This window comes from Phlebotomus papatasi, chromosome 1 (assembly GCF_024763615.1).
Source record: "Phlebotomus papatasi isolate M1 chromosome 1, Ppap_2.1, whole genome shotgun sequence".
NCBI lineage: Eukaryota > Metazoa > Arthropoda > Insecta > Diptera > Psychodidae > Phlebotomus > Phlebotomus papatasi.
This window is the reverse complement of record NC_077222.1, coordinates 19,785,106-19,850,363: the sequence shown is the minus strand read 5'-3', so window position 1 is coordinate 19,850,363 and position 65,258 is coordinate 19,785,106. Positions and strand designations below refer to the sequence as shown.

The following is a 65,258-nucleotide window of genomic DNA, read 5'->3' as shown; positions in this document are numbered from 1 at the left end:
ATTTCAATTTCCAAAATAATCCGACACGTATCCGAGCGACAATAAAGTGTTTCAGAACTTAAAACATTGAAACATAACCTCAAAATTTGCTTTGATAAACAATTTGTGATGCGTTTGTGCAAAAAAATAGTTTTCAGAAAAGTGTTCAGCAGCAGAAGAATCCTGTTATTCAGAAGAGTGAAAACCCTCAGTGGGATGTGTCGTTCTAGCACAGTGATACAAAAACTCTGGCTTTTGAATCGCTGACAGGGATTTGCTGGCTATGCTCAGTTTCCTCGATGGAGGTACATATTGTGGTGCTGAAAACCGAATGGGGCAATTATCTGACAGCAGCAGTCGGACGGGTGGATACTGCGAGTCCAGTGTCGGCTGAGAAGTTAGCCCACATCGCCCTGATGATGAAAAAACCGCGAAGTTGTTCCCTGATAAGGCAGCTGTCGGACAGGTGGCTGCTGTGAGTCCAGCCTCGGCTGAGAAGTTAGCCTGATCGCACTGTTGATGCAAAAACTCCTAAGTTTTCCCTGATAACACTATAGAAAATGCCAGTGGGATGCAGAATCTGCTGGTGGTTTAAATACATCCGGATGGCTTTAGATCCACATCCAATAAACATTCCAAGAGCAAATGATGGAGTTCAAGAATCTGGAAATGGCAAAGGGGGCTCGTCATAAGCTAGTCCTCTACATTTAGAAGGTGAGGGACTCTCTTATCCGGCTGTTGGATTACAGATATTCACAAGCATCAGGGACTGTTCTGACTTGTAAGTGCTTCTGCTGCCCAGAGTTTCATGGATACACTCAGCAGCTCTTCCAGAGATTCACAGAAAGGAGTTGCAGACAGATTATGGATACGATTCCGCTCCTCATGTAAAGAAAAATATCAAATATAGAAACAAAAAATTAATGTATGTATAAAATTGCAAACACTTTTTTTATTTATAGCTTTTTAATTAAAAAAAATATAATCAACAAAATCTCTTTCTTTTTGCCAATATTGTGGCACTTCAACTGTGGCTCCCAGTGTCTTTGCTTGAGAAGATCTCGCGCCTTATCTATTCCTTGATATTTTATATCGAAGAGATCCACGGGTTGTGTTCCAACTAAAAAACTCACGGGATCTACTAATGCAATAGAATGTCTCACTTGCATCCCAATTCAATTCCTTAACTTGATCTGTTCTCCAGCTGGATGCTGGGATTGAGATCTGCTTTGCCTCAGAAGCCTCAATCCATGTCCAGGTGCACAATTTACTCTCAATTTACATCTGAATAAAATCTTTCACCAAAACTGGGGTGAATTCCACTAGGAAGTTACATTCCCTGAAACACACTTTTTTCTTTTTGAACTTGCACCAAAATCGACAAATAATATTTTTTGAATATTCTGCAACACAAAATATTCGAATTTGCGTGAAAACAAAAATTAATATATTGATGAAAATATCTAATGAACTTGATATCGACCATTTCTTCCATATTGCACTTCAATAATATTATGGAAGAATAATATGGATGATATTTGTCTAAATGTGTAGGGGTAAACAATATTGAAAGACAATATGGAAGAAAAGTCATCCATATTGAAACGAATATTGAAGAAATTGCCTCCACATTAGACAAATTTTCTTCAATAATCCAAATTTATGTCCATATGTTTTACTAATGTGTAGGCAATTTTCATCAATATTAAATATTGATTGCAAATATTGATGAAATTTTCTCCTAGTGTATAGACAGCTTTAGAGTAGTATCGGTAGTATGCAGTACTATATCTTCATACACACATCTAAGAATATACATGCAGTGTCAGACATAAGTTTCTTGACAAATCTATGTTCGAGAAACCATTCAGAAAGAAAAAAAACCATTTTAAATTTTTTCTTTCTTCAAATGAGTTGCTTGTAATCTATAGATGTTATAAAAATGCTTGAAAAATATAGATGTTACAAAAGTAATTTTTTTTTCAAAGTTGAGCATTTTTCATCGGCCATAAGTTTCTTGACACATTTGTAAAACCAGAAAATTAATGTATGCATAAAATTGTAAAAAAAAAAAATTATCAAGAAAATATATTTAATTTTCGACTTTGTTAATTTAGTTTTTTTTAATAATATTATCTGATTTTTTTCTCAAATGGAAAACATTTTTTAAAGTAACTTTTTTTTTACCAATATCGTGTAAGTTCAATTGTGATTCCCAGTGTCTCTGCTTCAGAAAATCTTCCTCCTTGTATATTCCCTATATTCCTTTATCTTGTCCTTGTCTGTCAGCCGATTCGGATACAAGATTAGGTTTATATTGAAGAGCTCCACAGGTTGCGTCCCAAATCCAAAGATCACAGAACTTGCTAATTCAATAGAATGTCCCATGGCCATCCCAATTCAATTCTTTACTTTGAAAATTATCGAATTTGTGTGAAAGTGAAAATGAATTTATTGAAGAAAATATCTAATGAACTTGATATTAAACATTTTCTTCAATATTTCTTCCATTTATTCCATATTCTGCTTCAATAATATTATGGAAGAGTTATATTGATGATATTTGTCTCAGTGTGTAGGGGTAAACAATATTGAAATACAATATGGAAGAAAAACCATCCATATTGAAAAGAATATTGAAAAAATTGCCTACATACTAGACAAATTTCCTCAATAATCCAGAATTATATCCATATATTTTACTAATGTGTAGGCGATTTTCATCCATATTATGGGCTCTACACACTGCTGAAATTTATGTCCATATTGAAGCAAATTCCCTATGCTTGTGTAGGAAAAACTCTTCAATATGGACATAAATTTCTGTAATGTGTAGAGGCCATTAGATATTGATTGCGAATATTGATGAAAATTTTGCTTAGTGTATAGACAGCTACTTATTCCCGATTTTACTGATAAGGGTTTTTGTTTTCTCAGATTGTGTTGCGTGTTGCGCGATGCAATTCGGTTTCTCTGGTTTCGCGAAACATATGTTTTTCGAGAAATTTACAAGGGTTTCTCATACCAACTCCTATTTTACTCAATGAGTACAAGGGGGAGATATTTCGGTGAAAATATGTACAACACTTCCAGGCACTTCCACGATTTGCACGAAGAGGCCTTCTTACTTTTAAAACTTCGCAATACTCTCGAAAATGTTGCAATACTTCCAGTACTTCCTGCACTTCATGCACTTCTCATACTTAGAAATCAGTAATTTATTTAATCTGGTGACCAATCTAATTACGAAAACTTTTAAAAAAATTCAAGAAATTAATTTTTACACATATTTTTAAAGATTTTCTTATATTTTGAATTTCTAGCGCCAGATGAAAGGGTATCAACATATTTTGAAATTTCCTAAGAGATTAGTGAAGCTACTTTTAGAAAATAGAGTCTCTAAAAAAAAAACGTAATTTCGTTTGTAATTATTAAAACTGTGCTGAAAAATCTGCAAGAGTCTAAAAGTACGAGTGCAACAACTAATTCAGCACTTCACACGTATCTTCACTTTTTATTAAGCTTGATTCTCACTCTGGGTGTCAAAATTCTTTAAAATTAAAAGTAACGGTTTTTGATGATTTTCTAATCATTTTTTGCAACAAGCTGGGCTATTTTTTTGATCTTTTTCGCTATTGTTATATAAGATCAATTTCTCATCACCTGTCAACAATCGATCCAGAAAAGGTTCTTCACCGCAACATAAGGAAACTGTACCACGGATCGGAATGTTAAGAGACATGTTCCATATTTAGCTGAAAGTATGAGCCCCAAAACACTATTTGGTAGTTTTTCATATTCCAGTTGATACATTAGTGATCCATTTAACTAGTTCTGTGTATTTACACTTTTGTTATTTACGGAAATTACTAATATATCGGTTTAAATTTAAATACAAGGATGCAGTGAGTTTCAAGGATCGGAAGGGGGAGAGCCACTGATCGACAGACGTTTTTGATGAGGTTTCTTCTTCTTTTTTGGCATCCAAATCACTCCATAAGGCTTCAATGAAGTTTTTTCGTCACCCTTTCATTATGTACTATATATTCACATGAAAAAACTTCTAAAATTGTCAATCCTAATGAAATTTTCACTGGTAAATAGTTCTTTCACAACAAAAATATCCAATAATGGCCGTTAAGATGACCTGAGAGCGCTGAGCGCAATTTTCCACGAACACAAGTGTGTCGATCCGAGGAACAAGTGAAACAGAACATTACTTCTTCCCAAAAAATAATATATTTTCCATTTTTATTGTCGACATAAATAAAAAGGTGCACTGATAGTGAAATTAGAATCACTAAGTGTTAATTTTTTAATTAACACAGTTTTTAAATTTTCAACAAACCTTTTCAGTTTGCCGCCCGAATTAAAAATCTTAATTTAAAGTAATGTAGTCTGAAAAATACGTAATTAGACAAAAAAAAACTTTATATTTGAGCACTTCCACTTTCAAAGACTTCCAAACACTTCATTTTCACCTGTACACCACTTACTACCCTAATATCTCCCCCTTGAATGAGTAGTATTTCTAAAATTTTTACTATACATGAAATTAGCAAGAATTCTTTACAAATTAAGGAACTTTAACTCTTTCCGGACCGCAGCATATGCTGCAAGCCAATTTCACAATTTTTAATCAAAAATATCTAAGCTCAAGAATGATTTGAGGTCCTACAAAAAATATCTTACATTTGGACATCCTTATAGTTTGTAATCATCCACAAGAATCGGATTTTTATCAGTTCTGAATAATTAAAAAACATTGTTTTTCATAGAAAATGCATATGCTTCTTTGGGTACTCTCGTCCCAAAAGAGACGAAAGAGAATAAATAAAATAAAAATAGTTTTTAAAAATTTCCCACTTAACGTATTTGCACATTTGAATTCTGGCGGAATCGATGAAAAATTACACCTTATCGATTTCATCGAATGGGATGTTCGAATTCGGACATATGAGGAATTTCGAAAACACGTCATCTGTCACATGCGACAGCGATATTTTTTTCCACTTTCTCATCGCGATCGCGGTCGCGGGTGAAAAACGTGAAAAATTGCAGTGAAAATAAGGTTTCAGTGGTGTATTGAGTGTTCTGTGTGGCCGTGCAGGTGAATCTGTGCAATTGACAACGATGTTCAGTTGGCTGAGGCGCGAAAAGGCCACCCAGGAGGTGGTTGACAATGTCGTGGGGGCTCTCAAGAAGATCTACAGGGGCAAACTGTTGCCCCTGGAGGAGTACTATGGCTTCCACGACTACCATTCGCCCAAGCTCGAAGATCCCGACTTCGATGCTAAACCCATGATTCTGCTGGTTGGTCAGTATTCCACGGGGAAGACCACATTTATCCGATACTTGTTGGAGAGAGATTTTCCGGGTATACGTATTGGGCCAGAGCCCACGACAGATAGATTCATTGCGGTGATGTGGGATGAGAAGGAGGGTGTTATTCCGGGAAATGCCCTTGTGGTGGATCCCAAGAAGCAATTCCGTCCACTCAGCAAGTACGGAAATGCCTTTCTCAATCGCTTCCAGTGCTCTTCACTGCCCAGTCCAGTGCTCCAGGCCATCTCTATCGTTGATACACCTGGTATCCTGTCGGGAGAGAAGCAGCGCATCGACAGGGGGTGAGTAGAAAGATCCATAAATGGGGAGATAAATGAATCGTAAAAAAAAGAGAGGTGGATTTTCTAGAGAGATTGCGATAAGCCACATCTAATTTTTTTTTACGAATTATTTCTCTCTCAGATACGATTTTACGGGAGTTCTTGAGTGGTTTGCTGAGCGTGTGGATAGGATTATTCTGTTGTTTGATGCCCACAAATTGGATATCAGTGATGAGTTCAGGAGGTCCATTGAAGCTCTCAAGGGGCACGATGACAAAATCCGCATTATTCTCAATAAAGCGGACATGGTGGACCATCAGCAATTGATGAGGGTTTATGGGGCACTCATGTGGTCCCTGGGGAAGGTACTCCAGACACCCGAAGTGGCTCGGGTGTACATTGGATCCTTCTGGGATCAACCACTTCGCTATGATATGAATCGTCGGCTATTTGAGGATGAAGAGCAGGATTTGTTCAGAGATCTTCAATCTCTGCCACGCAATGCTGCCCTGAGGAAGCTCAATGACCTGATAAAGCGTGCCCGACTGGCCAAAGTTCATGCCTACATCATAGCTGAGTTGCGCAAGGAGATGCCCACGGTGTTCGGGAAGGAGAACAAGAAGAACTCCCTGATTAAGAATCTAGGTCAGATTTATGACAAAATCCAGCGAGAGCATCAAATCTCGCCGGGTGACTTCCCAGACATCAAAAAAATGCAGGAATCCCTGCAGCATCAGGACTTCACCAAATTCCACTCCCTCAAGATGCACCTCCTGGACGTGGTGGATCAAATGCTGGCCACAGACATTGCCAAACTCATGGAGATGATTCCCCATGAAGAGAGCAACTTGGTATCCGAAACCATTGTCAAAGGTGAGTCAATTCTTATCTATTACGCAACGGAAAAAGCTCCACCCTCGAAAACCTCCGACCGTGCTCTATCAATTTGCACAAATAATCCGCGTCCCATATCACGGTCAAGCCTCATTATGCTCTCGCGCCAAATGGACTCCACTGGAAATGTATCAAAAGAGTTGACACTGAATCCAGAGCAAAAAAACTGCCCAATCCGAGAAATTCAGCCTTCTGCAGAAAAATCATATTTTTAAATTTTTTTAAGAGCAATTAACTCAAGTTTTGATAAATTAATGGATGAGATTGCTCATTGAGATTGATTAATTGCCTCTCTATTGATGCTAAGCGAAGAAAACATTTTAATTAATATTCCACAAATGAGAAAATTTGCTGAAAAGTGAAAAAGACCAGAGTCACAGATGCTAACTTCCAGCTAACAAGTCAATTTTCCCCGGAGGAAATATTTGCTGGAGCATTAGCGCTGAAGGAGCTAAATTTTCTTCTTAATTTTAGTTGATACTGTACCGATAATTAATAATGGAATTAGCAAAATTGAGATAAGGATTATTATATTAAGATTTTTAGGGCTTTATTTATTAGGTTACGCTGAATTTATTATTCGGAATATTGTTCTTTCCTTCCACTTTTCTTGGGATTTTTTTTTAGTACATGACTGTTCTAATGTGCTTCTGCATTATCAACTTTTTATTGTGTTGGTTTTTGTTACGACTATTTGGAGGATTGAGGAAAACAGTCGTGACAGACTACGAATAGTCGATAATGCAGAAGCAGTTTAGACTTTAGAACAGCTATGTACTAAAAAAAATGTTCAGCAGAAGTATTTCCGATTTTCATTGAAAGAGTGTCATTACAGTGCTCCTATGTAAAATGAAAAGGGAAATCTTTCTCCTGAACATTTTTTAGTACATTTCTGTTCTAATGTTCTTCTAATTAATCGATTTTTTATCGTGTTACTTCTTGTCACGACTATTTGGTGGTTTTAGAACACCTTGAGAAAGGTTTAATAGTCGTGACAGGAACCAACTCTACGAATAGTCGATAATGCAGAAACACTTTAGACTTTAGAACAGCTATGTACTAAAAAAAGGGAAATGAAATCCATGTTAAGGAATTTTCATTTCATTCAATTTAAAAAGTTAATCAGGAATACATTGTAAGCTAGAACTCTGTATTATGGGCGGTCGCAACTCAATGTAAAAATCGTACATATAGTCTTAAGAAAGGATCGTTGGATCCAAAAGGCAGGAAATAAACTGAAATCTAATCTAATCTAATGTAAATGTTCAGCAGAAATATTTCTGCTTTTCAGTTTTCATTGGAAGAGCATCATTACAGTGCTCCTATGTAAAATGAAAAGGGAAATTTTTATCCTGAACATTTTTTAGTACATGTCTGTTCTAATGTTCTTCTAATTAATGGACATTTCCTTGTGTTGGTTTTTGTTACGACTATTTGGTGGTTTTAGAACACGGAGAGGACTGGGAAAACAGTCACAAAGACAAGTCGATAACGCAGAAACATTTTAGGAGAATCATGTACTAAATAAATGTTTAAGAGAGATATTTCCCTTTTTGTTTTTCATTGGAATAGCACCATTATGATGCTCCAATAAAAAATGAGAAGGGAAATCTTTCTTCTGAACATTTTTAGTACATGTCGGTTCTAATGTTCTTCTAATTAATGGACATTTCCTTGTGTTGGTTTTTGTTACGACTATTTGGTGGTTTTAGAACACGGCGAGGACGGGGAAAACAGTCACAAAGACAAGTCGATAACGCAGAAACATTTTAGAAGAATCATCTTCTAAATAAATGTTTAAGAAAGATATTTCCCTTTTTGTTTTTCATTGGAACAGCACCATTATGATGATCCAATAAAAAATGAGAAGGGAAATCTTTCTTCTGAACATTTTTTAGTACATGTCTGTTCTAATGTTCTTCTAATTAATGGACATTTCCTTGTGTTGGTTTTTGTTACGACTATTTGGTGGTTTTAGAACACGGCGAGGACGGGGAAAACAGTCACAAAGACAAGTCGATAACGCAGAAACATTTTAGAAGAGTCATCTTCTAAATAAATGTTTAAGAAAGATATTTCCCTTTTTGTTTTTCATTGGAACAGCACCATTATGATGATCCAATAAAAAATGAGAAGGGAAATCTTTCTTCTGAACATTTTTTAGTACATGTCTGTTCTAATGTTCTTCTAATTAATGGACATTTCCTTGTGTTGGTTTTTGTTACGACTATTTGGTGGTTTTAGAACACGGCGAGGTCTGGAAAAACAGTCAAGACAGGTACCAACACAAAAAGAGACGATAACGCAGAAGAACTTTAGAACAATCATGTACCAAATAAAAGTTAAAGATATTTTTCTTTTTATTTTTTTATTGGAATAGCACCAATTTGACGCTCTAATAAAAATGAGGAGGGAAATCTTTATTCTGATTATTTTTTTTAGTACATGACTGTCTTGTGCTAATTAACTGAAAAGTGCTTCTAACTAATCAATTTTTTGTTGTGTTGGTTCTTGTCACGACTACTGAATGGACTTGGAATTGGAATATGACTAAAGTACTATTTGTGTGAGGACAGGAACCAACAGAAAAAGGTGGATAACGTATAAACACATGAAATTAGACATGTACTAAAAATAATGTTCAAGAGGAAGATATTCCCTTTTTCATTTTGAAATTTTTAATTTTTTTTACCAATTAAAAAAGCCTTTCTGGCAAACTTTATGTAATGGTTTTGAGAATCAGATTTTATACTATCTTAAATGGTTTTTAATTAATTTTCCAAAGAAAGAAATTGTTTTTTTTTGCATTGTGCATTCTTCTACTAGTTCACGTTCACTGTCGTAGTTTGGTTATCTATAAGTGTCTCGGCTAAAGGGTAAAAATTGCTTTCGCTCAAAGTATATTTGATGTTCGAAAATTCATACTAAAATTCGAATAATCAAAATAAATTTCGAATAAAATTTAAGGAATAGCTTTGTATTCATAGTTGAAGTTTTAAAAATTCGAAGATCGGTTTCGAAAACAAATAAAAAACTTACTTTTGTTTCGTTCACGTGGTCAATGGAGCACTAGCCGTTAGAATTTCGAAATGTCTTGAGTGTCAAAAAGTGTCTGTTTTTGCTTTGTCAAAGAAACACTGCTCATTTTATTATAATTCCTATAAGGTTCGAAGAAAATATTTAAAATACCTAGATAAAAATTTGTCAAAAAAGTTATTGAGTTTTTGAGAAAGTCGAACAAGAAGTATTTCAGCCATCACGCGGAGTACACTTAGAGTATACGTTTCTTTTCTTTGATTTTCGAAACAAATTTCGAATGGATTTTCTCTTGGATAACACCAACAGTGAATGCTCAGAATTGCTTCAATTACAGTTGGAGTTTAAAAAAATTAAAGGTCGGATTCGAAAGTTAAAGAAGACATTTTTGAGCTGCGTGATGTCGCCAAATTATTTCCTGTTCGAATTTCGAAAAATCATTGAATAACTTTTATTAAAACATTTTTTTTAGATTGGTATTCTTGGTATTTAATAAATTTTCCTAACCTTGTTCGAAAATTTTACTTGGAAATTCGAAATTGAATTTAAATTCTTCGAGGATCAACAGGATTTTGTGCAAACAGAATGCCATTTACCTTTTATCTGCAATTGGAGAATCAAACTCTTATCTGTGAATGGAAAGATTTTGTCTACTTTCCATTGGATAAATTGGTTGCTTCATGTGATTTTCTTTTTTTTTTAAGTTCGAATTTTGAAATGCAAAAATAGTGAATTTTGCTGCAAAAAGTGAATTTTATGTAGTTTTGTGGAATTTCAGGATGGCAGTCTTATGTTTTACGGCGTTTCCATAATTTATTCAAAAGAAGTCTCTGCAAAGTAGGGGAAAGTACTCTCCATTCGAACGTTCATGCCTTCGAATAACGTGAATTTCTTTTGGTTTTCGTAAGAAATTTACACTAAATTATCACGGAATTATCAACAATTAATGATAAGCCAACTAATATTTGATAAAAATGTGTAAGTCTTTTAGGAAAAATAAAAGAAAATTCACATTATTCGAAGGCATGAACGTTCGAAGGGAGAGTACTTTCCCCTATGCAATTTTTTTGTATGCATAAAGCCGTTTCGTGCGCTTTTGCTCGGTTCCGAAAATATGCATAATCCCGGGAACCCCTGTAATGCTAAATTTGTCTTTTTCATTATTCCAGTGATATATTTTATGTTACCCCAGTTTTCTTTAGCCCATTCTTAGATTTTCTTTTCTTATTAGTTTATCATCGTGCAACGAATGAAGGGAATTTTTAAAAATTGTTTTGTCCCAGGGATCAAAAACAATGTTAAAATGGAGATGGTCACTCATAAATTTACAGATTAAATAAATAAATGTTTTCTAATGTGTCTTTTTGTTCAATCATAACGAAATAGGAACAATAAAAATACACGATATTTGTATTGTTGTGATCACTATCTTTAGAACATACAAAGTTCCCAGAACAACCGCTAGAGGTGTTACAGTCATACCGAAAACGTTTAAATTTTTCGAACTAACGAACTTTCTATTCAATTTGATGTAATTTTCTTTTATTTGAAAGCTCTTTATTAAAAATTTAGGTTTCTAATTACTTTTTGGGATTTTTGAGAGTTAAAAATAAAATTTTAAAGCGCTCAAATAACATTGAGAAGGTCAGACACTAAAGATTAGAAGATGTTGGTACACTGAGAATAGAAAGAGGCTGCGATTAACTTTTTTTCGTCATAACTTTAACACTTTTTGGGTGTAAAAATATATCAACATTTTTAATGTTAATTTTACACCTTTTAAGGGTAAAATTAACATGAAAAAGGTTAACTTTAACCCCCAATACACCTAAAAAGGGTAATATTTACACCGATTTCGAATCAATACTGCAGGGTAAAATTAACATTTCCGGAATGTAATTTTAACTTTTTCGGATTTCTCTCAGTGTATATGTCAAGACTTCAAAATTGACTTTCTGGTCCATTTCCTGAACTAAAGGAACTTGTATTGAAAATGATTATTAAAAAATTATAATGCAAAAAATTCTTGAATTATTCTCTGATAAACAGTGAATTTTTATCGCTCATTCCCACGACTTTGAGCGCAAAATTTACAATTTTAAATGTCATAAAAGAAATCTTAATCATTGACGCAAATTTGCACTCTTCTCTCAAATTTTGCGATAAAAACGTCATTGTAGGAACATAATTGAAATCCACGGAAAATTTTAACGTTGTTAATTGCAAAGATCATGAGCACGTTTTATCATTCATGAAGAGAGAACCGTGAATTTCTATTAAATAACTCAAGAGTTGATTCTCTAAAAAATGCCATTTGCCAAAAAAAGAGAGTCTATTTTTCTGTTATGACTCAAATTGTATGAATAAGTTGTGATTCTTGTACAATTTTTATTGGTTATATACTTTTTGAGAAGCCACGTGAACAAAACGGGCATTCAAAACAATAAGTTGTTTGTCTGCAAGGGAATCCGGTGGTTCTGGTAATTGAAAAATATAGTGCAAGCGATAAGGTTTTGCCTTCTATATCATGCTCTTTTTCCTGTGTCTGCTGTTGGAGTTGCTCGAATTGTATACTCTATTATTTAACATTTAAAACCATGAATAGCACAAGTGGAAATGATGCATGACACATAAACAAATTGACCACTTTTTGAAATTTTTCGCATTTTTTTACATAGGAAAATATAAAACTCACAATTTCACTTGTAAATGTTTTTAATTGCATCCATTCATCAATGTTTTAATTGCAACGTGCAGCTGAGTGTTAAATTTCACACATTTTCTTCATCATCTGATCCAGAGGGGAAATTTTTGTTACTGATAGATGTTGGATGGATGGATTTTTATCACAGAGTAAAAAGAGTATTTGGCTTTTAAGTGTATGAAGTTTTTATTCTAACAATATTTTATTATATGCATTTGAAAAGCCGGAAATTTTCGTGATTCTAAGCTCGGAAAATCAAGACGTCATAGATTAGAGTCCTATTTATTGCTTTTGATCGAATTAATGTGAAAAAAAATGTATCACTTCTCGGCTAATACATTAAGTGCTTATTAAGTTATTTAATATGTTCTTGACCCAATGACTTAATTCTAAGGAGTGGTAGAATATCCAACTACTTAAAAAATTAATAAAAATAAGAAAAACTTCAGAGCTTTGTGACGAGAAGAGGAACTAACGACTGAGCCTTAACACTATAAGTACTTAATTAAGGCCTTTGTTAAAGTCCTTAATTAAGTAGTTTATATTAAGGACATGAAAAGTAATTGTTACGAATATGGATAGTTGAGCCTCTACCCGTGTAACGCTTGCACCTTTATTAGACATAAAGAACCTTTATTTCAAATAAAGCGTGGAATCGAATGAATTTCCCCGTGGAAAAATTGCTCTCAAATCTTAGTCGCAGTGACCAGGACATCGCAGTGCGAGGACCGGTTTGGGAAGCCGGCTTGTAATGACGTGTCTTGGGCGAGTGTTCTGTATTTAAAGTGAAATCTGAGTGTATCGTGCTGTTTTTTGCCTAGTTTTTAGTGCAAAAGAACTGCAGTAGATACAGTTTACACACCTGTGTTGTGGAACCTCACGGAAGTTGCTAATTTTTAGCATAAAAGAGGATTTTATCCACTGCATCTCTACGAATCCGTCAGGGGAATTGATGTGATTGCGGTATTTGTGAGACTTCTCACAATAGGACACTGCAAATCACTCAATTGCCTAATTCTTGGCGATTTGGGAATTAGTGGAAGACAAAATCTTTTCTTTCTTTGAGCTCGCGATTTATTTTAAGTGCAATCGTATGTCTTATATAACACAAAGGAGACCGACGTCGAAAGCCGAGCACTGGACTGTGAGGAAAGCATAAACACTTCATGCGGAGAAAAGGAGGTTTGGCGGTGGGACTCTTTGGTTGGCCAGGCGTAATGTCTCCAGGTAAGGGTCTATTTGTCCAATTCTCCGCACCGCTGAAGGATGCTTTCGCTCACAAGGATCCTCACCGGAGATCAGGGATATGAAGCAAATGAATTAGAAGAGTTTTAAGGAAAAGAAGTGGAAATGGTGTTATTGCTGGGAGGATTAGTTGTCAAAGGGAAAACCTTTCAACTGCATTTTTTGCCAGCTATACAGTACCATTCCACAAATCGCAGCGCACCAAAAAAGTTTTAAATTTTTCTATACGTGTTCAAATATTTTCAGTTGTTATGGAAACAAGATGTTTCTTGGCTCCTAGCTGGATATTTGAGCCATAAATAAAATCTTATAGAGATGCTTAGATTGTCATAAGTGTGGAATATCAGAGTAGATGGTGTCCTATTATTAGGCACTTATCTCCGATATACATTTTTATATCTAATGGTTTTCTTACGAATGTAAATTAAGTATGTGAAATAATACATAAACACACGCATTATGTGTGTATTAAAATATTATAAGATGAAACAAAAGAATAAAAACGGTTAAATTAAAAAAAAAAAAACTTTACTACTCTAAATTACGAATCAATAACACTGTGCAACGATGATTTTGCCCCTGGGTTCTCATGCTATTTTTTCTATTGCTAGGGTCAAATAATTTACGAAAATACTTATCATTTTGATTTCATTTGGATTTTGCGCCTGGAATCTAGGCAAAACCGTTTTTGCCGTTATTTGATACTTGGGTGCCTATATCTCCGATTCTGCTGAACCGATTTATTTCTTACTTTGGAACAATTTGTTGTCCTTTAGATGCCCGATAAATCCTCTGAACAGATGAAGTTCGTACAACTGACACCAGGGGCGCTGTAGTCTCATAAATGTCAGAAAATATGGAAAAATCGAACTTTTTAGCAACTTTGATCAAAAATATCTCGAAAACTAGGACTGTCCCTAACAATCTGTTTTGTGGGTTTGATAGAGAATTTAATCAGATACATTTTCGTCCATGTACAATTTTTCACTCAGATTATTTTTTAACCTCGATATTGAGGTTCAAACGAAAAATGAGCATTCAGCCAACTAAATAAAACCTTCACAATTTCGAGTGTTATTGTTTTTTTTCCTCGCAATTAGGCAGTACAAGCTTTTATTATATTATTTGATACTTAAATATCGATATCATGGTGATTTTTATATGATATTTTAAATTTTTAAATATTATTTTATTACTTGGAAACTTGTATAAAACTTTAACGTATGTGATATACATAAAGTAACAATTGCAAGTTCAAAAACTACTTTTAGATTTATTTCGACGAAAATCACGTAATTATGAGGTTAAAATTGTAGGATTATAGATAAATGTAGGAAAATTTTTTAAAGAATTATAAAAAGAAAAGAATTTAGAAAAAGGATTTTTTGCAAAGTTTTCCATATGTAACTGGTATGTAAAAGGTAAAATAGATACTTATTGATTCTAAAACGTAAATTTAACAAGAAATATTCTGTAAAATATTTAAAATTTTGCAATATGCAGTTAATATGCATTTTTTGTAATAGTCTTTTGAGATTGAAATAACACTGAAATCTTACTGAAGATATTGTTTGAGTTATTACCTTGTGTTATATCTAAACACATTTTATAATGCAATAAGTATTAATAAAGTCCTATAATTGTAAGAAGTAAAAATAATACTCTGGGTTATCTAAACTTAAAAAGAAAAGTCAAAATGTGCGAAATAGTTAAGTTTTTCTTTAGTTAGTTGAGTGCTCGTTTTTCGTTTGAACCCCAATATCGAGGTTAAAAAACAATCTGAGAGAAAAGTTGTACATGGACGAAAATGTAGCTAATAAAATTCTCTATTAAACCCACAACAGATTGTTAGGGACAGTCCTAGTTTTCGAGATATTTTTGATCAAAGTTGCTAAAAAGTTCGATTTTCCCATGTTTTCTGACATTTATGAGACTACAGCGCCCCTGGTGTCAGTTGTACGAACTTCATCTGTTCAGAGGATTTATCGGGCATTATTTATTTCTTACTTTGGACAACAAATTTTTCCAAAGTAAGAAATAAATCGATTCAGCAGAATCGGAGATATAGGCACCCAAGTATCAAATAACGGCAAAAACGGTTTTGCCTAGATTCCAGGCGCAAAATCCAAATGAAATCAAAATGATAAGTATTTTCGTAAATTATTTGACCCTAGCAATAGAAAAAATAGCATGAGAACCCAGGGACAAAAAAAAAGTTCAAAATTGTTGCACAGTGTAATGAATAAATATACTTCTTAACGCTTTAGCTTTATTTAATAAAAAAGAAAATAATAAAATTAATTTACTTTTACAAGAAATTGGATTGACTAGTTCTATATTTCAAGTCAGATATTTCTTGTATACAAAGGATTTATTCGGGATTTACTGGCAATGATGGAATTTGGAAACAGTTGAACACATAGTATTATAAAACTGTTTTCATTCCATGCAATTGATATTAAATTAGTAAAAATAATGTTAAAAAAGAAAAGGTTGTGTAGAGGGTGTAGAGCCTCATCGTAATGAAGACATAAGATTCTCTAAAATCTCTAAATTCTCTAAATTCTCAAATATTTATTATTAAAATATTAAATATTTCCGTTTTTAATTCCAAAATTATGGCAAAAAACAAACGAGCAGTAAAAAATTCTAAATGGGCAGTAAAATATTAAAAGTGAGCAGTAAAATATCTAATTGTGGTCAGTAAAAAACTTAAATCCTTACAAGAATTGATCTAATTTATATATTTAACATTTAAAATAGTTCCATATAGAGTAAAAAGCCCTTTATTTTCCCTTTGCCAAAATTTGGACAATAATATCACTGTTTCAATTTTTTTTATTACTGATCAATTTTAACTTTTTACTGCTCATTTATTCAATGCCCAAAATTATTGCTTCATATATTATAAGCTGAATTTAATAACATTTTAAAATAAAATATCTTTCTCTCTCAAAATGCGATTAGATTTCAAATAATAAATTTCATCTTTATGACGTCTTAAATCTCCAAGAAAATTAAATCAACTGAAATAAAGCTTCTCTTTAGCAAATCAATGGCTCTCATTGCTCTTATAAACTCTAATAGCAATTAGTTCAATTCAGTTTAAGTGCCAATGAATGGGCACTTAAAAGTAAAGCAAATTTTGAAAAATGTGCATTTTGACTTCATTAAATTTTCCTGATCCAAGAAATGTACCGGAGGCATAAGAATTATGAATATTTTATTAACATATTTACATATCTGAGTTAATTAGGTCTTCCTGTATCTTAATAAGACTTGAAAGAGTTTTTCTCACTTGCAAAAATCTTGTGGAAATTAATGTTTAGAAGTGACCTAGCGATAGCCTAGCAAACTTCATATGTTCTTTAACCTTGTAGTACCATCCTGGCTAACACAAGGTAAGCGGTTATTAACGCAATGATGTAATTAAAGGCATTGTTCATGATCTTTGTTCAAGTGCATAAAATAAGTCCTGGATAAGTATACTTATTAAGTTCTTAATTAAATTAGTTTTTTGGCAATAGTTGTGACATCTGGCAGCAAAGAGTTAAAACTGGAATTAATTGCGATGGACACATGTGGATCATAGGATAGAAAGAGATGAATCAATACGACATGTCTGAAAAACAAAACCTCCTTATGTTTCAAATGTGTGCTTTCATTAGGAAAAATTTTAGGCAAAAAACAAAGGACCAGTAAAAAATCCGTTATCGGTTGATCCGTAAGTGTATCGACATCAATCCTCATTTTTCGGGCTGATCCCTAAGCCGATCCCTGTGTCTATTTTCGGCTTTAGCCATATGGCTTAACTGCTAGAATTTCTTATCAGTCAAGTTTTCTTGGAAAAGTTTTACTTAGGATTGAATTATTAAGGGCAAATATTCTATATTAGATTCCAAGAAACCAATAAAATTGGTTGCTATATAATAAAGGATTTTGAGACCTTCGGGAACTGGGCTAAACCTCTATAGTCTGAAGACCGCTTAAGGCAGCTATTTTCTTGGAAGTTCAAGTTCTCTCTTTGAGTTTAAGCAGTAAAATCAAACTCTCAAGTAGCGCTATTAGCGGACATTGTCATATTTTTCCATTTGATATTGCTTTTTTTTATAAACAAAATTATTACACAAGCTCTAGTTCACGAATTTGGTTAATTTTTTATCATTGTTACAAAAAATCCACCAATTTTTTCATCATGCCCCTGAAAAAATTCTTTCAAATGACAAATTACATAATTCTGATTCCAACCTTCGCATAGATAAATATTTGTATTTGATTGTTGATAAAATGGTGAATAAGTTTAAAAATACACAAATTCTTATCATACAAAGTTCTCTCCGATTCCAGCCAATTTATTTAAACTTAGAGTTGAATCAACTCAATGTGTGTTAATGCACGAAGTCCATATCAAGTAGAGTGGAGAAATGATAGTGTAAGTCAATGAATTAACTTGTGAAGGCATTGTCACAATATTTCATCCAATCCGCAATTAATTGGCCTAGACATAGATTTTGAGAGAGTGAATTACTGGTGTTATATCGTCACAATCCCAATAAATTGCTTCAATTGCAATTTCATTTTGAGGCCAGAAAATTAGAGCTGAAAAGAGGCCTCAAAGTTTGGTAATTAGACACAGTGCGGGTGTTAAGACCAAAAAAAATCACAATGGTCAGACTTTTTGGTGATAATAATTTTGGGAGCGTGAAAAAAGCAGCCACAAGCACCAAACCATCTAACTTCTAATACTTATTCAACTCTCCATTGAGAGGCGTGACGCAAGAGTTACGAGGAGCAAAAAGAGCCCTTTTTCTTTATATTTTTTTTTTGCTTGTAATATTTATTAATGGAATGCTCGTCTATTTTTCCCAAATACCACCATCAAAGTCATAATTTTTCCTTGTGGGAAATACCATGGGAGTTTCTGAAGAAAGAGTATTCTCTTACCTGGTTTTTGGCCGTGAAGAAAAAAAAAGTAAAGATGAGAAACTTCTGCAAATGTCCAAAACTTTCCTCAAACATTCCACAGAGGAATTGCTTTTTTCTGCCATTTGCACCTTAAAGATTTTCTTTGAGAATAAGATAAGCTTCCATGTGACCTTTTTTTGATTAAAATTTAAATAGGAACAGCTTGATTTTAGAAAATTTAGGACAATTTAGGAAATTTGTTTTACATTAGAAGTTTCCCTTGAAGACCAAGTTCTTTCAGTGTCAAAGCTTAATGATTCTTGAGAGTCTCTTTTATAAACTAAAAGAAACTTTTCGTCTACTTAAAACTTCCCGAAATGCTGTATAACAAATGTCGCTAAAGTTTTAACAAATTTAATCCAAAATCAAGTAAATTTCACATACAATGTTTTTTATTGTTTTTAAAACATAAAATTTTTTATCATTTTATTTACTGTTTAGCGCACACTTTTAAAAATTTGCTCTTCTATCTTTTCCATCTGAATTTCATAACTTTTTAATGTTCTCTCTTCTATTTTTCTATTGTCTTTCTACTTCTGCACACTCCTTATTGTTCTTTTCTCTTACATTGTTGTTGCTTGGAATTACTTTTGTTTTAATTTGTAGTGAAAATTTGTATCAACTTCCAAATAGAATTATTAATTTTATTTTCACACAAAGGTAAATGTCTTAATTCAAAACCAGTTCCAGACGCTTTAACTTTGACAGAAGATTCAACACACTAAGTTCATATTTTTTCTGAAGAAAATTACATAAATTTTGCTCCTTGATTCTTCTAGAATGTTACTGTTTCGTGAAAATTCTTTAGGTATAATTTGAAAACTTCTTAAATACAAGAAAAATATGCGAGCGTAAAATGCTTCTATTGGAAACATATTAATCCAAATGGAGACAAGGGAAAGTTTCTAATTGGAGACAAACAGTGTAACTGAAACCGCAACGAAAGGCTCCAAAACCTTGTTGAGTTGCTCCCGAGTGCAGGATTTGTTCTTATTCCTGGTCTATTCTCCATTCCCATCTAAAAAAATAAGAAAATCTCCAAAAAAAATCATATTTCCGGGGTTTCCTATTGAAGCATTTGCAGACACTTCAGAAAACCCCTTTTTGTTCACGAAATAGGTAATTATTTCATTTGAAAACTTCACGTACCGTTAAAAATAAAGATTAACACTTCATTTAACTAAAATTAGCCAGAAATATGACATTAAATGTTAAACAAAACGAATAAACAACGCAGTCACCTAATTGTGTTTTTCATTGGAAAACAAGGTCGATCGATAAAAAAATCGATGGTGAAAAGATACATTTTAATTTTTTTGAGAAATTAACAAATTAAAATTCGTGAATATGAATGGATTTTCGCTTTATTTGGAGCAAAATTAACAAAATAATGAAACAGAGGTGTAGAAAATATATAAAAATTTAATACTGTATTTATCATGTAAAAAAATTATGTTTCCATTTAGAAAAGCGAAAAGTTTCCATTTGGAGCAGGTTTTGAATTAGCTTAATTTACCCTATTGCAGCGCTACCTGTAAAGAAATTTTGAACTTGATGTTTTGTCATCTGAAGGTTTTCGTCAAACAGCACAAATAAACACCTCTAACGCCAGAAAAATTCCTGGTGACTTAAAGGGGATTCGAACCCGGGACACTTGCATCATAGAGCGAGTGCTCTACCACTTGACCCATTGAGTGCCCCCCCCCCCCTCCCATAATAAACCCAATAATAAACCCCATTTAAAAATCTCTTCTGGCTATATTAACACTTTAAAACCCAAAGTGGCATTTTACTCCAATTTTAAGTTTGGAACTTCATAGTAGGAATTCTATTCAATATTATGCTAAAGTGATAACACGAATGTGTAGAGAATTTGATTAGCTTTCGTTTAGTTCAAAAAAATAGTTTCGATAACTTTTTTATTATTTAAAAAATTGGGAAAAAACCAAAAAATGGGCGTAGAATACCAAATTGGCGTAAAATGCCACCTTTTTTTATATGGAGTTTGCATCCGAAATGGACATTTGAATGGTTTATTCTACATAACCTAAAAAATTTTACCATTTTTTGAATTTTGTCATGATTCGAAAAAATCTTAAAAAATACGTGAAAATGTAAAAATAATTAAATATAAGACCGAAATTTGTTGTAAAGTGGTACTACAGAGAAAAATAAGGTGAAAATTCACTTTACGTCTTATTTCTCTTTTCCGAATTCCTATTGGAACTTCACATAAAATTTTATTAAACAAAAAGCGCAAATTAATGAGAATTTGAAAATTTTACAGGAAAATATATAGATATGTGTTCTAAGATCCTTACCAAATTGCTAAGAAAAAGGAAATTCAATAGAAATTGGCTTTTTTCTACGAAAATCTGTAAAAATTCACTTTGGCATTTTTTGTCCATTTTCACAAAATTTATATAAAAATGACAAGAAAATTGGGAAAATATTTATTCAAAAAATAATTTACGAGTCCTCGAACTGGTGTGGAAGTCTTACGGAACAAAAAATTTGAAAATTTGGTTTTTTGTGGAGAATATCTACACTGGCATTTTATGCCAATTTGATATTTTACGTGATTTTTGACTCGGGTTTTAAAGTGTTAAAGAAAAAAAAATCAAAATTCGTATAGTGCAAAAACTGAAATAATTAGCCGAGACACAAATCAGGTAAATCTCCAAATATAACGAAAAGTAACTAAATCAATCAGGTTTTTTACTAAGATAAAATTTTAAGTTTGATTTTGAACGACTCTGTGGATCTGGAAAGAAGCTAATGTTATTAAAATTGTTCACTACACACAATTAATTATTGTGGTGTGTATCTCGGCTTACCGGTTAAATTTCAAATCTATCCTTATGGCTCCGGTACACCTTTTAGATCAGGAAAATTTCCCGTTAAATCGTTGCTCGACCTGCTGATTTTACTCGGAGTTTTTTTGAATTGTAACGGTATATTCTAGTACATTCAGAGAAATTCTGTAGATTTTCGGCAGAATTTCTGCCTAGAAAATCTGTAGATTTTCGGCAGAAATTCTTCCGAAAATCTGCGGATTTTCGGCAGAATTTCTGCATAGGAAATCTGCATAGTTTCCATTGTCTCAACAAAAATATAGTTGATTTATCAAGAAACGGTAGAAGTTGCAAAGAAAATGGTATGCTCTGCTTAACAAGCATTTCCGATTAAACATTTTAGATGAGTAAAAAGATTCAAGCAAAAATACAAATTTCTTGAAATCGCCCATGGAATGATACAAAAACCCGACATTTAGGTCGACACTCTGCTTAAATTTTTCACTTCACTATTCTCTACTTATAACACGGCGTCGCAGAATTCTTCATTTTATATAAACACTGTGATATCACCAAGAGTAACTGCAAACATCAGTAAAAAATATTCCATCTTTTCAGTCACAGCTGTCTGGAAAGTCTGGAATGTAGAAAAAAATCTACAGAAAATCGGCAAAATATCTACAGAAATTCGTCAGAGTACGCACCAGGATTCGTCAGAAAATCTGCAAAAATTTCTGACGAATTTTGTCCCAAGCCCAAATAAAATTCATAGGAATATCCACAGATTTCTCGGCAGATTTTCTGCAGAGGTGTAGATATTTTCTGCAGAAATCTTAAAGATATCTGATGAAATTATTTGATGGGTTCATGTAATCGAAATTCACACATCTTTCTTTCTCAAACGTTTTGCATATGTCTATCCCACTCTTTCGAACTCTTCTTCTTCATTTAAACATCAAATCAATTAAAATTTAGTTCAATCTATTTTCGAGCGCGAAAGAATGAGATAGACATATGCGAAACGTGTGAGAAAGAAAGTGATTTGAATTTTGGTTTCATGAAATTTCCCTGATCTAAAAGGTGTGCCAGAGCCATTACATTCCTTTTTACTAATTTGCTGTTTAATTTCATCGGTTGGATCAGCAACGATGCTAACTCCATTTGCTTTGTGTCTGCATTTATTCACTGAGAAAAAAACGGAGGTGCGATTAACTTTTTTTCCTCATAACTTTAACAATTTTTAGGTGTAAAACCATATCAACATTTTTTAATGTTAATTTTACACCTTTTTAGGGGTAAAATTAACATGAAAAAGGGTAAATTTAACCCCTAGTACACCTAAAAAGCATAATATTTTCACTGATTTCGGATCAATACTTCAGGGTAAAATAAACATTTCTGGAATGTTATTTTAACTTTTTTGGATTTCTCTCAGTTAGTGTTGTAAACGCCAAGCAGCGATGCGCCGTTCACCATGAATGCAGATGCAAAGAAAATGCAGTTAACTCATTTGCTGATCCAACTGACGATTTACCTAAAGCCCTATACACATTGGGAGTAATTTTCGTTAAAAATTGGTTTTTAACTAAACGTTTTCTTTTTGGAAACGTCAAAATTCCGTCAAAAGAGACAATCTGGCGTCAACGTGGTATGTGTCCCGTGGTATGTGTCCCGGGCTCAACGTTTTATACTTTTAGCTATACGTATGTTGCACCACTAAACCAATTTCTTTGATAATTAAAAAACAACAAATTGAAACAAAAATACTCCGACCTTTCTTTTAAATTTGGTGAAAATTTGAAGTAAATTAACGTTGAGTGTTTCTATTATTATTCATTATGTTAGCGTCAAATTTCAAATCAAAAAACAATCAGTGACTTCTATCAACTGGAAAATTCTATTATCAGCAATGTGAGATAATTATTGATTGATATAATTCCGCTCTAATTTTAGTATTTTCCACATTTTTGCACTAAAATATTGATCATATTATTTGCAATTGAATTGATATTTGAAATATGTCCATTAATTAATTATGTGCTTGCTTATTCACCTATCTGTTGACAATTTATTGGATACGGAAGCCTAATTAATGTGGTTAATAAACAACAGTTGAGAAATTCCATTTAAAACCAATTTGACGGTGAAAAGCCAAATGAATAACGCTTGAGGAAAAACTAACAATATCGCATTTTCCAGACTATATATATAAATTGAGTGTGAAACAATTGTGTTTCAGTTTAGAAGGCAAATGGCAAAAAAAAACACATCAATTCCCCCCATCCTATTTGGGTTCTAATTGATGGTGGTGTGCTAACAAAAGGACCTTCTCTCAGTGGAAATTATGGCAATTCATTGAGGAGTGCGAACGAATGGAAAAAGCTTGCGATACCGATATGCAAATTGAGGATTCACGTGTCTGTCCGGCTAATTTGTGTCATTCATCAATTAACATGATTATTAGGGGACGACATGAGACACTTGAAGTTGTTTTCTTTTTTTTCTGTATAGCTGGCTTATGTCTTCTCATACAATTCCTATATATATTATGTGTTCTACTCCTCCTATACAACGTCCATCCGCTATTTAGTGCTCCCAACACTTGCGAGGAGATATTCCCATTCACATAATAATAGAATGTTTTTGTTTGAGGATAAGAAATTTGATACAATGAGGGATTTGTTAAATGCTGTGATCTTGTGAGACGGATGACTAGAAGGTTAATATTATAGCCTGAATGTGAGAGATTTTACAAATAATTTATTGCAGAGTTTTATTACATTGAATTACCGGCAAAAATTATTGTTTTGAATTAGGTATGAATTCACTCACGCATTTTATGCTCTTTTCTGAGAAAACAAAATTGTGCATTGATGCATGAAAAACTAGTTCAATGATTGTCTTTCTGAGCAATTTGCCGGAATTGCCAATTTGCTCTGTGTCAAATACATTGAGATATTAAATTTTAATGCCAATTGGCAGACTTGGCAAAATTTTTGTGGAAGATCAGCAAAATCTTTTCGGGGGGAAAAAAATGCAATCAAAATTCATAGAAGTGGGTTTAATCAATAGAATCACAAGAAAATACCTTTTATAGAAATTAGGTCACAAGTGGACAAATTGCCAATAATTGTGAAAAGGTGACCAAGACTTTGCAGAATGCTCGAAATTATGAGTAAGGCTAAGCCCAGAAAATGTTTCTAATTCATTGGACTAAGCGGACTAAGCATACAATAACTTTACTAATTTCAAAAACGATTAGGAATAATTTATAAATGACTTCAGAATGTGCTTAAAATTACACAGAAATCAACGAATTCAATTCAAAACCGTTAGTGGAAAGTACTCTCCCTTTGAACGTTCATGCCTTCGAATAATGTAAATTTTCTTTTATTTTTCCTAAGAAATTTACACATTTCTTTCAAATGTTAGTTAGCATATCATTACTTATTTATCACATGGAAATTGTGTTTAAGTCTCTTAGGAAAAAGGGGTGGCAAAGTGTCCTAGGCTTTGCGGAATGCTCGAACTCATGACTTAGATGCTATACTGCTAAAGCACTTTCGCATCATTTACCTTTTACCGGTTCCCAACCGATTTGAACTGATTCATAAATCAGTCAGAAGATCCCCCAAAATAGTTTTAAAAAGAATTGATTTTCAAGTAGAAATTAGTTATCTATTATGAATTGGTTCATTACCCGTTCAAAACCGAGTGGAACCGATTCAGTTTTGTCGGAAATTCCAAGACCTTTCCAACGAGCCCAAACATGACCCCATTTGTTTGATAAATGCGCGCGCATTCTAGTGTCTTTTTTACCTTTGGCCTTGAAAAACCGTTATTAGGAATGATTCAACGGTATTTTCGAATATGGACGAAATGTCCGCCTGGATAATCTCTAAAACATATCCAAAAATGAAAAAATCGCACGACGCGTTTTCGAGCAATCCCAAAAAACATGGTTTTGAAGGAGAAAGGGAGGGGTGAGGGGAAAACGAGGGGCATGTTTAGGATCCTTGGGTCAACTTATGGGGGGGTCCTCCGAAGGTCCCAAGTCGCTATCTCTTACCGTTTGGCCTCTACAGCTGGCGACAGTCGGACGGACAGACGGACAAACAGCGTGACGACATTTCTCAGAAATCCTCTGAAGCGTGAAGATATGTTGATAAAATTGGTCTCCGGCGGTGGACTTATGCCCTGCTCTGGAAACTCTATGTCGCTATCTTTAACCGTTTAGTCCTTTGATTTCTTATTGAACTTATAGACGAATCGGATAAACGGAAAAATCTATATTCTACCAAATGTTTACCCATTTTCCGATATATACTAAATATCTTAAGACGAAAGCAGAACCAATGAATTTTGAAAGTCTGAAAGAATTTGTTATCCTTATTCTACTATTCTAAGTCAGAATTTTAGAAAATTCTCAACTGCTATGAATTTATTTCATAGTATTCATTTTTTTAAAGAAAAATTGGGGGATCAATAAAAAGAAACTTACATATTTAGGTCAAACATACATATTTAGGCTCTAGGAAGATTCTACTTCGGAAAATAAAAAACATAATTCTGAAAAAATACTGGGAATAAGAAAAAAAAGCTTATTGGATCGAGAAAAATTTATATGCTCAAGAGGTGATTTTTTTCTAGAAATTGACAATAAGTTAAACAAGATTTTTGGTTTCTTTTAAATGTCAATTTTGCTATTTTCAGTTTGAAAAAAAATTCTGTCATAGGGTAAGTGTGCCAAATTTCGGCATAGTTGCATGCAAGCGTCAAAGTCTCAAGTTTGAAATGGAATATTTCAAATACAAATTGGTTTTTTTTTAAATTTTTTTTTTTTATTTATTTATTTATAAGTTCATGTCCCTGTACAAATATTAAGTACTATATGGGGCTGTATAAAATCATGGTGTAGGTAAAAGTAAATAACAATTTTATGGAAAATTGATAGGCTAAAGCTGTGATGATGCGATTACAAGAAAGTCTGTTTTAATTGTTTAGAAAATAATTTAGTAATTTTTGTTTTAATGAGAACGTGTTGATATTTAGTGAAATTATGTCCTTATTTAACAATTCATTATAGTGAGTGACTGCAGAAAAAACAATTGATTTTAATCCAAAATAGGTGGTATTGTGTTTAGTGAGATCGATGAAGTTATTTCTAGTTTCAATATTTTTAATTTTAGTATTTAACTGTGTTTTTGTATGTATTTGACTTGTTATAATTTTATGAATGTGAATGATTCTATTTATTTGAATTATGTTTTGAATTTGAGGGACTTTTAATTGTTTATATAGAAGCTCAGTACTTGTGAGTGGGTCTAAGTGAAATAGGATTTTAAGGGATTTATTCTGTATTATTTGTAACTTTTTGAGTAGTTGTTGATTAGCTCCGCCCCATACCACGGCTCCATACGAAAGTATGCTTTGATACATGGAGTGGTAGATTGCTCTTCTGGTGTGTTGTGAGACGCTTCCGTTGAGGTTTCTCCTGAGAGCACCCGTCAGTGCGGCCAATCTAGTTGCGAGGTCCGTAATATGGCTTTCAAACTTCAGCCTGTTGTCGATCTGCACACCCAGGTAGCGGAAAGCCGCAACCTCCTCAATGATAGAGTTGTCAAGAAGTATGTGAAGACTGCCAGAGTCACATCCAAATGAGACATACTTCGTTTTCTTGGGATTTGCTGACATTTTGTTTTTGCTTATCCATGAGGATATTAATGATAAGTCCTTATTGATCTCAGCCTCAAGCTCCCCCAGGTCACATCCGACGTGCAATATGCAAATATCGTCCGCATATAAGAACAGACGCCCGGAGAGGTCAATCCTGTTGATATCATTAATAAATAGGTCATTTCTTCTTAAAGAGTGTTGCTTGGAACCTTGTAAAGAGTTTGCCGTCTTTATTTACTCTAAAATCATTCTTAATACATTTTAAAATGAATAAAAATATAAACATAGCTTTGGTGCCCTATTTCGGCCACCTCATTCTCATAGTTCCTTGCCCTTCGGGAATTCTCCCAATGTCTTTTTCACGTCATCTCATTTGTCGAAGCTACATTTTTTGTTATTCTTTTGCATTGTATAATCTCTAGAGTATGTAAAATCTAAAAGTTCATGGAAATTCTAGGAACAAAAAAGGTGACCGAAATTGCAAGCTGGCCGGAATTTGGCACACTTACCCTATGCATTTAGCCAAATTTTACGTAGTTTCTTTTAGTTTGTCATTTCGGAATTATATATTGCACTTTTAGCAAATTCCCGAAAGCCAGTCCCAAACGCGAAAATGTTGTAAAACAAATATCCTGTATAAGAGACAAAATCCCGAATAGCCAAAGTCCCGAAGGAGCCAAAACCTCGAAAGCCAAAATCCTGAATGGTCAAAATCCCGAAAGACAGAAAAAAATCCTTTTGTGTTCTGTAAACGCGGGTGTAATCGCAGAAGTAGCTAAGACACTTTTAAACACACTTTAGAATTCGGGATTTGTACCTATTCGGGATTTTGAACCATTCGGGATTTTTGCCATTTCGTGATTTTGGCTTTCGTTCCGTTCGAGATTCTGGATTTCTGCATTTTGACCGGGACTGGCAGTGACAGCCAAAATCTTGAAAGTTAAATCCCGAACGCCAAAAGTCAAAAAAGCAAAATTCCGAATACGGAGCGAAATTACAAATGGCCAAAATCCTCAAGAACCAAAATTCCTAAAGGGTTATAATTCCTTTAGAGAGAGTCGAAATTCAAAACAAGACGAAATCTCAAATCAGCCAATTTTTTTTTTAATTTAAAAATCTTTTTAGATCAAGAAAATTCTAAGATCGTTGATAATTTTTAAATTCCCCTTACCCCGTAAAGATAGATTGATATATCGATACTTTATTTCCAATTCTGGAAATAAAGCTCCAATGATAATAAACCGTCTCCACTCACATTTGTCACATTTTACGCAAAGTGAAATTGACGGGTTCTTGCGTACTTGCACCGATGATAGCTTGAAAAATTTGATTAGCTCGATTTACACATGAATTTTTGCTTAAATAATCTTTACTTTAAACTTTCATTGTTTGCAAAAAGTCCAGCTAAACAGTCTATAGACTAAGCTGGTGTAACTCTTAGTTTAACTAATGAATAAACTGAAAACTGAAACTGAATTTGTATCTTGTTTGCGTTTGCCGCCGTCTGGATTATAGTCCGTATATGTCACTCATATAATCGAGTATAATCAGAAAACTACTCGATTATATGAGTGGAACAAAGAATTATTTGAAATATTTGGTATAGAATATTTTAAATATTTTAAGCATTTACAAATTGATACCCCTTTCTTTGTATCATTCGAAATTTTAACTCTTCTAGATTTCTGACCCATTTGAAATTTTGGCTATTCGTATTCTTGACTCTGAGGTAATCTGACATTTGTGATTTTGACCGAGACCCAGGCGTATGTTGATAGATTAAACTAGATTAAAAACGTTGTACACACTTTTGGAAGTCGAAGTTATAAACTGTCAATTGTTATACCTGGATTTAGTTAGCTTGGATATAAGATAGTACAGGTCCGTTAAAAACTTCTACTGACACCAGACTCAACCTAATCCATCAATTCGAAATTAAAAAATAACAAAATTTATTTACCATAATATTCTATCAAGGTTCTAAAGACTTAGTATATGAGGCAAATAGAAATTTGTATATGTCATAAAATCAATTCATTGCAGACATAGCCCTCTCTTTAGAAGTCGAGCAAGAGCATAAACATTCAATAACAATTTGATAGCAAATAATTTTCTGCAAAGTGCAGACGAGCTGAAAGAGTTTCAGATTGAAACATTTATAGGAATAATTCCTAGAGGGAAAATCCCTATGAGACATTGACCGACATTTGTGGAATACCACCGATAAGAGATTGATAAAGAATTCTAAATTAAAACACATACGCACGGTAGATTTTAGTCATGACATAACACTACTTATGCTCCGTGTATCCACCTGATTCCCAGAGGTAACAACATTAAATTCCCCTCTATCAGCACACCCTTATCTCACCCAGCGAATTATCTCAGAAACTTGTACTACACTGTGTCAGCAACAGAGATAAGAACATTCACGAATTCCAAGAAACAATCCAGTAAATGTGTTACACGTTCTAGTCTCTAAATTTCTATGGGGAAGCTATTTTAGAGCTCGATGATTATCTACGTGTGCATGTGAAAGTCACATAGTCAATTTTGTGATGGGAGCATATTCTTAAATTTTACACTAAATTTAAAGGGGAATCAACAACAAAAATATGTGTTTATACAATTTATCTTTCAATATGAAATTCAGCAATAATTGTTATTCAAATCATGGGACTAATATTAATAAAATTGCATGCATTTCATTTTAATTAAAATTCTATTAAAATCATGTTTTTCCACGGAAAATGACACGATCCCTATATAAATAAAATACTGCAATTTTAGATTTACATCATGCTGCAATATTTACAAAAGCACCATTTTCAGAAAAAAATTATTACAAATATAATATTTAATTTACTATCCCCCCTGTAAAAGGATTCCCTATTGAGTTTTTCCAATTTAAAAACGATTGGAACGAGGTGAAAAGCTTATGTTGCAAATATCTATGTCCTATAAATTTATACTTGAATGTTTTGTACCTTTAGTGTAATACAGGCGTACGTATGTTAAGTTAATTATTATCGAATGTGAGATTTTTCGGTTTTCTGATAGAGAATTTATTAAATATTTGGTTTGTGTAATAATTTCTAAAGGTTTTTATATATAAAAATAGTCTTTTGAAATGATTGGAGAGTAAAGTCCAGTTTGCAGTCTGTTAAGTAAGACCGGTAGTTGACCTCAAATATTGGACTATTTTTTGTGAACTGATAGATGTCATCATTGTCGTGGACGCTTTGTCGTAAAAATTATGATTACGTCAAATTCGAACCTCAGAAATAAGTTACCCGCCATGAGTGCATGAAATGCGTCGTTCTAAAAGGCTCTTGCTCGATTTTCCCCACAAAGGACTAAAAATTTCACATGTAGTGATCAATACATAGGGGGAGGCTTTGAATTTTCGCACAGAAAAATGATGTTCAAGTTCAGTGATTTTTTCTGACTACCATGCAAACCGTATCGATTCTCCAAACTATACCAAAAAAATCTCTTACTTATAGGGTTCATAATCCCACCTCAGATAATTCCAGGAAATCCTCAGATTTTCCTCTAAAGGAAAATGAAAATTTAATGGCGATTTGTGCGAAAGTTCAATCAAGTTTCCATCTTCGCACACGATTCACGTCATCATTGAACACCCTATTTTTACCTTAAATTTTGCACCGGACACTAAATGTCGCACATCATTGTTTGAAGGAAACTCTAATCTACTTGATTAAACCGTTTTCATAAGGAATAAAACGTTTTAATATCACTTTTTTTGGAACTTTTCTAAGACATATGTTCATGACACTAAAAACCACTTTTTTGCTTGATTCTATGAGAATTTCACTCCGGAAACGGTTAAATCTGAAAGTGGCAACTTGAAAGTTGGAGACTATTCCTCTATCAGACGAACACTCACTCAATTGTTCTACTTTTGGTTGAAAATATTTTTACCATATTGTCCATTTGAGTATGTCTAGTTCGCAAGAATTATAGCATTAGGGCGAAAAGCAATTGCAGAATTTTAGTGCTTAGGCTAAATGTCCTAATTCAAAACCATTTCCAGACGCTTTAACTTTGACAGAAGATTCAACACATTAAGTTCATATTTTTTTCTGAAGAGAATTGCATAAATTTGCTCCTTGACTCTTCTAGAATGTTATTATTTAGTGAAAATTCTTTAGATATAATTAAAAAACTTCTTAAATACAAGAAAAATACACGAGTGCAAAATGCTTCTATTGGAAACAAATTAATCCAAATGGAGACAAGATAAAGTTTCTAATTGGAGACAAACAGTGTAAGTGATCTTAAGATCTTAAGTGCAGGATTTGTTCTTATTCCTGGTCTTTTCTCCTTTCGCATCTAAAACAATAAGAAAATCTCTCAAAAAAAAAAAATCATATTTCCGGGTCCTACGGTCGTTAATCAAAACATAAATTCTTAAAGTAAATTTCATGTAAATGCTTAAAGTAAACACTCACAACTATCAGGTCATTTCTGCTTGCTGGCGCCCTTACGGGACTTCTTGTCAAATGAAATTTTTCTACAGTAGACTCTCACTCAATCGGCTCTTTTTCAATCGGGCGAGAAATTTTGTTCACAATTTTCATGTTTAATTATGAAGCTGTTTCGCTCAAATTCGCTGTAGTTCTTCCTATTTTAACGCGATTCTTTATAATTGAGCGCTTTTTGTGGAATTTACAAAGGCTTTGACGCTCAATTCTATCGCTAAACCGGATGACATTTTGCCCCATATTCCCGATTCAGAGAGAGTCTACTGCACTTCCCTTTCGTTGCGTGGTACGAGATAAAGTGCGATAAAAATTAACTTAAAAGTGTCTTTATTTCATTGTGCAAGGCTGTTTTTTCACATCCCAGGGATAATTTGATCCTTCTTCGCCGAATATTTAAGAGATTATTCCATCTTTTATAGGTAAAGAGTCAATGACATTGGAAGGTCAATCAGGAGAATCCAGAGTTTTATAATTAATCTCTTCTTCGATACTTCAATAGTTAATTTCTATTTAAGGAGCAGGGAGCCTCCCTTTGTAGGGGCTTTGTTCTGATATTTCATTTATGTTAAATAAGTAAATCCCAAAAACCGGGGTTTCCTATTGAAGCATTTGCACACACTTTAGAAAAATACTTTTATTCACGAAATAGGCAATTATTTCATTTGAAAACTTCACGTACCGTTAACAATAAAAAATAGCACTTCATTTAACTAAAATTAGCCAGAAATATGACATAAATATTAAAAAAAAACGAATAAACAAAACAGTAAAAAAAAATTTACAAGGATAATCGTTGGTTTGCTTTTTTACCACGATTATTCTTGTAAAGTTACACAAATTATGTAATTCAACAAAACGTGTAATCTGAAAATGTGTAATTTAAATTTTATGTAATTGTAAACCGTGTAATCAACTGGGAATAATTACACAGTTTTATATATTTTCTTACATATTTCGTGTCAAATTACACAGTTTTCAAATAAAAGGTGTACAAATTACACAGTTTTCAGACAAAATGTGTACAAATTACACAAATGTGTATTAGTACACACGATTACATGTTTAATATAAAATTTACAATGAAAATCATGGTAAAGTAGCCAAAAATTTGTTTACTGTGAATAGTCACCTTATTGTGTTTTTCATTGGAAAACATGGTCGATCGATGAAAAATTCAATGGTGAAAAGGTACACTTTTAATTTTTCTGAGAAATTAACAAATTAAAATTTGTGAATATGAATGGGTTTTCGCTTTATTTGGAACAAAATGAACTAAATAATAAAACTGAGGTATAGAAAATATATAAATATAGTAATTTAGTACATGAAAATAGTGACGTTTCCATTTGGAGTAGCGAAAAATCTCCATTTGAAGCAGGTTTTGTATTAGTTTAATTTACTCTATTTTGTATTTTGTATGATCTATCTAGAATTTAGGTTCTTGATTCTTAATAAAGACGAGAATTTTTCAGCAGAGAGAGCACTTCAATGCTCTTCCAAAAGTGAGAATTATTAAGGAAAATTCACAGAAAGTTTTAGCTTACAAGGAGTACAAGCATTGCGCGAATTTTCCTTTGCCATTGTTTAATGAGTTTCATTTCACATCATGCGTGATATCGTGGTTTTATGCGCCCAACACTGTCGCTTTTTCATCTTCTTGATACAAAGTGTGTGTAAATGGGGAATTATTGGCACTGCAGAGTCAATATTATTTTGAAAAGAGGAAATGACTGATGAATAATCATTGGGTTGGGGGGTTTGAAGGGGTGAGGAAATGGAATAAAGTGAAATTAGTTGTGTGAGAGGACTCCAAGAGCAAAGAGGATTGGAGTTAGATTGACGAAGAATGGTGAGATGATGGGAGAGTTTTCCGTTTTGTGCTTTTAGCGTAATACACACAAAACAACATACTATGGGAGCAATGACGAGCATAAAGGGTGGCAAAAGCTTCCCCCATTTTTCTCCCATCTCATATGGGTCTAACTTATGCCAAAAATGAATATACACTAACGGCCAAAACATTAAATACACCCTTCGTAAGCTTAAATACACGTGATTTGGACGGGGAAAACGCTGCAATATCCAGTTCTATTGACTGAAATAGTTTCATATATAAACCTAAGAACAGTTTTAAACAAGATTTGAGAAAATACATGAGCTACAAAATTTATTATTTGAGGATCAGTCTAAAATTGGCTTTTTGGAAAAAAATGCAAAAGTACCCACATTCTAAAACTGATCTAATCTTTTAATAATCATTTAATATAAGCTAAATACTATTAGTAAATATTATTAAGAGTCAGAAAAACTGAAAATAATACCGAGGGAATATTTTTGGTACGGATTGTGGTCGGTTTCCGGTGTGATGTGTTCTGAAAGGGGTCTCTTCTTTGAATATTGAAATTTCAGCCCAAATTCTACTTTTTCATATATTTTTTTATTATTTTTCAAATTACTATTTATTATTGTTGCAATTTCATTTCTTTTACTTCATTATTTTATTTAAATAAACATGAATAAAATCATCAAATTTAGTTTTCCTCGAAGAATCCTCCTTTAACTTTGATAAGCGCTTCACATATTCGAGGCATCCTGTTGATCAATTTCTACAAAATGTCTGAAGGAACTTTGCCCACGTATCCTGAAGTGCTTCCACCAAGATTGGAACTGATGTCGGCGCCTAATCTCGAACCTTGTGGTCGAAAAAATCCAAGAGAATTGCAATTAGGCTACAATCGGGTGACTGGCGTGGCTAATGCATTCGGTTTATTGGGCGTGGGTTTTTTTTTTTCAAGAGGATAATGATCCCAAGCATTCCTCAAAGCTTTGTAGAGGTTTCCTTCTTGATAAAGAGAAACGCAGGGTCCTAAACTACATGCTTTAGCCACCCCAATCACCCGATTGTAGCCTCATTGCAATTCTCTTGGATTTTCTCGACCACAAGGTTCGAGATTAGGCGCCGACATCAGTTCCAATCTTGGTGGAAGCACTTCAGGATACGTGGGCAAAGTTCCTTCAGACATTTTGTAGAAATTGATCAACAGGATGCCTCGAATATGTGAAGCGCTTATCAAAGTTAAAGGAGGATTCTTCGAGGAAAACTAAATTTGATGATTTTATTTATGTTTATTTAAATAAAATAATGAAGTAAAAGAAATGAAATTGCAACAATAATAAATAGTAATTTGAAAAATAATAAAAAAATATATGAAAAAGTAGAATTTGGGCTGAAATTTCAATATTCAAAGAAGAGACCCCTTTCAGAACACATCACACCGGAAACCGACCACAATCCGTACCAAAAATATTCCCTCGGTATTATTTTCAGTTTTTCTGACTCTTAATAATATTTACTAATAGTATTTAGCTTATATTAAATGATTATTAAAAGATTAGATCAGTTTTAGAATGTGGGTACTTTTGCATTTTTTTCCAAAAAGCCAATTTTAGACTGATCCTCAAATAATAAATTTTGTAGCTCATGTATTTTCTCAAATCTTGTTTAAAACTGTTCTTAGGTTTATATATGAAACTATTTCAGTCAATAGAACTGGATATTGCAGCGTTTTCCCCGTCCAAATCACGTGTATTTAAGCTTACGAAGGGTGTATTTAATGTTTTGGCCGTTAGTGTAGGAGGGAGGAGGGTGAGATATTTTGCTGGTGGATGTCGCTGTGGCTCCATTTGAAAATATGTGGATAAAACGAGTGCTTTCTCCAGTATACATATATATATTGCTACCCCCCTTGTGTTGGTTATATGTAAAGTAAATAAATAGACGACCATTTGTCGGTTGATTGGCAATTTGTGAAGTGTATACTTTTACATCTATTAGTTATGTGGTTGGCACACGCGGGAGTTGATGTATTTGTGGTGGAAAATGAGGAGGATGGATGAGAAGGTGAAACAATTTGTAAAACACTGACACACACATTTTCAATTCCACTTCCACCGCAATGGGAATACTTTTTTTTAATGCATCATTCCACGAATCATTCATGATGGATTGAGCTTTTTTTCTCGGTCAATTTAAAAACATTCTGTCTACAGTGATATACTTAATCCGGACGAATACAAATTGAACACAAATTGATTTTAAAGACTGCTTTTTAATGCTCTTTTATTTCAAACTTTTAATGGGGTTTTTAAGCAAAATGCTATTTCTACAAATGATTTTTAAAACCACATTAATACAAAAAGGATATATACCAATCAAAACTTTCTTTTGCAACTTTATGTATTCTTTTTCACAAAAATAACTTGGAATAAAAACTTTGATAGATGCAAAAACTTAAGGATTTGTTGTAGACATCTATATCCTTGGATGGGAAACTCCTAAAATAAGATAGGAGAACGCCATATCTTTACTGAGAAAAAATTGAATATATAACCAGCAACATGAAACGAATTTTATTACAACGCAAATCTAACACTTATTTCAACCAACCCTCAGGTGGGGGTTGGAATTACACTTTAAGTTTGTCCCAATGCTCACGAAGTATATTCCCAAGATTCCTATAAGACTCATCGAGTGTGAGGGTGAGTTTAATAGGGAATACGTAGTGAATCCATCCACACAGACGAATCTATGCAAAGCAAACTGAAATGGCAAACTGATAGTTTCTTTATTGGACACTAAAGAGTGTTTATCGAGCATTCATTATACAACATCTTAATATTGAGGTTATACTCTTTACAAAAATATGAGACCTGTACTAACCCTCGTATCGATGGCTCGAAAAAGAGTCGAATAACTCGAGAATGGCAATTACTACACTGAGAAAAAAGAGGCTGCGATTAACTTCTTTTCCTCGTAACTTTAACGCTTTTAGGTGTAAAAATATATTAACATTTTTTTATGTTAATTTTACATATTTTTAAGTCTAAAATTAACATGGAAAAGGGTAACTTTAACCCATAATACACCTAAAAAGCATAATATTTACACCAATTTCGGATCAATACTGCAGGGTAAAATTAACATTTCCGAAATGTAATTTTAACTTTTTCGGATTTCTCTCATTGTACCGAAGAGTAATTTCTATCTTGATTTTACGTGATGAGTACACTGAGAGAAATCCGAAAAAGTTAAAATAACATTCCGGAAATGTTAATTTTACGCTGCAGTATTGATCCGAAATCGGTGTAAACATTATGCTTTTAAGGTGTATTAAGAGTTAAAGTTACCCTTTTCCATGTTAATTTTACCCTAAAAAAGGCGCAAAATTAACATTAAAAAATGTTGATTTATTTTTACACCTAAAAAGTGTTAAAGTTCTGAGGCAAAAAAGTTAATGGCACCCTAGTTTTTTTTTCTCAGTGTAAGTATAGGACTTTAGCTGAGATTCTTTACAATCTCAGCTTTTGTGGTCCGAGGTGAAATCCGACCTCGTCATATCGGGCTCAAATTTTGGATTTACACGTCTTGACACTCAGATCTCAAATATCATATGCGCTAAAAATTGATATTCATAGCCGTCCCGTCCGGAGTGCAAACGCTTCTGGAGAGAGAACAGAGAGAGATATCGACAAGCGGTTTTAGGCAAAGATTAAATGTCGATGAGTAGCTACACTGAGAAAAAAAAACAGGGGTGCGATTAACTTTTTTTCCTCATAACTTTAACACTTTTTAGGTGTAAAAATATATCAACATTTTTAATGTTAATTTTGCGCCTTTTTAAGGGTAAAATTAACATGAAAAAGGGTAAATTTAACCCTTAATACACCCAAAAAGCATAATATTTACACCAATTTCGGATCAATACTGCAGGGTAAAGTAAACATTTCCGGAATGTTATTTTAACTTTTTCGGATTTCTCTCAGTGTAGAAGTTGGTGATGTCGGACCGACCCCCACCCCCTCCTTACGCCATTTTGGAACACACCCAAATTTTGTTTTCTCAATAACTCAACCCTTATGGAATGGATCGGCCTCAAATTTTCATATGTTATAGCCGGATATAATACCTTTCGATTAAAAAAAAATAAGCCTCTCCGGTCTCCGATCCCCTTGTCCTGAGCTAGAAGGTGTCAAAAATTCAATTATCAAATGGTCACATCTCCAGCTCTAATTGTGTTAAACGAAAGCGACGATAAGCGTTAAATCCCTCTGCTATGGGCTTATCTACAAAGTTTGTACCATAACGGTATGTCTCACACGAGCATAGCATACATCTCGAGGCGAGACATAGGATCATTGCTCGACCAGTCACTCAGTAGGGGAAGGTTTTGTACCTTCGTAATGTTGCAGCTTCGGAAAAGTTGATTTTTTTCCAATTACTAAATGAATTTCATCCATGGACATATAATCTAAAAGCTAGTCCTACATCTCATATTTCCTGACAAACTTGGAAGCCTAGGCTTTTTTTTCCTAAGTCCAAAAAGCAAAAATAAAAAATAGGCCTAATTTTGTAATTCTGATGTATAATATTTTATGCATTTTTGCACACTCTGCAAGTGTCTTTTCGAAAAAGCAACTATTCCAAGTTATAGAGGGTTTATTAGGGTTAATATTTACCGTGAAAATCTTTTGCTTGAAGGGAGTCGTTTTTGTGGGTGGAGGAAAATTCATAAAAATTACCACCCTTGCAGCTCAGGAAAATTGAATTTTGCAGCTTCGTAAAAACATCTGTCAAAATTACTGACCACCGTATTTGAGAATTCCTCACTGTTTTGAGTCACACTGTGCAAGCCGCTCGGGATATTTGACTCATCAGAGATTCCACTGAATAAATTCACAAGAAGATTGGGATATTAAACAATTTTCACTAAAATCTCGGAGAAAAACACACACTTCCCCATCGAAATGAGACTTCATCAGATGTTTTTATTTTACTTCAGTCAAATTAAACATTAAGCCTGAATCGGCTTATGGTAGGTGTGATTCTTTCATTGCCATTTCGATGTATTTTGAGTATTTCTCATTCAATTTTCCTTGTTTTAAAGTGGAACTTCCCACATTTCACTTTAAATTGGTGGCTGGCCATTTTTGAAATCAGTTACGTCCGAACTATAGTCTGTAAGACCAATTGGATGTGTTAGAGAAAATCCGAGGATTACATTAGGTGTGATTATGAGAGAATCATACCTAACCAAGCTCTTAACTGGCTGTCAGAATGCAGGGAAAAAATGGTTTTCTGAGTGTCAAAAAACATGCGTTAGAAAAATAGCTTAAGATTGATTTTTAATGCGTGATACCTCCTACAAATGGTGAAAACAAGTAGATGAAAGTTCCATCTAAGTAGTGATGCCCAAATTTTTGTGTCCGGTGTAATATTTTCGGGGAAAATGAGGCCTACAGAGGTGGGAAAAAAGTGGTACGAAGCTGGGTTAACCGGAGCACCTTCGTAAAAAATGCCGCTAGATTTTCATTTTCCTCTAGAGGAAAATCCAACCCGTTCCTAATGCACCCTACTGTACCCCGACCCTTACTATATCGAACTTGATTGGGCTCTATCTCTTTTTCATGAACCGATTTTAATAACCTTCTCTTGTCGGCCTTCCGCTCTCAAACAAATTTAAATAGAAATGACCAGTGATAAGCCCATATAAGCTTATGGTAACTGAGATTTTTTATATGCGTGCAACTCGGGATCCTTGCAACTAGAAATATTTAAAATTTCGATTGTGAATTGACTTTTAGGAGTAAAGAATCTGGCCAAGCCAATGTTATTCGTTTTTGCCTCCGAGAACACTTTGCTCGATGCGATTCTTTACCCGCAAACTTCAATTCACAATCGTTTTTTTAAGTATTTCTAGTTGTAAGGACTCCGATTTGCACGTACTTCGAGTTAAGCTGTAAAGTATCTTAGTTACTACAATAAGCTTATCTGGGTATTTTGAAATGGAACTGAATCATTTCATAATTTAATTTAGCTGCAAAATTGGTTGCAAACTGCTGCAAATTGCAAAAAAAATGCTCTTATATCAAAAGTATCCCAATTCAAATGTGCCCCACTTCCTCTACAACTGCGTGAAGCTGCCCCATCTTCCCATGCTTTTTGTTACTATATTTTTATTCGTCGCATAAAGAGAAAACAATCGGAAGCTTATTCATATGCTTGAAATATTTAATTAAAAATCAGCTGATAGAAATCATATTGATATTTTTCATTGAGATTTTTGTGGATTATCTCTTTAAATGTTTTAACATAGTCTCAGTTTTTTTTTGCTAAATGTATTTTAACCACGCTACATTATTTTTTATGAGCATGCACTAAAAATTAATGGAAAATTGATAAACATTGTGTACATGCACAGAAAACGAGTGTGCTTTTTGTGATTGTAAACTTATTGACTGAATATTTCGACGATCAATGAATTTTATGCTCGATGGAGAAATATCTTTAAATCTCATCGAAATTTATCATTTACTCAAGCTTCAAATTCCTTTTTAAAAGTATTTTAACGCAATGGGGAAACGCAGGGCTTGACTCTTGAAAAGTTCAATTGGTGAGAGTATTAATGTTTTTGTATCAGCAACAATCTCTTGTCACGCTTTGAACCTTTGGTGTCCTGATGGAGAGAATTGCTGGGTGCCTTTTTGTATCCGTGGCACTCGATGTCGAAGGTCTGTGGCAAAAGGAGGACAAACAAGGCGGGGCGGGATTGTAAATAGAACAGTGAAAGCGTGTTTCAGGGACAATTGTACTAATTAATGAATGTACTCACCATTGACATTCATTTCAGGCGGTGCCTTCGAGGGTATCGGCGAGGACACTCTATCACCGTTTGGCTATCGCAAGGGTGAAGGAATCGATGCTGGTTCTGGTGAATTAGATTGGATATGCAATCGAGATCGTGCCCGAACTGATGCAATCTTTGAGAGATTGGGTCCAATTGATGGCAAAATTTCTGGCGGAAGTGAGTATATTATTTATTTTTCTTTTCCTAATTATTTATATTTCACTTTTATTTAAAACGTGAGGCAGAATTTATTGGCAAAATTACAAATTTCCGGATTTACGAAAAGGGAAATTTTGATTTAAATTTTAAACTTCATTTAATGATATATATTTTTTATATATAATTTATTAAATTTTGTGAAACATCAATGTAAAATTCCATTACCTAAAAAGAATTTGAATTGCAGTTGATGGTGAAAGAATTTAATTATTTAAATTTCAATTAAAAACTAATTGTTCGTAATTAAATTCGCACAATTCGGTAAACCTGTAAAATGTCTAATTTAAAAATTTCTTGGTTAGACCATAAATTATGTACAAAAGTACAAAAAGTACAATCAATGTCCTCCTACAACTTTTAAAGAACTTCAAGAGCTGCACTGCACAGAAAATGTGCAATGTCCCTTTTCTTATTCAAAGTATTAAGTTGTAGGAAATATTAAAATTTTTCGTGCAATATTCACCTTTTCTGTAAAGACAAAAAGCAGGGTTTTCGGTTAGGGAAAACACATACCTAGCTGGCGTTACTTCTAGAGCAATGAAAAAGTCGTTTCGTTAGTAATAAAAAAAAATTATGGCAAGAATGTGCATAAAAAGTAGGCGTGACTTTATCACTTTCTAACTCTAACCCTGGAATTACAAAGGAAACGTTAAAAGCTAAAAATGTAATACTTTCTTGACCGATTTTAATCATTTGAAAAGCAAGTCAAAAAGGGTTGCAAAGCTTGTAAAGCGTCCCAAGCCTTGCGAAGTAGTTGAACTCCTGATTTAGATGCTACACCTCAAAATTACTTTCGCATCATACACCGCTTACCGGTTTTTAACCGATTTGAACCGATTCATAAATTGCTCAAAATTAAATTGATTAAATTTTAAATTGCTTTAAAATATCGCTCTGATAAAAATAGTTTGCAAAAGGATGTCAAATGTTGGTCGTCACTCCATGTAATTAACCAAAAAATTTGTAACCCATTTTCCAACCAACTTTTTTGCAAAAGGAGATCAATTTTTTGCAAAAGAGGTCAATTTTGTGGAAAAATGAGCACTTTCCAGCGGCTTCCAGTGTCAGTGTCGCTGTGTCACTCAGAATTGTCAAATGGAAGACAAAATATCAATTCATTTTAGAATTATTTTGCAAAGTGGTGATAATTTTTCGCGTGTTTCTCAATAATTAAAGTAAAAAATAAAGAATCAGATCGGTAAAAAATCGAATTTTATCAGCGTATGTTTTGGTCAGTAAAAAATCAAATTCGGTCTGAGAAAAGTCAAACTTGGTCGGTAAAAAGTTAAATTTGACTAAATTATTATTCACTGATCATATTTAATTTTCTACTGATTAAATTTCACATTTTACTGATTTAAAAAAAATTTACTAACCAAATTTGACTTTTTACCGACCAAATTTGACTTCTCCGAGAGAATTTGATTTTTTATAGCTCCGCCACACCTTTTAGATTGGTAAAATTTCATGTGAACGAAATTCATATCCTTTCTTTCTCAAAAGCTCTACATATATTTATCCCAGTCTTGCGTACTCTTCTTCTTCTTTTGAACATCATACCAAATTAAAATTAGTTCAGTCCAATTTTGAGACCAAAAGAGTGGGATAGACTTATGCAAATTTTTTTGAGAAAGAAAGAGAAGTGAGTTTTTACTTTACAAAATTCTCCTGATCTAAAAGGTGTGCCAGCGCCATTACTGACCAAATTTTTATTTTATACTGACCAAAAATTTATTTATTACTGACCAAATTTTATTTATTACTGACCAAATTTTATTTTTTACTGACCAAATTTGATTTTTTACTGATCAAATTTGACTGTTCACCGACCAAATTTTATTTTTTACTGACCAAATTTAATTTTTTTACGATTTTTTAAAAAGTTTTTTACTGACCGTATTTAATTTTTTACTGGCCAAATTTGATTTTTTACTGACCAAATTTGACTTTTTACCGATCAAATTTGATTTTTTACTGACCAATTTGAATTTTTTACTGATCAAAAAGATTTTGCCTTTCGAAAGTCCCCAATAGGCATTCGTAAACATTTACGAACAATTTTACGAAATATTTTTTCTGTGTAACGCCTTTCAGCTGCTCCTGAAGGGGAATTCTGTAACAGTATGACAATGTTATATGACAAATTTTCGTGGTAAAATTCGGGACCAGTAGGGGAATTCTGTAATTTTCATGGCATTGTCACGCGTGAGTTCGAAACATGACAATGCTATTCGAGCTTTTTTTTGTCATATCATATGAGTTCGAAAATGCAATTCATTGATTTTTTAATGAAATCCCTTTACTTGATGATTTTATGAAAAAGCAGTACGTCTTGGTTGATTTGTTTAACAAAATTCATTGTCATTTGAATTGCCATAAATCTCAAAGATGTGACTTCTGACAATGCCACGTGAGCTCATATGGCAATGTCACGACTACAGAATCGCATTTTCGAAAAATCTCTCCTAAGATTCGAACCTAATTTGTCATGTGGCATTACCAGAGCGTTACAGAATTCCCCTTCAGAGCAACGTTAAAGCCCATTGATCATCGAAAGATCATTACAAAGAGCTCCATGAAGCTTCTAGTAAATTATATGAATTGGATATTGGATTAATTCTTCCGAATTTATCAGGTAAAATAATTTAAATTTGTCATGGCATTGTTAAACAATTTCCCTACTGGATGGAAGGCTTTCGCAAAATAAGTATGCTAAATTATTTTACGCATCTGCTTGAGATATCTCATTAATTTTCGGCAAATTTCTATTTGCTAATAATTCGCCTTTTCTTTAATATCAAGATTTTCTATGTGGATATTTTAATTCATTAAAATTTTAGAACACCATTAAATGTGGACCTCTTTTGCGTGTGTCTCCATTTAGAGAAACATACTGGTTAATTTTCGCTTACAAATTTACTATAATTAGTGAAAAGGCTCATAATTTTGTCCAGTTTCTTATTTTGGACACTTTGAGGATAAAATTGAACACTAAAAATTAATTGATTACAATCATGGATTTTTATTCCAATATTTGATGAAAAATGAATTCTATCTAAATATTTGTTCTTTTTGGAAGATTTTAACACTAAATACGTTAAAATTTGAATATGATTTGAGTTGAAATTGCTTTGTTGAAAATTCAGTGTGAGCAATTTCTTACGAGAAATATGACAGAACTTCGTGTTTACTTCAGTCTTATTTAGCTGTGGTGAAGTACTAACAATATTTCTTCGCTTTTTTTGGGTGATATTATTGAATATTCATTGAAAATTGTGTTGATTCACGTTAGTAATGATTTGTACATTTGACCTGAAGTGAGATTTGCCTTGTGAATTAGATTTTTCGTGTGAAAAATGGGAAATTTTTTAAGACATTTACCAGTGAGGTGATACTCCTTATTTTGGACAGGTGTTTTTCTCACGAAATTTCGTGAAGTTTTATCTTTTGTGATGACTAGGTTGGACAAGTGCCTAGAGAAACAAAGGAGCATCATCTCTACGAACGAGATGTAGCGAGAAATGCCTTTAACGGCTTCCGGAAATTCCAGGGAATGTGTGAATCCGCGCGTACTTGGATTACCCAAGTCAACTCACTTTAATAATGAAAAGTTTCCGGGCTTCTTGTGACATTCTACGTTTCCCTTACATGAACAGGAAGAGGACTTGGTTAGATTGGTTCATGAAATGAAGAACAATGGGCATCCTGTTGAGACGGATTAGCTGTCCAAATTTGCAGCCAAGTTGTCCAAATTAATAACCAAGTTGTCCAAAATTCGAGTCAAATTCACCTCTACATATCAGTTCATTTTTAAACGTATTAAAACTAATTATAGTAAAAATGAGATGATAAATAGCTTGCCAAGTTTCTAAACAATCCTTCTGAAAAGAGAGTAACAAAAAAAGTGAATTAGTATCGAAAATATCGCACTTCAGACTTGGAATATCGATGCTTATAAGCAGACTGGGCAAAATTATGAGCCCTTACCCTATTCCTGAACCTAGTTTGTGATAAAAATTCTACAAAATAATCCGAGATGTCCACATATTTATTTTTAGAATAATTTTTAGTTACCCCTTGGATAGAAGAAATAATTGTATTTGGCAAAATAGATGATCAATATGGCGATGATCAATAATTGTGGGCTTGGTGTTGCAAACTCATTCAAATGGAAATGTGAAGCAAATTTAAATGGGGTGTTAGATAAATTCGGACACATGTGTATTTTGCCAGATAGTGTCTCAATTTGCCAAGAGTATAGTTCAATGAAATGGAAAGATAATGTCATTTTCCCATTTCTCGTCTCTTTCTCCTCCCCCCCAACCCCTGTCAAGCCATTCTGCCGATCGTTCTCATTTACTGGATATTTATCCCTTGACAAAATTTCCCAACGTGCCCAAAATGTCTCCTTTCTCTTGTCAATAGCCGCAAAGCCTGAATTGATTAAATCGAAGCTCCCGAATACTGTGCTGAGCAAAATATGGAAATTGTCTGATGTTGATGCCGATGGATTTCTCGATGCGGAAGAATTTGCTCTGGCTATGCACTTGATCAATGTGAAATTGGATGGTCATGAGTTGCCAGATGTGCTACCGTCTCATCTTATTCCACCTTCCAAGAGGTACAACAATGGCGAGTAGTTTGGATTAATTTGTACATTTTTCCATTTAATGTGGTAAGTTTTTGTTTTTCTGATGAAGACATTTCACAAAGAGAAACACACACAACACATACACAAATTAATTCTTAGGGACTTTTTGGCAACACTTAAAGACAAAAAGGTAAAAAAAACACGAAAAGAGCGTTGATATATTTTTATACGGACAAATATCATGAATAAAACGTAAAAGATATCGTTTAATGTCTGTTGAATTTTTTTTCAGTTTTTTTTAAAACACAATTTCATAAATTTCCATTGAACACAAGAGTTAAAATATTTATAATATTATTAAAATAAATTTATATCGTGTATAAAATAATGTAATTTAGACCGGATGAAGAAAAAAAGTATATGCGAATGACGATGATAAAAGTGTTAAAAGAAATGAAAAAGGAACTGCCAGAACAAAATTGATAGAATCGAATCGCGTTAAGGAAGAGAAAAAACATTTTTTTTTTTATTTCGAAAAGTATACAAAATCACTATTCGTGTAGCTTTTGTATAGATAGAACATCAAGAACGATGAGAACAAAAAAAAAAAGAAACTTTCACGTATAACTTGTCTTAGTATCTCTCTCGAAATACTAAAAATGATTGATATAGAAAAGTTGTATACAATAAATTAAGGAAATGACGTGAATGTACGAAGAAGTAATATTATTCAAATCTCTTTGTTATAGTATCAAAAATGCATCTAAGTGGTTCTTATTAATGATAAATGGACATTTTTCTTTTCCTTTCTCCCTCAATAACCAGGCTATTATGCTATTTTACGTAAAACAAAAAATAAAAAAGAAGTAACGATGGTAAAGATGAAATAGAAAATACTTTAGAGAGCATTTATCTCTTTATTATTTAAATAAAATTAGCTCGGATTATTTATTCAAACAATTTTGCAAATCACATTTTATTTTCAGCATACACAAAAATTAAAAAAAAATGTATTATATGTTTAAGGGATTATCCCAGGCAATAAATTTATCTGAAAAAAAAAGAATTATAGTGTTGTACGCTTATGTTTTGATAAACAAAATGAATTATCCTGAAAACAATTACTTGTTTCTTTTATTTTTTGTTTTTTCTCCAAATATCCATAAAACAGAGGCAAAAGACATATAACTTTAAGAAAAGGGGGTTTTTATTTGTTGAAAATGAGAGAAAAATTTAATACTATGCAACATGTTATTTACTATATTTCTCTTTTCAAATAAAACACGTATTGGTGAAAATTATTACTCTTTCGCTGGGTGCTTGCAGAGGGAACTATTAAAAGTGATTTATCTGTTGTTTATTTCATGCTTAAGAGAAATATGACTTTTACATGCTTTCCACTTCTCGTTGCCTTAAAATTATGGTCAAATTTTGCACTGTTTGGGATAAAATATTTGAACACAAGTGATTTACGGGGGATGAAATATCAATTTTCTCCACCAAACAAAACACAATATTTGCGGAAAAAGTGCTAAACTTTGAAATATTTTGCTATCGTGATTTTTTTTTCGGAGAGAGAAAAATCATCCCTCAGGAGTGCAAAGAAGTGTGGAATAGTCCATAAAGTTAAATTTTAGTCACGGGAATTTTGCAGGATAAGAGCTAAATCACCTCATAGAACATGGTGTAAGGGAATTTTGTTGAATTATTATGGAAAATCATGAAATTTCTGCATTTATTCCATGGATACTCTATTGAAAGCTGCTGTATTAGTCTATAAATACAGGACACCTTTCAATTGGGACATAGTTGTACAGCTAAAGGCCCAGTTCTATTTGAAAATAGGAGAAAAGACCCTATTTCACAGGTGTATCAATTCAAAAGTGTACCCTTTTTTCCCTTATATGGCTCCAAGATGAGGTGCTATGATCGGAAGCGTTGTATAGCTAAACAGAAGTGTCTAAAGCCGTACCAAAAGCTCAACCTTATAAAATACATAGGGTGAAGTAACCACTTATCGCCACTTTTAGAAAAATGTAAAATTAATTTGATTATAACTTTTGACCCCTTATTATAAGAAATCTCAAATTTCACACAAAGTTACTGAGATGTATTGACTCCAGATTCGTCAAAAAAGTAGTACTCTAATTTAATGCTGAACTACTTAAAAAACTGATTTTTATTAACAATGCAAAAATAACCACTTCATCGCCACTTTTTACCACTTTTCGCCAGTTTTTTAACCACTTCTCGCCACCCTCTTGAAAACGTCCGAACTCGATTATTTTGGGCAATATTATGCAAGGAATACATTCAGCATTTCTTTTTTCTTATGACCACCTTATTATTACTCACTTTAAATGATTTTTCTTCGATTTTATTTGTGAAATCAAATTGTTATACTGTTGCAGAAAGCAAACAAAGCAGATTTGACAACTGAGAATCTACGAAGTGAAGTTAGCGTCGCCTATTAAAAAACAATGGCGACAGGTGGTAAAATCAATTCAAAACATTACCACTTTCCGCCATGCCTCATTTTTATATAAAAATAATAATAAATGAAATTTTAATAAACTAAATACTAATTTTATGTATCCTACGAATGTAATTAAATATTCAACAGACAGATTATTTATCCAAAAACGTAAATTTTGTTTGTTGAAAATTTGATTGCACTTGTTATATTTGATAAGAATTATTGAATTCGATACACTTGCTTAAAATATTGCTCTAAAAAATGCTCAAAATTTTAAATACAAAACGAACAATTGTTATTTTCGACTCTATACGTAGCAGCAATAAAAATACAAATAACTTTGCGGCTCATTTATTTCATAAATCGTGGAAAATAGCGATTTCAATATAAGTGGCGAGAAGTGGTGATTCCACCCTATTTCCACAATATTTATATTGTCTCACTCTGACTGCCTCTTCAAAAATGCCACTTTAACTATTTTATGGCACTATAAGGGTTGCCATTAAATAAATTCTACACCTGCCGATAGGCGTGGTAAACGGTTTTCTCCATTGTAGGGGAATGTAGGCATGGTTCGCACAGAGTGAACCTTCAAACGATGCGAATTTTCTCTTTGTTTGCAAAGAGCTGAACTACCATTTCTCATCTCGTTTCATGAGCTTAATAATTAACTATATTATGGCTAAGAAATGACGAACTACCTCTTTGCAAACAAAGAGAAAATTTGCGTTGTTTGAAGGTTCACTCTGTGCGAACCATGCCAACATTCCCCTAGTTGAAGGGATGGTGGCCTGGGTGTAGCGCAATTTGAGGTCGTTTTTATATCGGCCACTCTGAAGGAGAGCCTGCAGTTTATCCAGGCTCGGAGAACCCCGTGATGGGAGACTTGGTAACGAGGAAAGTCTGGAGACAAGACTGCGAAAAATCGCTAACTCTGAGTGTATTATTTGGCCTATCTCCTCGGCTCAGGACTTAAAAACCTTTAAAGAAAATTCAAAGAAAAAATGCTAACGTAGTGGATGAGTAGCAGGTCTCAGGGGTCCGCTAGAGTCGCCGCCAGGGAGAGCTCTCGCCAAAAGCTGGCTCTTCCGGCCGGAATTACTCAAATCGTGTGGCTCTCATACAGCATTAAGAATGCGTTCGACCTACATTGCGGAACCGTGTGACATTGAACAGGTTTCGCCCACAGCCCAATGTGAACTGCCGAAGATGCTGTTCGATTCTGGAGACATTCACACCGAACAGACTGGGCTTTTCTACATGGTCATTGCTTTTTTACACGTGGAAAAAATAATCAAAAAATTGCGGCACCAAACCAATTTTTGGACTAATTTGATATTTTTTTTATGCCTTAATATTCTTTAAAAAGAAAATGATATATTAGTAAAATTTTCCGATTATAAGTACCTTGAGCAAAGAGCAAAAAGCTATTGACCGGTCAATTGCTCTTTGCTCTCTTTTCGGGGTGTTTAGATTTGACAAATTTTACTAATACATCATTTTCTTTTTAAAGAATATTGTCTCAAAGAACTGAAAAAACATTAAATTGATGCAAAAATTGGTTTGGTGCCGCAATTTTTTAAGTATCTTTTTCACGTGTAAGAAAGTAATGAAAACATAAAAAAGCAATGACAATGTAGAAAAGCCTAGTCTGTTCGCTGTGATTAGGTCACATCCTCGGAATGTGTATCCATACTAAAAGAAGACGAATTTATCGCCATGACAAAATTCGGAGATTCTGAAATTCTCGTATCCGAAATTGCCAGAACGGAACCAGAGGCGGTGATAATGAAGGAGGTGCTAATCGATCTGCCGTCCGGGGCCCGTCTTAGACTCGACCTGATTATACAAAATCGGGAACGGCTACAAGTGGTCGCCATTATATTTTGCCACCAAGACTAGACGGGTCTCGCTGACGCTTGCATCGAGAAGATCGAAACTTGGAGCCCATATTATCCGAAAGATTTGAAGTGGTCCCCGGCAGGGAAGGTAATGCCTGTTGTTGGCACAAGAGAAATCCCTCCAAAATCTTGGGATGTCCTCAAAACGAGTGGCTCATGCCATGCCATTAATCGCGCTCTTTGTAATTCCATAGTCACATAAAGCATGTAGATGAAAAAATTCCCCAAAGCTTTACATGAAGTCAGTCGCAGTAGGCTTTGGTTTTTGTTTTTTTTTTTTGCTTCAGTGTAATTTTAAGAGAATTTAATCACCTTTCTTTTGGTCAAATACTTTTTTGTGTTCCGCTCCACTGCGCGGAAGATTATAATGCGGTCATATTCTCAAAGGATTCTAAGGCTGTGGGAAACATGTTTAACCCATCCTACACTCAGGAAGATTGAAAAATACCGGGAGATTTTGAAGACAAATCTCAGGAAGAAGAGTCAGACATCTGAAAACTTGCCTGCCTTGCCTGATTTCGAGAGAAAGTGGAACAAAGCCCTCTGAGACCGTGGAGGCGCGTTTGTCAAGTCCTTGATGAAGGGAATTAAGAAAAAGGTGCGAAAATTCGGCGAGAAGTCATAAGGCTAAAAAAAATAAAATGTTAGAAAAATCCCAATAAAATTATCTTTCCGAAAAAACATCGGGGAAATTTGTCATATACATGTTTTATTACGAATTCATGGATAATGACTAGCCATCAAGACCTCGGGACGACTAGTTCTCTGTAACGCATCTAAGATCACCTCCAGTTGTGTTTTGTATGGGGGTAATTTGTGACATCTTAATTCACTTTAATACGGTCTCTCAAAAATGAAATAAGAATCTCGTTGGCATCAAATTATTACAACTCTGCCGTGGGCTATTCTTCTTTAGGAAAAAAAAAACATTTTTGGTAAGTAAAAAAATCCATTTTGGTAAGTAAACAATGAAATTTTTTCTAATTTTTATTTTTACTTGCGTCAATTTTACTAAAATTAAAAACTTCAAGCTTCTGACACCTATATAATTTTTAATTATCATATTTTTTTAGTACAAGTAAAATTAGATTTGGGATATACAATTAACACAATGAAAGTGAAGATGAGTAATTTTAAGTAATATAAATCCCAAAAAGTTTAAAACTTGAATTTTAGGGTAAAGTGATATAATTTGGAATTAGTGTTACAAGTTGGACATGGTTTTTTTTCTTGATAAATACGGTACAAAATTTGTTTTTAAGCACAAGGAACAAAATTATAAAACTAAAGCATTAAAAATATACAAATAAAAATGAAGTACTAAATTTATCAAGAAAAAAAATCCTGTCAAAATTATACCATTGTCCAATAACTTGTACCACTTCACCCTACATTAAAAAAAATAGTAAAAAGTGTAACACAAAAAAGTCAAACAGATTACTGTCTTAGAAAGTGTTTCTAAAGGTAAAATTAAAATGTTGAAATATAATATTTATTTTATTTATTTTTTTTAATTTTAGAATCCTTTCGGTATGTATTTAAAAGAAAACTTCTTCCAATTACAAGATGATTAAAAATTATTTGAAAAAAAAAAAAATTAAACCTTCTGATCAAATACTCATCCCAAAACATCAATTACATTTTATGCTATTTGTCTTGATATTACTCGGATAAATCAGTGAATTAGTTTCCTGCGTGAATAAGAAGCGGCAGGAAATGTGCCTTTAGACACGCAAAATTCACAAACTTTTTTTTTGGGGTAAATTTTGCCTGAATGGCTCAGAGGAAATTATGTCGCGAGATTGGTATCGAGTTCTGTGGGAGGAAAAGGTAAAGAGGGTCCAAAGAGGGATGACAAGAGCAACCAACTTAATGAAGCCATTGCCACAGGGCTCATCTCAACCTGTCCGAGAGCTGTATTGGCTGAAGGACATAAAATCATGAGGGAGTTGCCAGAAAAAGAAAAAACTTCTGGCATTTCCAAGTCCTACAACTTTTTTCTTCTCCACCCACCTCAATAGAATTTCGGCAATTTTGACCGATTCTTGCCAGGATGCTTGGAGGTGTAGGAAAAAAGAAACTCTTGACATATTTCACATGTCTAGAAGGGAAAAGAAAATCAAGGAATTTTCTTTCACCTCTAGTCAAACCGCAAGAGAAACTTTCTGCTTTAACTTTATTCTTTGCCCAAATACTTGACTTTTTCTTTCTCTCCTTCATAGAATCGCAAGCCAAACTTTCGACGAAAGCAAATTCTTTCCCAGATAAATAATTTATATGGAAATTGCATGCATTTCAACTTTAATGATGAAAAGTGAATAAAAATTTATTGCAAAATTACAGCCTTTCTATTAATTGTATATTTAATATTTTTGATCATGAATACTTGCAATAAAAATCATATGCCACAGGTCAAAAACTGAATATGATTTCATTTCTTTCCGACTGTTTCTAATTTTAAAAGCATAATAATCAAAACCACGCCAATGCCAAGTTGCTTGAAATTTGAAGCCACTTTCTTATATTTCGATTTAAATTTATATGGGATTTTTTTTGCACTCGCGAACGTTACGCTAAATATCTAAAAAATGAGAAGTTTTTCCGTATTATAAGATACCTTTCCGTATGGAGGGATAAATATACTAAATTTTTGTTTAAATACATTTTTTCCTAGGAGCACTGTGAGCTGAGTCCGAGATCAATTTAGGAAATTGGCTTCAAATAGCTCCATATAAAAAAGTCAACTTGCCAGGTGCTTGAGCAAAACCATGTTAAAATCCAGGAGTTCCGTTAATCAAACCTTTTGAACTTAAAGAAACTTGTAGGAAAATGTCCCATCAAATAATATCTGCAGATATCTTTAAGATTTCTGTAGAGAAAATCTACACCTCTACAGAATATCTGCAGATAATTCTGTAGATATTCTTACGAATTTTATTTGGGCTTGGGACAAAATTCGTCAGAATATTTCGGCAGATTTTCTGACGAATCTCTGACGAATTTCTGTAGATATTCTGCCGATTTTCTGTAGATTTTTTCTACATTCCAGACTTTCCAGACAAGATGTGTCAGAAGAGATGGAAAAATTTTTCACTGAAGTTTGCAAAATTCAATAGAGTTATTTTTTGTGATATCACGGTGTTTATATAAAATAAAGAATTCTGCGACGCCGTGTTACAAGTAGAGAAAAGTGAAGTGAAAACTTTAAGCAGAGTATCGACCTAAATTTCGTGTTTTTGTATCATTCCATGGGCGATTTTTAAAAAATTAGTATTTTTGCTCGCATCTTTTTACTTATTTAAAATGTTTAATCGGAAATGCTTGTTAAGCAGAGCATACCATTTTCTTTATAACTCCTACAGTTTCTACATAAATCAATAATATTTTTGTGAAGTAATGGACACTATGCCGATTTTCTCGGCAGAAATTCTACCGAATATCTGTAGATTTTCTGCAGAAATTCTGCCGAAAATCTACAGATTTTCTAGCAGAAATTCAGCAGAAAATCTACAGATTTTCTCTGAATACACTGGAATATACCGTTAAAATTCAAAAAACCTCAGAGTAAAATCGGCAGGTAGAATAATGATTTGACGGGGTAGCCTTACTTGTGCAATAAAGAAATTTAGGAAAGCAATCCGTTAAGTTTGAAAAAAGGGTTTTGAAGGAACATAATCTTCAAAAATATAACTTATCCGTCAATTCTTATTAAAATATTTAATCCAAAAATATTTTACCAGCCTTTAAAGATTGATTCGTATTATCTGACAGATCTTATTAATCTTAATGCGTCGAATTTCTTAGGGTTTTAAGCAGAAATGTAACAAACTTAATATAATAATAAAATTAAAACAGGGACCTCTCGACATTTAATTTCTCTATACGTTTTTTCATAGATGCACTGAAGACTATTGGCAAGTTTTTTCCTAAAGAGAATTGACTTATCAGTCTGATGTATTTCGAAATCGTGCATTAAAAGCTATCTAAAAATACATATTTTATAATGTTCGCCGAAATTATACAAGAACTACGAGCAAATTTGTTTAAGTCGTAGTGCAATAGCTGCAAATTTTTTACAAGGAATAGTGAAAAATAGCTTCACTTTTTATTAGGCTTGATGGGCCCCTGATTAAAATGAGGATCTCAAAGCCTTTTAAGATTTTATGAATTTTAAAGCCGATCGGGAGAACCTTTTAAATCTTTAAATGCAGAAAAATTCAAAGCAATATTGGTAGAGATCAAGCATTAATTTAGCCTTTCATTCAGAATCATAAATCTTTAAATTTGATATTATTTGCCAAACCTAATACGCGCCAATGTTTTCCATTTCCGCACCCCTAATGAGCTGGCGGCCTGGTCCATACCGTCGGTCCATCGGCTATAAGACTGGGTTGTCCTCATCCTTGTAAACCTAGATGATCAACTAGAAGAATCAACCAGAAGATAAGCTACCTCTCAATACCGCTCACACACCTCATGGTTGTATAGGCTCCGGAATTCCGCTTTTCAATCATTTTAATTTAACGTTTTGAAGTGAGAGTGTTTAGTAATTATAGTACTCACTTTGTCCTAAAAAAACGTACGTTTAGCTTAGTGAATAGGGTTTAATGGCCTCTACACGTACACACTAGAGAAATTTATGTCCATATTGAAGAATTTTTCCAACACAAGCGTAAGGAATTTAGGGGAAGTGAGGGATGGTTCGCACGCTTTTTGGAAGTCAATATTCAAGATTTTTTCTGGCTGAACGGTAAAATGGACAATCAATTGCGCTATACCACGAGAATCTGTGGTCTTTTAACTTTCTATGCGTGCTTTATTCACTGTCGTAAAATCTTCTTTTTCCTGGACAGGAAAATGAAAAAAGTATGATGATTTGTGCGAACTTTGCCTGTGGAGGCAAGATTCGCACGATGGGTTGTTAAGGATCGTCATTGCATTTTTTTCTTGGAATAACTCTTGCTCACAATTAAAAATTATTTACCGATTATTAGATTCAAGTTCCACGAATCCACGGAAACCATTATTTCACTAAAAGAAGGTATCTAAAACAGTTTTCTTCTAATTTTTCTGAAGCACTGTTTTTCTTGCAAATTTATGTCGAAAAATCGACTGAAATGTGAAAATTTCAAATGTGGCAACCCTAAAAATTTATCAGCTGTCTTTTCTTCATCTTCCTTTTCCTTTGTTTTCCTCTTTGAGGTTATGTTGTGATTTTAAGCTGCTGGAGTTACCTGATGAGTTGACGAACCATAACACTTTCAGTGGTTGAACCAATACGCAGTGTAGTATTTAGGATTTTTTCGCCACTCAGAAAATAATTTTCCTCCGATGCAAAAAATATTACGTAAATATCAACCCAGATTAACCCTTCATCTATTGGTGTAAGTGATTATTTCTGAAAATCAATTTAACTGTGAGAAATTACACGAAATGTGAATCATCAAAATTTCCCATTTTAGGCCATTTTTGCATTTGTGATTCTAGAACCTAGGAAAGAAGGGCTAGGTTGCCTATTTTTGCAGTGAAGATGAGGTTTATGATTATCTATCTAATGCCTAAGAAATGAGGAACTAGCACTTTTCAAACAAAGAGAAAACTCGGATTGTTCGAAGGCTCGCGCGTGCGAAGCATCCCTCACTTCCCCTACTTCAATATGGACTGGACATGAATTTCTCTAGTGTGTAGATGCTATAAGGAGTGGCATCAGAAAATATTTTTTTGATAGACTATCCTGCTTCTTCAATGATAATATTTTAGTATAGCCGCATTAACCGTTTGAGGACCAGTGGATCATCAATCACCAAGAAATCAACTTCCCACTCATTTACAAAGTCGAAAAACAAAAGAGCAGTAAAAAATTAAACGTGGTTCTACTGAGCAAATTTAATTTTTTACCGGTCACCGACCCTCCGCCTTCAGAAGTATGACTAAACAACCACTCCTCCACCCACTCAAATGGTTAAAGCCAAGGATAAAGGTATCTTCTTCCTTGTTTGTTCAATGTGCTCTGGTAGAAAATTAATTACGTTAATTACTAAAATTTAGATTGCGTAATACATTTTATAAACTAGGACTTCTTTCTCTAAACTCTCACTGTGTGAAAAGATTCGATAGTTCCTTACATTTATGAAAGCCTTTGAAATTGAAAACCCTTTAGAGATGTTCCTAAGGGGGAAATACACCTGGAAATACAAGAAATTTTAATCACGTTTGTTCCTCAAGTGACCATCAACTGCTGGACGTTAATATTATAGGGTTATAGTGTCGAAGGAATACCTATTGGCACCCTATTTTGTACCATTTGGAATACGAAATTTGAACACTTATTTTTATCGAAAAACGTAGATTAATTACAAATGAAATATTACTTACATTTTATTAGATACATTGAATAAATTTCAACGTTTTGACAAAAGTGTCAATAGGGGTTCCTGTCAAAGAGGTGTTCAATCTACCCTATATAACTGCTCTCTCTTTGAGTTCGAGCAGTAAAACTTTAATCTTAAGCCTTATAAAAAAAACTCGAGTTGCAAAAAAAATGTTCAAGATTTAAACGGACTTTTAAATAATTCAAAAAAGCGTACTAAACTTTTTAAAAATTGATTTTTGCAATACAGTATATAGGGTGTTGTTTTTATCAGAACCTTTTACACATAAATTACATCGTACCTTAGTTATCATTTTTTTTTTAGACAAAAGGAACGTACAGTGGGACCTCGATAGAGTCAACCCCCGATAGAGTCAATCTCCATTAGAGTCAACAGCTATTTTTTTACTCAACGGACTCCGATGGAGTCAACTTGGACCCAAATTGACTCCGATAGAGTCAACTTTTCCATTATTATTGAACTAATAACATTGTATGACTTTTTCGAAATTAAAATCAGTGTTTTGGTGTATCAATGTAACGTTTTTAATACAAGAAAAACATTATTATGGTAAAATTCGTATATTAACCGTGTAATCAATTTTCGACAAAATAATTTTCGTGATTTTAAGCGTTTTGACCGATTGAAAGTTCTCTTGCCTTTTCTCTCTTGTCTTAAGATTTTTTTGATTAAACCCTAAGATCCCGTGTGACGTGTTTTCATGTAATAAAATAATAACTCTTTTTTGAGAATTTCACATTTTAATTGATTTTTTTCGGACTCCGATAGTGTCACCAAATCCAATGGAGTCAACAGGCCTGGAAATAATTAGTTGAATCTATCGAGGTCCCACTGTATTTGCATAAAACTGGAACAAATTAATATTGGATAATTTCAGCAAAAAAGGCATTCATCAATATTTTGTTCCAGAGAATACGATCAAATGTTCCAATTCCAACAAATCAAAATAGAACATTTTAATGTGATATTGAATCATTAAAAAATCATCCATTAAAAATAATACCTCTAAATTAAGAAAGTTTTAACATTAACAAGTTGAATGACTCCATAACTGACCTGAATCTCAATCTCCATTAACTTTTTGATATCTGAGAACATTTTACATCGAAACTTTTGCTTCATTTCCATGGGAAATCACCCTTTTGATCCCCACCTTCTTGTATCATTAATTTTTCGCAACTCTTGGACACAATTTTAACAAAGTCTATTGAAAATTTTACGCATGATGGACTAAGGTGGAAAATGTCTCTTGGTACCTTTCTTTAGTAACTTTGCTCCAATATCAAACTTGACTTCATTTGCCAGATATTCTGATGTGGAAGAGTGTGCTTCACAATATGATAAAATGGTATTGTTATTAAAGAGGAATTCCGGTTGAATTCACAATTCACCATCATTTGCATTCGCGTACTTCTCTCCAACTCAGAATGGGTTTCAAGCAGAGGGAGAAAATATCTTTTTGGTGTTCATTTGAAGATTTCTCACATTTGTAGAATGCAAATGGCTCTATATGATACTCCAGATTCTCTACTTTTCGCATGTCTAGCTAACAACAATAATTCATGTAGAATATTCTTATGCATCTCTTGGCACAATGAAGATTAACGAGAATGGAGACAGGAAGAAAATATCAACAGAATCATATCACACATCGTGTGCTCATCTCCTCACCAGGCAACCTTTTCAGATCAATAGAGACACATTTGCATTTGCATTTAGAATAGAAAGTGCCAACAAAGAGGCAAGTCATACATGGAATTGCAATAATACATTATTCAAATTTCAATTCTAACCATTTAGCACAATTTTCCCTTTCATTCCTGAATATTGACAAATAAAGTTTCAAATATCAAAATAAAATCTTATTTACAATTTTATATGTGGATTATTTAATTAATTTATGGAATGTTACCTTGTACACCTAATAGCACAACTGTTGCTTAATTTGCTAATTATTTTTCTATTTTTTTTCTAAATTATATTAATTCAATATGATTTTTATATCTTTTAAAAATATTTTAAAATTTATCTTCTAACTAATAATATCTTAATAATAACTAATAATATATCTTAATGTTGGAAAAGTAGCATTTAAAAACGCGTTTTAAAGTATGTTACTCGGCCAATGCAAAGTGCAATGGCCAAGGAGTGCATTGCACTGGAAGTCACGGTCAGAACTTTGGTTTGTTTACTTCAAAAGACACAACGAAAGGATTTTTTTTTCTTTTTGACATAAATAGAACAAGCCATAAAATAAATAATTTTTGGAAATTCTTAGTTTAATAAAGCCTTTGAATAATAACGAAAACAGTCTTCTGAAAGAAAGAAATTCAAATGCAAGGAAGTGCCTCTCTGACTCAAGCTAATTATTATCATCATCATCATCATCATTTTCAAATGCTTATCCCTATTGTGGTCATGGGCTCATGACTTCCAGCTTAACAGCCCACGTTTGCCGATCCTCCGCTTTTTCAGGAAGACGCTCGGGTTCTATCTCAAAGCGCTCTAAGATCCTGAATTAGATTCAGGCACCTTGTCCTAGATCTGCCCCGAGGTCGATATCTTCTCACAATGTCTTGCATAGCTTTTCTGGGGAATCTTCTTCTAATTCATTCGCTGAACATGCCTATACCATCGAAGTTGTGATCCCTCAAACCGAAGAAGCAACTCCTCGACTCCTCACTCAGAAAAAAAAGAGGCTACGATTAACTTTTATTCCCTCAAAACTTTAACACTTTTTAGGTGTAAAAATATATCAACATTTTTAATGTTAATTTTACACCTTTTCAAGGATAAAATTAACATAAAAAAGGGTAAATTTAACCCATAATACACCTAAAAAGGGTAATATTTACACCGATTTCGGATAATACTGCAGGGTAAAATTAACATTTCCGGAATGTTATTTTGACTTTTTCGGATTTCTCTCAGTGCTGAATCCTCACGAATGTCTACGTTCCTCACCCAATCTCGACGAGTGATTCCCTTATCCGCCTGGAGGTTCCTTATCTCGACAGCTTTGTATTTGCGATCTTACTTTTTCAGTCATTACCCAAATCCCATGACCATAGGTGAGAATAGGAATAAACACATTTTTGAAAACCGATAATTTTGACGATATTTTTTTTATTAAATAATTAATTAACTCAGGCTGATCTTCGAGAATATTTAGCCTGTAAAATTTGTCGATAATGGACTCAATAAAGAAATTTAAGTAAAGGACCTCTAATCTATGATCCTAAAGCGGTCTTCAGACTAGAGGTTTAGTCCAGTTCCCGAAGGTCTCAAAATCCTAAATAGCGAGCAATTATATTGGTTTTTGAGAACCTAATAGCATCGAACAGACTGGGCCATTGCTCTTTTAATCGATTTTCAAAGAAGCAATGGAGAAGTGATATGACACCTTCATTATTTTCGATTGGATAACTCACTGAGAATAGCGCCATCTAGTGTAAGTAAAATGTCGATGGCGGGAAATATTTTCAATTGTTCAAAACAATGCAGTTCACATTATTCACATGTATTTTATACTAAACTTTAATTTTACTAAGCCTAGACTCATTTTAAATGTATTTCAAAAGTTTTCACAAGAGTTTTATGAGTAAAATTTCCTTTGTTTTGATTTTTCCTGGCATCAGCTGATTTCGATGGTGGTCGATGAAATTTCGAACAGTGAATTTAAACAGAGAATGTTAACGGACTATGTGATATGGAATTGTCAAGGAAAAGCAATTCACCGGGCAATTGCTTTTTGCTTTTTGTTCAAGGTATTTAAATTTGGCTAATTTTACTAAAATACCATTTTCTTTTTACAGAATATTGTCTCAGAGAACGGAAAAAGATCAAATTGATGCAAAAATTGGTTTGATGACTCAATTTTTTGGATATTTTTTCCACGTGTAAAAAAGCAATGAAGAAGTAAAAAAGCAATGACCATGTAAAAAATCCCAGTCTGTTCGATGTGAATAGGTCATTTATCTTTAATAATCCAATCATAAGTTAATTTTTTTTCCAAAAAGTCGTGATTGATAAGAAAGTAAAGCAGTTAAGCCATATAGCTAAGCCTTAGGTTCGAAGCCTGTATAAGTCTTCAGTAGGGGAGCCATAGTGTGTGCTTTGCACACACTATGGCTTCGAACATTTCATATTTTTCCCATATTTCTTTAATTTGACCTGTTTTCTTTAGGAAACTTTTTATAATATGCCATAGATAGGGCAGCATGAGTCTATCTGAGCCTTTTACCAAGGTTATTAAAGGCACAATCTATAAGCTAATTTAAATAGAGATAAAAGAGCTTTCGTTCCATGTGGATTTTTCTAACCGTGCGGCAACAACTAGAAGATATTCGAAAATTCTTTTCTTTCCGCTTTATTATTGTACTCAAGAGGCAACTAATTTGTCAAGACAGATGGCATATATTTAAGATCAGAGTCTGATAAGCCATATTACTATCACTAAATTGCTAGAGCATGATCTTCCAGTCACAAGTAATCTAAATATTTCTTCGAATATTGTATCTGACGTAGTTACATGTTATCTTAAGTTTTTTCCCGTGTTCGTCAGAGGATTGTCTTCTTCTCAAAACCAAAAAAACTCAATTTTCTCCAAAGATTTTAATTGACCTACTGAGGAAGATCCATACCGAGGGTTGAAAGCTTTAAAGAAAATTGAGTCTTTGGTTTTGAGAAGAAGGCAATCCTGTGACGAACATCGGAAGAAACTGTAAGATAAAATCTAAATAAGAATTCAGAATCCTTTCAAAGAGCAGTGACTTATCACAAAGCGTATTAAGGATAAGTCCTCGTCTTTCCAAACTTGGTTGAAGCTTGGAAAAATCTTTATAAGGCTTTTGATTGTCACATACGGTCTGAAAGTACTAATAACCGCCACAGTAAAGAGGTCACTACTGGGTTTCGAGAGCCGGAGCCTATGTAGGATTTTTGGGCCCGTGAAAGGTGCTGCAACAGTGGAATTCAGAATCTAAAAGAACCAGAAGTTGGAGCAGCTGTACGCGAAAGGGAAACCAACTTTGTGACCTTTATTCATGCGAGAAAAATAAGCTGGCTCGGTATGTACCAGATGCCTGACGAGAGAATGTCGAAAAAGCTATGGAATCCAAAATCAGAGGGGAAAAGGTTGAGAGGTGATCCCAAAAGGAGATATAAGGACGTAGTGGTTGATGTCCTTAAAGAATTGGATGATGTTTGCGATGGCTGCGGATCGCATACAATTGGGAGGTGTGATAAACGAGCTTTTATCCCTCAAAGAGACGTAGTACCACCGAAATATGATCTACCGGATTTACCAGTCACAAGTAATCCAAATAAGAATTTGGAACCATCCCAAAGAGCAGTTTGTTTAGTTCCCAAAGCGTTTTGAGATAAGTACTTCTCTTTGCCAAGTGCCCCAACTTGGAAACTTATAAAAAGCTTTCTGAAGATTATTATTTTGGTATTTTAAAGTACCTTAAAAAGCTTTCATTGAAAGCTTTCTTATCTCTTCCATAATTAAGCTCCAGAATTTTAAAAATAGGAAGTATGTAACTTCAATTTTTTTTATCTTGGAATAGAAAAATTCAATATAGGGTAAGTGTGCCAAATTCCGGCCAGCTTGCAATTCCGGCCACATATTTTGTTCCTCGAATTTCCATGAATTTTTGGTTTTTATATACTCTAGAGATTATACAATGCAAAAGAATAACAAAAAATGTAGCTTCGATAAACGAGATGACATGAAAAAGATATTGGAAGAATTCCCGAAGGGCAAGGAACAATGAGAATGACGGTGGCCGAAATAGGGCACCAAAGCTATGTCTACATTTTTATTAATTTTAAAATGCATTAAGAATAATTTTAAAGTAAATAAAAACGATAAACTGTCTACAAGGTTCTAAGCAACACTCCCAATGTACAAGGAATGAAAAAAGTCAATTTCTATTAAAGATATTACATTTCAAACTTGAGACTTTGGCGCTTGCATACAACTATGCCGAAATTTGGCACAATTACCCTATATTTTTATGTATAGTAATTTATTAATAATTGGAATTATCCCTAGTTGATATATAGTTAATCCATGTGGTTTGTCTGATATGAAATACAAAGGTACAAAATGTGTAAAGTCTATATAAATCCAAATCTTATGTGAACTAATCATTCTCCAAGACCAAGAGATTAGTACAAGTCTTAAATCACTTTCATACATGTCTCTCATACTCCCTGTTGAACCTGTGAAATTTGTCAATTCGCTTTCAAAGCTCATATATGAATAGTTTCCTGAACGTGCTCAAAGGATTACTGGATCCATACCACTTAACAGAGATCAAAAGCTGCACTTCTGCTTGACTGACAAATTGTTTACTGGTGTTCAGGGAAATTTTCGTGTGAGCTTTTGCGATAAATCGGCCAGAGTAACATGAATGAGACCACATCAAAGGCAAACGCAGAATCATATAAGATTGATTGCCGAGCTTCTGAAACTTACCAATACCGTAGTGTTAGGAAAACTATTGAGAAAACCCCAGAAGGTATTCACCTGTGCAAAAGACTGGTGTCTCACCGACAAAGATGAAAGCCACTTTCGATAGTTTATGATTCCTCTCTGAACCTTTTCACTAACTTTCCTTCGTATTCTCCGGACGATATGTTTTGACTATGACGTCATAGAGAAAGTTTGCACATTCATTCATATTGTTAACCCATTAATTGTGAATATAAAATATAATTATAATATTTATTTTAAATTGTGTTAGGTCAGACTCTGTATGTAATCTCGGCAAACTTTTCAACAAAGAGCTTTTAACACAAGATGCTAATTAAATCTAGATCCAAATTGCATTGTACAAGTTTTCCAGACTGAAATTTTACATTTAAATTTTCACTGAATAACATCATATTTTGGGATAAACTTCAAAAGCTTCCTGCTGATCCCGAAGAGACTTTCTAAATTTCCATGCCTAAATCATTTATGAAGTGCTAAGCTTTGGGAATGCTCACAATAAAGTTTTGTGGAGTTTTCAACATTCTAAAAATATTTTCATTTAGTTATTAGCATCCCCAGTTGGGAATTAATCTTAATTTTTGATTGAGATTTAATTATTTTCCACACTTTCGCAGTGAAATCTTGAATCTCACCACCAATTAATTCCCCTGCTGTTATTCCTTGGGCTGGAAAACTAACATTGGTGCTTTTGGGGGAAACCTCTCAAGTAATTTTGGGTTTTAGAAACATCACCGAGAGAGCTAAACCGCAATTCGCACCCCTTTCCACCCATTTCACGATGAAAGTGAAGAGGGTGAACAGTGACCTTTTTTATCGTCGATTACTTCAGTGAAAATGTGTCGTAAAAGAGTAATTCTAGGATTGATTTTTATTTCATTGATCCCATACTTTGCCCCAAATGGCTAACCATCTGAACTTTTGCAGAATCAGTTAATGAATGTACATTAAATTTTTTTTTCGTTCTCACTGCTCACCTCTGACCATCCAGCCTCATCATGTGCAATAAATCTTATCGGTGGTTCACTTCTCTCCAAAATCGTTTTGCTTTCAAATTTTCTTGGCTTGCAATTGGTCTACTTGAATTTCGAAGAAGCAATGCGATACTGAGGAGAAGAAATTTGTCAAATTGACAAATGTTACGATAATTTATTTCGACTATATAATGGATAATAATGGCACCAAAAATTAGTTATTTCGGATACTAATCGCACCAAGTGCTTGGAAAAAAAAATTATTCACCTGTAGGGGAATTTCTTAACACTATGACAATGTCATATAACAAAATTAAATTTTTATGGGATAAATTCGAAAGGACGAATGATAAATCCGATTTATATTGAGTTACTAAAACCTTCATAAAGCTCTTTGCAATGACTATTCGATGCTCACTAAACTTTATTGTTGTCCTTCTCCAGAATTTGACCATAAAAATTTATCATATGGTACAGTTATACTGTTACTGTTACAGAATTCTCCTTCTGGGTAGGGAAAAGCATGTTATCTTCGGAAGACTCAAGCTTCGGACAATTCAATTTTTTCTCCATGTTCGTTATGGATTTTACTTATAGCTCCTTTCTGAAAAATTGAAACATTAGACTAGATATTGAAATATAATATTGTTATGGGCTAAATTCATTTATAACATATTGAAAAAGATGATTTGTGCGAAGCATAAGTCGTCTGAAGGTAGCGCACTTTCCCCTAAACTTTAGAAAGAACAAATTAAGCACTGCCACTAGACGATTCATCCAGTGAAAATTTATGTTTGAGTTTATAGCACCACTAAAACCCATACCTTTGAGACTTTGACAGAACACTGTCCCATCCTATATCCCATACTCTAGAGGAGAAACCTTATACTGGACTTTCCGCATTCGCACTCATCTGCCCTAGTTTGAAACTTCCAGAAGGGGAATTCTGCAACCATATGGCATTGTCATATGACAAATTTATAATTTTTATGTAGTCAGTTCGGGAAAACTATTCGAAAAAACGAATCAAATCAAATACGGAGAGTTTCACAAAGCTCCTTACAATAGAGATTTCATGCTCAGTAAGCTCTATTGTTGTCCTGACTCCGAATTTGCAACCAAAATTTGTCATATGACATTATCATATCGTTACAGAATTCCCCTACAGGAGTTATTTCTGCTGAGCAACTGCTCTGGCTTATTCTAGTTTTAATTATGACTACCTTTTGATCTTCAATGGATACCCTGTGTTCTCACATGCAAGCTGTTGACAGTGTTTCGGCTGTCTTCTACGCTACAATGGGTGTGTACCTACAAATGCTTTCGTATAGAAAAATGTTTCTAACACCGTAACCAAAAGCAGAATTCCCTATTTACAAATGAACGGATTCTATTATTCAACAAAATTTCGGTTCCGGTAGTTCCTTGTTATGGGTACACGTACAATACCCACAGGGAACTCAATAGGTCAAGTGCGGTAGAGCACTAGCTCTATGATGCAAGTGTCTCGGGTTGGAATCCCCTTTAGGTCACCAGGAATTTTTCTGTCGTTAAAGGTGTTCGAATTGCATCCAGTGAGCTTCACTGCACTTGATTCCACGGGGCATGGAACTGACAACCCCAACCCTGTATAAGAGATAATAATAATGGATGTCCCGAACTCCCCTTGTGGGAAAGCCTAGTTCCTCTATGAACGTTGTGCCACCATTATTATTTATTATTATTATTACAATACCCACAAAGATGATGTATAACTCAAAATATCTTAAACTATTCAGTAGAAATTCACTACTTTCCCGATGACACCGTCCGTCCTTCTGCATATTCTTCATAAACTTCAACGAAGTTTACAAAGATCTGACTATGAGTAGTCCTCCAATAAGTTCACCAAACTCAGACAGGTCAGGTCAGACAAACTTTTCCTTTTTATACCCAAATCCAAAATTTGGATCTAAAGCATCATAGCTGTAAACCAGAGGCGTGCAAGAACCGTTGAAACCGAATAAACGTCAAATGAAACATGTACGTCAATGGTCAAAACGCTACCAGAACAAACTTATTTTGACGTTTATTCGGTTTTCAACGGTTCTTGCACACCTCTGCTGTAAACTATT

The 65,258-nt window shown here is 33.5% G+C and overlaps 1 protein-coding gene across 2 annotated transcripts; it reads left to right on the top strand.

Moving 5' to 3' along the window:
* The first annotated feature begins 4,939 nt into the window (after positions 1–4,939).
* On the top strand, positions 4,940–45,516 carry LOC129798144 (EH domain-containing protein 3). 2 transcript variants are annotated; one of them, XM_055841137.1, is made up of 5 exons: positions 4,958–5,606; positions 5,728–6,458; positions 40,096–40,269; positions 44,737–44,986; positions 45,062–45,516. In XM_055841137.1, exons 1-4 carry the CDS (start codon positions 5,113–5,115, stop codon positions 44,949–44,951), a joined length of 1,614 nt encoding a protein of 537 aa, XP_055697112.1. In that variant the 5' UTR covers positions 4,958–5,112; the 3' UTR covers positions 44,952–44,986; positions 45,062–45,516. The 2 variants fall into 2 exon arrangements, with proteins under 2 accessions (XP_055697115.1, XP_055697112.1); XM_055841140.1 differs by having other exon boundaries at positions 4,940–5,606; positions 44,737–45,516.
* Positions 45,517–65,258: the final 19,742 nt, after the last annotated feature.

Coding starts and splice junctions, on each gene's coding strand:
- LOC129798144 (XM_055841140.1), top strand. CDS start 5,113: ATGTTCAGTTGGCTGAGGCGCGAAAAGGCCACCCAGGAGGTGGTTGAC. Junction 5,607..5,727: donor AAGCAGCGCATCGACAGGGG/GTGAGTAGAAAG, acceptor TTTCTCTCTCAG/ATACGATTTTACGGGAGTTC. Junction 40,270..44,736: donor TGGCAAAATTTCTGGCGGAA/GTGAGTATATTA, acceptor TCTTGTCAATAG/CCGCAAAGCCTGAATTGATT.